The sequence below is a fragment of the Malurus melanocephalus genome, unplaced genomic scaffold (assembly GCF_030028575.1).
Source record: "Malurus melanocephalus ecotype Western Australia unplaced genomic scaffold, MMel_1.1 scaffold_142, whole genome shotgun sequence".
Lineage (NCBI taxonomy): Eukaryota > Metazoa > Chordata > Aves > Passeriformes > Maluridae > Malurus > Malurus melanocephalus.
Genome location: NW_026623374.1, coordinates 139,246 through 211,334, shown reverse-complemented (window position 1 = coordinate 211,334; position 72,089 = coordinate 139,246). Strand labels below are relative to the sequence as shown.

Genomic DNA, 72,089 nt, shown 5'->3' with positions numbered 1-72,089 from the left:
ATTACACAGCAAATACTCATCAGAAAACAGAGGCAGAAATATACCCTTACTCTGAAGGAAGAGAAGGAGACAGAAGACCATTTAGTCAGCTACCTTTTAAATACAYTTCCATTGAGAAAATATTTCAGATAGTAAAATATCTGTCCTTTGGTAAAACCMAGGTGGCTGGAAAAGTAGAAAGGATTTCTTTCACAGCTCAAAGTTGTAGCTATTATCAAAACAGCTATAAATTAAGCTCTAAGTTGAGACACTGCTGAACTTCACTCTAAAAGAAAACAGCAAGTCAAATGTATAATTTAATGCCAACTTAATCTTCAAAGGAAGACAAAAGTTGCTGATCTTGTCTTGGATACATCCCAGCCAAGTGAGCCCACCACATGCTGTTCACCTTGTGGGTCCCATAAGGCACTTCTCTGTATGTCCTTCACATCTTAAAAGTCAGCACAGAATAATGTATTTTCAGCCAGGACTGCTGAATGAAAACTCCTATGTGAGCCAGGAACTAAGGACCAAACCCCAAAAGGATGCCTTGGTTTTGACTGCAAGTAGGGAGGTTATTTAGGTTATTTTTAACCTTTTTTTCCTCTCTTTTTTTCCTCTCTTTTTTCTTTTTTTTCTTTCTCTTTTTTCTTTTTTTTTTTTTTTTTTCCTTTCATTTTTTCCCCCTCCCCTTTATACCACAAATCTACTTTTTTCCTTTTTTCCTGTAAGCTGATGAATTTTATATTAAACAATGAAAGTCAAGAAGCGCTATTGTACAGTGTACAGAGGCGTAAAGGAATTAGCAAAGTAATTCTCTGGCTGTTATCATCTCTATTTAATTTACATGTTCCTGGCAGGAACTTRTGTCCCAAGAGCTCCTACATTGACACAGAACCTTAAATTTCCTTTACAAAAAGGTTTTAGCTGTGGGTGATTTCATATAAATGTATACAATATATGTATACATATATACACAAAAAAGAAACAACAACAAAAAAACAGAACCAAACCCACAACTAAAACAAAATCTCTTCCAAATCTTACAGCACTAATTTATTTTCAAGGAAGCAATTTTACTAAAATAACTAGGTTAACTTTTTATTTGTTGCAAACTGGCAGAAAACCTCTCCATTTCTTTTCTTACRGGCTTCTGAAAAATTATAAAACTGCCAAACTTCGAATCTAACTTCAAGAGTTGCCTTGATACATCACATTGGAAAATAAAGAGAGAAAAWTTCTTAAATGTGGTTCTAATGAATTCCCTGCGAAAGGTATTGGAGCGAGCAAATCAGGAATGCTTCAATTTCTACTACAGTCTGCAGTGCCAATGAATAGAACAATTATTTCCCCACCCATTCAATGTAAGTTTTCTAACATTTTTCAAGGGCTTTTAATTATCTCACAAATATTACTTGTTGACATGGAGATTGCTTTGCTTGAAAGATGCCTACTGGTATTTTTAATTYTAGCTTGCAGCATCAAGATACTGTCTATAAAAAATAAAAATCTTTAATATGARGGAAATAAAAGAATTTCCATTAAGGGGAAGAGAACATATATTAACTTAAAATAAATTCTGTTCCCAAGAGTCAGACACAGTATTTGCAAATTATTTAATATTCACATAGTCTTCAACTTTCTWAGTACATATCACCAAACCTTTTTTTTTTAAATTTCATATTTCTGATAAAGAGAGAGCCAAGGACATTTCTTTGCTGGTTTTTGAGCTTGAAAATACACAAGTTATCCACTATTAATATATTACACTAATAAGCAYAAGCATGAACACATAAAATGCTATTTCATCACAACTTTCATTTGCAAGCAATTTCTGATTCTCCATTGTTTACCAGGTCAGTGTACCACCATGGAAATGACAATGATCCCCTTTAATCAAAGGAATGAGGCTAATGGAAATAATTAATGCTAATTACCAATATATAAGCTATTTATTTAAAACACATAGGCACGCACCTTGACATAGCTGATGTATATTATCAGAAGGMATCTGTGACTTTTTCCTCCCACCTGTTTTAAATTCCATCAAGAAAATACACTCACCCCAAGTTTAGTTATGGACCAAAAAATGCTGTCATGACCTAGTCCTGGATAATAACTTCAGCTTGCTATGATAAGAAAGCTCACTCGGGGCTAAACAATAAACCCTGCCAAAGAGGGATAAACATTAGACAAAAAAGAAAAGGATACAAGAAAAATACAGAGGGCCAACAAAGACCAACAGACAAGATAAACAGAGATAATGCCAGTTATCAGTGGCACAAAACTGTTTTCTTGAACCAAGTCTTGGGTTTCTCTCCAAATGATAAGTAAATATTGTCAAATCTTACTTGAAAGACGCCACAGAGATCTTTCCAGAGAACTAACAGGTTCATGGGAAAAATTGTTTTCCAGGTTACAGGTAGCTATTACCAACACTCTAGAAGACTTCAAAAATCAAGTTTTATCAGTGCATACTTGCCCTAGTATTTTTTATCAGATAGCAAGAAAAAAGTACCTGAGTTACTTGGGGAAAGAGAACTGTACCAAGCAGTAGGAAGCTAATAGGACTATTTATAAATCAGATGCAATATCCTTTTTCAACAAGTGCCTTGCTGAACACTAAGAGTCTTGCAAGAGCTTGTCCCATGTTCTGAATTCCATGTTCTGAATTACTTAAACAAGCCTTATTCTCACATGGGCCCTGGTTAGAAAATTKATCATAGGAATTAACTGCATGATAACAAGAAGCTTAAATGCTCTGACATCATTGCAAATATAAGTGTTTTACTTACAAGCCAGCAATGCACTTGAGTATACAGTTTACATGCACTCCTGAATTGAAGCTTCACATTTAATTATATACTGCTGCACCCCTGCCAAAGCATTTACATYAGGAGTTATCCCACCCCCCATTTAYGTGCAACAGCTTATTTCTGGTACAACTGCATCAAAGCTATTTTACTCCAATGAAAACCAGGATTAAAACCTCCATGTAAGAACTGACAATATGCCGACTTGATTCTCATGGGATCTAGTTGCTATAATATAAAGTTTTTATCACATAAATAAGGCAAGTTATACAGCTACAGCCCCATTTGACTGTGTGCTGACTTAACATGTGACATTGCCCACAGCTTTGATTAGCACAGCATGACCAGTGTGAAGGAACWGCTGGTGGAGATAATGGCATGGCCAACAAGGGGAGCACAAGACGCATGACCATTTAGGCAGCCTTCTGCAAAACACTTTCTAGAAGCAGACAATAGGGCTAGAGCGCCTTTCTGATCTACAAACTAAAACCTTCACATGGACAAGAGCCCCAGCCTAACAAAACCAAGAGAAGGAAGAGTACCAGACASGGGCCACAAGTGGGAGATGAAAACTCCCTCTAGTCCCACCATGGCAGGGACAGGACTGAGCTGGACTCCAGGAACACAAAATGACAGCACAACTGCCCTTCCTACCCTGCCAGCTCCTCAGGGGTCTGCCAGGTGACTTTGGCCAGAAGAGATCAGCCACCAATCCCACTGGGAGGCACTGAGCTCAAAAATCACACATTCCCACTCCTTCAACAGGAAGAMAACCTTTTCCAGCAAGAGATGCTGTCTTTTAATAAGGCAACGCCAAATCAGTCAGATTTGAGTCTCCTAACAGAAATCAAGAAGGTTCTTCATTTGCACGAGGAAAGAAATGCAAAAACACATGGTTAGAGAAGATTTACATACAGCTGGACACATTGAATAATGGGCAGAGTATCAATTACAAATATGGTAATTACCGGGAAATTTCTTCCATGAAATGCAAATCTTAAGACTGCTACCAACTAAATCTTGTTTCAGCTTTTTATTTGGAAGAAAGCAGTGTCRATGCATTCCACGCTCTTTAAAAAGAAAAAACCTACAGAGCCTCACAGCCTATTTTAAGAATTACAATTCATGCACCATGGTTTATTTGTAATCCCATACTGTAATACAGGACATACATTCATCATAACACATTTCCAAAAGATATGAAGAAAATTACAGAGATGAAAATGCTACTTGGAAGTCCAAAGATACAATGTAGAAATACAGAAATCTTACCCATTTTTGGATAACCATCACACAGATCCATGAGAAAAAGGACTATWTGCTTGTCTGTAGAACAGAAGAGGGACAAAAGAAGGAATGGGCAGCAAATGTTGAAATTAAAACAGGATGTAAGATAATACAGGGCTTTGAAATCAACTTTSAAAGTTATGATGCCACCCCAGAATCTGCACTGACCCTGCTCTAGCACAAAGTGCATTGTTGTGCACTTTGCATCACTCAAAAAGAACTGCAAAACAGAAGGGGTCAAATGAGAGGAGACAAGACCAGAGACAGGATGTCTGTTTGTTGTGAGCAGAAAAAGGTTGGGCTGAGCACAGGCAGGAGACAAGTAAGGCAGATTATGACAGAATGATAAAATACTAAGGCAGACAGTAAAGCAACAAGGATGGAAGAATCATTAAAAATTATTGAAATAATGCTCAAAAAGGATTATATTTATCTTTCAGCTCAAAGTTACTTTGACTATTGTACTAGCAACAGGAAAAAAAACCCCAGTAAATTGGCTTCTTATTTAAAAACGTTACTTCCAATATGTTTATTAAATGTAACATCTTAAGAAGAAAGTTTGCTTTCAAGACCTCACATAAACACAAAAAAAAAAAACCCCACAAAAAACTGGGGGCAGAATCTGTTACCTAACCATAGCCTGTTCTTCCACCAAAGCCCAGAGACCTAGCCTTCACTTCCAGAGCTCCCCGAAGCTCTCTGATATCCTAAGGACAAATGSCACGCTGGGTTTGCATCACAGTTGTCCAGCAGCCCAGTAGCAGAGGAGGCCCTGGGCTGACCTGGGCCACCAGGGGCAGGAGGACACACAGGCACCGTGCCCAGGGCCTTGCTGCACATGTCCCCTCCATGGCACAGGGATCACCCACTGCCAGCACCTTCTCTGGGGCACAAAGGTCTGGCAGGAGTCACAAACTCAGACAGCACCACACTTCACTCGAATAACCACGGTGTATAGTCAGCACGWGTACACTTGCTTTTTCCCTACAGTAACAAATATATTGATATATCCAGGTSTACCCATTTTGAGATAATCAACACAAAGCCAGAGACAAAAGAACTACTGGAGAGCTTCCTTAAGTTGTCTTCTCCTTTTCTACCCATAGCCATACATAATTTCATGGCTGTCAAAATGCAAATTTATATTCAAAACTTAAAACACACAGTAAGGAGAAAAACAAAAACAACAAAAACACCCCCACAACCAGCTAAGTGAAAATATGAGAGCAGCTGTACAATATAAGCTCAGCTTCATGTAATAATATAAAAACTCAGTGTTTGGATTGCATGAACTGTGACTCAAATACTTGTTACAAAAATAATTCTTTACCAYAATATTTTTAAAGAAATGTGACTTAATGTCGTGACCTTACTTTTCACAAAACATTCATTTTCAGTCCAATTTAACTTGGCAATGTCCCCTTCACTTAAATATCCATTGTTGCCCATGGGGAAATTAGTTGCTAGATTTAGAATTTGCATCACTGCTTATATATGGAATTTTTAATTTTTTTTTTGTTTCCTTCTGCTTTCCAAGTCAGTATTGGTTTCTTTTTCTACATGAAACAATGAGTTAAATCTCTCCTACTTATTTTTTTCATTGATGTGATCTCTAGGACCATCTCASTTACAGAAATCCTTCCTGTACCTAAAACCCTGAAAAAGTATACAAAACCCTCCATAAAATTATAATTTCAATTTCTATGTCTGACACAGAGAGAATAACTGTATATTGTGAATGCAGGATACTAGACTCTTATCCCAAGTGAATTATCCTAGAAGGAAGGAGGGCATTTAGCTGCACGAACTGTGATTTGAAAGCTTAAAATACAATTSCATTTCCAAACTCTTCACACCCTTTCAACCGCCACTGACTGACTGAATAAATGCATATGGATTTCTGCCAAGCTAGGAATAGACACAACAAGCAGCTCCAAGAAGGAAGTGCCACTGAGAGCTGTGCATCCACAGGGAGCATCAGGTGGGACTGACAGCTCAGAGCAGAGGCATGTGCAAAAGATCCTGTTCACGTGTGAAACTGGATTTTATCTTGATGTTTATTTKACCATCTAAACTTTGAAATCTTCCATATATGATCTTAACAAGAAATATCAGAATACCTACCAAAAGAAAGTTCATGTATCTTAATTTCAGAATCCCTTTTGAGGAACTGTTCTCTTCAAATGCAAATAAATCAATTATTGATTATTATTTAAAAGCAGAAACACTAGGATTTCAAACCATATATATGAACAACTATTTCAAGTGGYTAATTAGAATCCTTATTTTAAAAATTATAGTGAATAGAGCAGAGAATTTCAAATTAAACATCATCCTCGACAGATTTTACTGAGTTTGGAGATCCAATAAATTTAAGATTCTGTCTAGAGATGCAGTTGAAACTCTGCTAGCAACCAGAAATAAAATTCCTTCTAATAAAATCTGAAATTGATTTTCCCTAATTACAAACACAGCAGAATAATGCTATGAATTATTAAGCAAAATATTCTGCCATTGGACTTACTATTATGAATTTTAATTCTGCTGATTTGAGTTTTATATTTATATAAACTTAATTAATAAAAACAGAGTCCTTCAAAGTTCTGCAAAATGAAGAGAAAACAAAACAAACAGGAATATAAAGATTTTAAATATCTCAGTTCTTAATAGTTGTGATTCTACCTCCCAAACACACAGGAGACTGCAGGCATGCAATAAGCAAACCAACAGTCTGGAAATCGAAACTTCTTTTAGGATTATCTACATGTTCTCAACTGTAACTTCTTTTCCTAACTTGTGTTTCAGATTGGTTATTCTAACAGCATTTTTTGAGGAGAAAGTGGGGGGAAACACAYACCAAATTAGCAGAGACTACATCCTACTGAATGAAAACTGCATATTTAACACAGAGACCTTTTATCAAGCTAGAAAAACAGATGAGATCTAAAACTCCTAACATAACCCTAGGAATCAAGAGATCTAATTAATTTCAAATGTTGAAAGATATTCTTCAAGGTCTTTAGATCACTTTAATCACTTTACAGCACAACACAGCTCACCAAGTACTTCAGAGGTGTAATTACTGCTTGTAAAGMTCACTGACCACAGCCTGCAAGTTTCTTTTAGCTAAAGCAGAGAAGCATGGTCTGCTGTACTCAGGATAGACTACAATTCCCAAACTTTGGATCTTCTAATCTAGTGAAATGTCYTTCCATAGGAAGGTCAGGAAAGAGGATAATTGATAAATAGCAAAAAAGTGTAACTACTGCCTGACATTTCACATACACAGCCTCATCTACCGACAATTTCTGAATTACASCCCCCCGCCATGGAGAGCTTGCATAGAAGTGAAAAAGTGTAGGATAGCAATCCAAAACATCTTTGCTGACGAAGCATGGTTTCTTTCCCATGCAGTACTTCTTTCATTATCTGAAATAAATGTATTTTTTCCAGGAACAAAGATGYTAATAAGTTTCTTTTTCAGTTGGAAGCATCCATTAGGATGTCTTAAAACAAGTAACAACATGGCAAAAAAAAGAAACCGCTTCCCAGAATACTGATGAACAGAGATAAAAATACAAAAAACAGAAACAATTTTAAGCATGCCAATAATTCTAACTGCTAATTCTAAATCTAGAAAAGAATCCCCGTACCATCAAGTCTTGCATTTTCATTTAGTAACACTGCACCTTTATCAAGTCACTTTGGACAGCATGATTTTACAAAGCCCTGGAGTACTCCGTATCTTCTGTAAGATTTGTCTCCTTACAATCCAACTTTTAGATTCAGGAATAACTCATCAATTCCCACTCTAAATGAAATACCAGCACAGCAAAGAAAAGAATCTTTTAAAATTTCAACACGSTCTCATATTGGTTTCAATACTGTTGAAAGTAAATACTTTCACTTCCCATCTGATATCTTCTGGATCTCAGCCACGGCTGTGTAAGAATCATTTTGCAGACAAGAAAAAAAAAGCAAGCAAAAAGCCTGACATAACTTCTTATAACTAAGGCTGAGTGGGGTTTTATTTAAAAGATTACAAGTCAGTAGTTRAAGGCTGACTCTTCTTACTGCAGAGAGAAGCATATCAACAGTGCAGACCCTGTTTCCCCCTAAGAATCACGGTGGAAAAAAACATGAGAAATGTTACACAAGGTGGATGAAAATTTGCTTTTAATCTTGGGATGAGTTCTATTCCATAACCTTGTCTGAGCATTCAACTATTGCAGTTCTCTGCAACATTTTCACACCAACAAAGACAGTAATTAAATGCTACTCACAGCACCAAAAACATTGATACATTTTGTTCAAACCACAATAAGGTACAGAAGGAGAGCACAAGTTTTACAATGCAACTGCACCTATTGATGGCATAGCAAAGGTATTTCAGGAGCACGTCTACAGCATTAACCTGACTTAAACACTATTAATTCCCAAAGAAATATAGAGAGAAGTAAATAAATAGGAGCTGGACTCTGATGATCCTTATGGGTCCCTTCCAACTCAGTATATCCTATCACTCTAACACCAGTTAACGGAAAATGTGAATTCTTGATGATCTGAGAATCTTGCCTTTACAGAACGACCGTCAGTCTAAAAAGTCCTTTCCAATTTGCAGGCCCATGATGTTACAAAAGTGTGATGAGAAAGGAAACAAACAAAATACAGGGGGAAAACCTGGATTTTGTGCAAATTCTCCAACTAGTTTTCATTAAYGATTTCCCATTAATGCCAACACAGCTCTTCAGCCTGCTTCTATACTAGTTAAGGATTAGAAGAAGAAGCTTTGGCCTGAGACTAAGTTCTCTGTCCATCCAGTTCAGGCTACTGAGTGCTCCAAATTTAAAACCAGTCCTCCTAGAAGCTGCACAAGAGCTGGTGATGCTCCTACTGCACTGGCTGAGGGGATGGGTTATGGTGGCATTTGGGGCCTACAAAATCAGCAACAAAGGTTAGTTTAAATTGAGCTTAGTAAAACCATCTCTGAACTTTGGTCAACTTCTGCAAAAGTTCAGCTGAGGAAATGAAAATCCCAACAGTCCATTTCAGCAATTCTGGAATACTTGCTTYTAGAGTTGGTTTGTAAGGAGACAAAACTCCCTACAAATTGCCCATTCTTCTTACAGAAGATACAGAGGAAGCAGGAACTGCTCCAGTGAAGGCACCACCTATGCATACTGCTTGCAATAGTCTATCTAAATAACAAATTGCCAAACTTAAAAGATTTTTTAATGCTTACTAGCTTTTCAGATATGTTTCAGAAAATGTATGGCACACACGTTGAATCTGCTGCAGGACAAAGTGAGCAAGATCATTCCTTATGTCAGAACGCACATAGAAAATCAACAAATTTTAAAAGTTCTATTTATCCAAATTCAAAGGAATGGGGGAAAAAGCCAAAGTAATATCAATTCATTTCTACACAGAAAGTGCAAAATAAGGCTATAGATATGTTTTCAGTTTGCAAAGTGTATTTCATATCCTTGGAAAGATGTTAAACAAGGAGGTATTTAGACTACACCTGATGTGCAGCTGGCAGAACAAGGACAGATATCAGGTAGTGCTAGGCACTGCTCACTTATTCCCCTTCCAGCTTCAGGACAYGGATCAGAGAGCAGCTCTGCATTCACAGCATCCATAAGCTGCTGYATGGTGTCCCACCAGGACTGGTTTTTGCATCATCTGACCTGAGCAAGGCCTGAAGATGTAGTAAACATAGCCTGAAAGCCTAAAAACCTTCAGTAAACCAGCTATGACCACACAGTGAAGAGGTTTTCGTTCCTTTTAAATACATCRTTCTTATTACATGCAAAAACCCAAGGAAAAAAGAATCCAAAACACAGCAGTCCTTCCATTTTCTGAGACGTATAATTTTAAGTCTTGTCATTCTGTTTCAAGTACCAATTTACCCAGCCAAGATTGCTGACCTTGTGTAACTCACTTTCAAAGAAAATATTCATCAGATGGCAGTGCACTAATAAAATCTCTTAGAGGTAAATTCAGATATGACWAGTCTTAGTATGTGTGCATCTGAAAGGTTCTATAGCTAAATATGAAAATACTGACTTCATACAGGGCATAGATTTAGTGTTTTGATGTGAAAAATGTAAAAATGAGGTTTTAGGAAGGCTTTGTACAATGTCATGGTGTGTCTTAGGAGAAGCAGGGCACAGAAAGGATAATCAGATGAGGCTGATAATGGAAAAAAAAAGAAAGCTGAGCAGGAGGGATCATTAGCAAGGTGCAATATAGGCCTAAGTTCACTGATGCAGGCCACAGCAGGCTGCATTTTCAATTTTTTGATGCACCAGAATATGGTGGTGCCTTGATACACAACCTCTGAGAAATGCTTAGCTAGGTAATGCCAAATACCAAAATAGTAGCACTGAAAATCACCTCTGTGCTGGAATTTTGGCTAAGAAAACAAAAATGTCTTTTTGAAAAAGAATTTTCYGTAAACCAAACAGACTTTGTTTTTAAAGAAGGGCTATCCTTTCACAATACATGTTTTAGCAGGAATGTCTGTGTGCAGCACACTAGATGTTTAATTTGCTTCTGAAGTGCTTATATCTTGACTTTTGTGAAGTAGGTCAGTTCCGTCACAATGTCCAACCCATCACGCCCTAGCTGTTGAAAACACCAGTATTCCCTTTCAGAAAAATTCCATTAGGTATATGGGGCAGACATTTTAAGACTTCCTTCTCTTTTGCTAAAATCCCRCAATTCTTATAAAATCCAGTAGACAGGAGATACACAAATACGAATTAATGGCATGTCACAGACTCCCTTATGCCAGTTCCAAAAAGATGGAGGAAAAAATATGCAAATGAACAAATAAATGGCTTTTTAAAAAGCAGTCCATTCATAGGAGTCTGTGTATTATGCAGCAAAAAAAAAAATAACATGATTAACCCATGAAAAGGGCTGAAAAGGTTTATCAGTAATGCTCAGTTGCACAGGACATTATCTGAGCTGGCAATGCATGACCTAGTGACATTAGCAAAAGTTTACAAAGAGGGGAAAAAAATAAATCTGATTTTTGTGAGGTGAAGGGGAAAAAAGGAGTAAGAGATGATCATTGAGAGCTGTCTTTTCTTGAAACAGCCTAGGAATTCTGCATCTAGTTCCATTTCAAGAACAGCCTTTTGGCCAATTTCAACTTTATTATTCTCCAGACTAAGTCTYTTGATAAAAACCTCCTAATCAAAACTCTTTCAAAATTCCCCTTCTCTTTCACATAAAAATTCATAAACAGTTGCAAAATATTACAGAAATTGAGATTTTTTTTCTGTCAAGATACCAGTGATGTACAGGTATCTTGTTAYAAAACCAATTCCTACTGAAAAAAAAAATCCTCCAGCTGTTCTTTGAAAAACTATCAGTGGATTGGGTATGGAACTTGAATTAGAGAAGACAATTCAAAAGCACAGTTTTAAAGGCAGATTTGATGAGTATTTCCTTATGAAGTACAGAGAACAGGMAGACATCAAACAATTTCACTAGTACTAAAATTTTCAGTTAAATCACTCTTAAAGGTTTGACATCYCTCCCTCTTTTTCCTTCTCCTTCTCATACCACCAGAAACAGGGCCTGCAACAGTGAAAACCATGCATCTCTTCAAAGATTGAAATAGCCCACAGCTGATTTAAAGGTTCTAAAAGTTCTTGATTTATTCAAGCAGCTTTACCCACTTCAAAAAATGAAATGTTTCCTGAATTTCCATCAGTATGAGCATGAAAACAACTTCCACACAAAACACAGTAACTCACACACTGCATGACATGATTTTTACAGCTCCTAAAAGTACCACTGACAAAGTAAATGCTCATTAGAGATACGAATTTGCACTTTGAGACCTGTCACTGACATATCCAAGCAGGATGGAAGGGCTTGCACTGGAAGAGCTGTGAGAAATACATTGAAAGTGTATGAAAAGTTTCCTTTCAGTGCCTTAGTCTTTGTCATAATTTTTTTTTTCGAAATACATTTGGCAACACTACCAATTTGAGAAAGCTTGTGACTGGCAGTAACACTAAGGAATAAACATCCAGCATTCTCTCTTCACAACACAGATAACCACACTATTGTTCTTTCATTGTAAAATGATATAAGTATTATCAGAGTTTTCTACTGTGAAGGTTTTTTCCCACCCCAGTGTCTCCAYAAACATCTGTATGCCATACAACTTCAAACAATCTAACAACAAAAATATAATAGCTAGTCTAATATGAAATAAAATTTCAGAAACAAAGAATCATCCTATTACATTTAATACTCAGTCTTTAACCAAGAGACCTTCAGTGAGCATGACTCCAGGGTAACAGACCACCAACAGWGCACACTTCAATAAGTTGTTTTACCCAAAGTCTGTCCCGTTATTTTGCATGCAGACATTTCTTTCTTACCCATCAGTCTCTATCAGACTCTATCCATAAATAGGGGCAAGAGTAAAGCATAAAAAGGAAAACCAAAACTGCCCTTTTTGATTTAAAGACCGCTTGCCCATTTGAAACTGTGGCATTGTGTTGATAATGGCCCTAGATGAAAACCAACAAAACTTAAATAATGCATGAGATATTTTCTGTGCTCTAACAACAGGTTACAACTCTAGACTTGAAACATGCCACAGTTTAAAGAAGAGAGACACAACACACATGTAYCTTGACCCAACAAATGAAACAACCAACCAATAAAGATTTTCTGGTTTTTGTTTTGCAAATAACAACTAAGATKCAGGAACTTATCTGCATTACATGCACATTTTAACAAGCACACATGCACTTACTATTTCCATCAAAGCCTTTCCTCCCACCCATAAAAAAAAGCACATCAAGAACAAGGCACAAAACCCASCCATCTCTGACCAAAAACTTTACTGCAGTCTGTGTTGTAATAGATGGAGAAACCCGTACCATCAGAGAGAGCTGCATCCTGCTACACTGTGCACCACTGATGCTGGAAGAATTAATCATTCATGGATCAACAATTGGTTCTTTCATCTCCCTGGCTKTCTCAGTTCAGACCATTATGTATTTTTTTCCACCTACTGATCCTGTTACACACAATTTTTCAGCTGCATGTAGCAAAGACATCTGAAAAACATTCATATTTCTAGAATGCACCTCACTGAAAGAAACCAGTAAGGGTTCCTATGTGATTCCACAGGCTTCACAACTTTACTAGTGTCACGAACTGACTGAACATTGAATTTTGTACTAAAATCACAATCTAATAAGCTGGGAAAAAAATGTGGAAGGCAAATTGAAGGGCACCAAAGTCCTTCTTTCTGGCTTTCTACCAAAGGCAGTTCATGTGAACGAACCCATGAGATAGCTGACCTTTTAGCAAGTAAAGTTTTAGGACTAAATACTTCAGCTAATCAAAAACTAAATTACATGTATACATTAACTCAACCCACATCTTTAAAATAAAGCTGTATTCTGGCCAACCAGAACAGCACCACATTCAGTCACGACTAAACCAACAGGAACATGGCTTTTTTAATATTTCTGCAGAGAAACAGAAGGTAAGGCAGTATTCATGATTTCAGAGCACTGTGCCTCATCATGACAGCAACAGAAAAAAAAGTCACTGGAAGAGAAGGTTGTCATGGGAAACATTTTCTCCCACTTTTATCGCTGGCAGGGTTTGTCCTTTAAACGCTCACCCCTGCAGAGGCCTGGCAGGTGACATCCCGGCAGGTGACGTGAGCTCGGCACAGCCAGCTCTGCCAAGGGCGAGGGACGCTCCCCCCGGCCACAGCCGAGCCCCGGGTGTCTGAGCCCGCAGGGACGGCCCTTAATGTCACCTCACGACACTCTGAAGGGCGAAGGGTCTCGGCATCGCAGACCCGGGGCTAAAAACCTGCGCCCTGCCAGAGGATGCGGCGCGGCGCGGGGAGAGGATGCTCCCAGCCCTCGCTAGAAGGGTCCGCACAGCTCTCCCCGGGGACCGGAGCAGCTCTGGAGGCGGAACGGACCGCGGCATCCCCGGGAGCCCCGCGGGGGCGGGCACGGGGACCAGCCCGTCGGCGGCAGCCCGGAGGGACACGGTGCCGGGGCAGCGGGACCGGACGGTCCGGCCCCACCCGCGGGGACCCGCCGGGGCAGAGCCGAGCCCGCCGCAGGGAGCGGAGGGGAAGGGAAGGGATGCGGGGGCTCCCCGGGGCGCCCGCCCGCGCTCACCGTCGATGTTCTCCCGGTCGCTGATGTGCTGCAGGTTGCAGCCCGTGTCCTCCCGGCTCAGCTCGGCCTCGGGGCGGTAGGACTCCAGCCGAGAGTGGGCATTCCGGCGCAGCTTGGGGCTGGAGGAGACGCAGCAGGACGTGGTGTTCCCCATCTTCTCTGCCCGGCCCCGGCCCGGCCCGGCTCGGGAGGAGGCGAGGGGCGGCCGGTCAGCGGGGGCGGCGGGAAGCCATGGGCGGCAGCGGCGACAAGAGGGAGCGGCGGCGGGGGAGGAGGCGGCGGCTGCGGCGCCCTGCGGCTGCACTCGCCGGCGGTTCCCCCCGGCGGCTCATCCGCGGAGGCGGCCCCGCAGCGCGGCCCGCCGGCGTGGGCTGCGGCAGCTAAGCCGCCCTCCTCCGCGGGCGGGCAGCGCGGGGCCCGCCGGGGCACAGCCCCATCCTCCCCCGCCCCCGCGCAGCCGCCGGGCCCGCTCCGCGCACGCACCCACGCGGCAGCGCCGCAGCCTCCGCGGCAGCGACACCGCAGCAACAGCAGCGGCGGCGGCAGCAGCAGCCGCCCCGGGCGGCCCCCGCGAACCGGTTCCGGTTCAAGCGGGCGGTGACGCCTCCCGCCGGGCGGGCTGCGGGAGCGGCGGCGGAGCCCGGCCCGGCTGAGGGGCGGCCCCGGCAGCCAGCGCGGAGCTCCCTGAGCCGCGGCCCCGGAGGTCCCGGCTCTCTGGCCCCTGGGTCCCCGGCCCTCCTTCACTCGAGAGTCCCGCAGGGRTACACGGACACTCCCCCACAGCCCAGGGGCTCAGCGCGCTGSTGCCGGAGGGAGCCGCTGCCCGGCCGGCGCTGGGCGATCCCCTCCCGGCCGGGCTGAGGCCGCAGCGCTGGCCCGGGCGCCCCTCGGGAACCCCCSGTGCTCGTGTCCCGGGCGGGGACCCCCGGGCCGCCCTGAGCTAGGCCGGAACCGAGCCCGGCCCGGGCCCGCACCTGCCCCGCTGGGAASGGTCCGCACCCGGGAGGAAAGAGTCACTGGTGTCCCAGGGCTTTGTAGTGACTGCACGGATTCTTTGAGAACTTGTTAAGCTCTTCTGTAGACTGAYCATTCCAAAGATAACAGGCCACAGTGATACAAAAGGGTGTAAATTGCCCGTTTGTGCCACCTTTCCTGTGTTCAGGGCTTTCCCAGTCAAAATTCACTTTTGCCGTATTCAGTGTAATGCTGAAGATGGGGATAGTGCATGGTTTTCATTAGCCTTTTTTATTGTTTTTTGGTTTTTTTTTTATTATTTTTCTTTAAATCCTTGTAATCTAAGCAAATCTCTCGACTGCTGGAGGTCTGAGTCATGGTAGTTGAATGGGTACACTGATAATTTGGTAACAGAAAAGCACTTTTCTGTGTTTATAAAAGATACTTAAACTTACAACCCTGTGTCCAGGGAGCCATTACTTATTCTGTCAGGCATCTCGTGATATCTGTGTTTGCACAAGATCTGCTGAAGTCAGATGATTACATGAAAGACTTTCAAGTTTTTATCCTTTTTTTTCAGATCACACACTGCAAAGAAAAAATTAATTTTTAATTTTCAACTACCTTTTGAATGTTTATTTTATGCAAATGTGCTCTAGTGGGGTACAAAGAATCAAGAAGAAAGAAAAAAATGTGAGGTTTTTTCCAAATAAAACTGTTTTGAGGATGACTTCTGTAATTACTTTTGTGACACTCCCCTCCCCAAGCATGGTTGGGCAGCAGATTTGGAGTTAAATTGTGCCTTTGTGTTTGAGTWACTCAAGATAAACTAAGGATATGTTTGGCATCTTTTTTATATTAGTGTATTCAGTAGTTTGCATCCAGACAAAAGGAAACTAGTTTTTTTTTCTGAGCTCTGGTTTAGAAATGCTGTCTAGGAGGATGTCATGCTAACTAGTACCTTGCACCACCATGCCATTGCTTGCTGAGGGCACCTCAGCTCCTCCACTGGAGTTCACCCTGCTTTCCAGCTGAGCCCAAGCCTGTGGCCAGCTCACTCTTCTGCTCAGACCAGGCCTGCCCTTAACCTGGCAGCAGAATAGGTAAAATCTCAAATGGGCATAAGCAACTATCAGAAAATCTCAACATAATTTTTWAAGAATTAAATCATTTCAGTATATATACAACAGAACAGTGAGATATTACTGAAATGCCTGGCTTCCCACTTATTGTAAGAGGACCTCAAGCTAGTGAGATCTCTGTGGAAGAATTATCTAACCTGCCCTTTACATTCCACCTTCCTGTAGGAATCAGACTCATTTGTGGTCATGTGTTGACATGTACTCATTTGTGGTCTTTTTGACCCATAGCCTCCTGGCATGGCTACTCCTAGGGCACCAGTGCCATAGTCTTTTAAGTATATTTTGGGTAATGCTAACTGGGCAATTGTGCTGCCTTGCTGTATCAATCCCACTACATTTTTGCCAAAAAAAAAAGTTCCATAACCCCTAATTATTTAGAAACTTCTAGCAGCTGTAAATCTATTGCAGCAAAGTTTTAGGCAAAACTTGCAATTTATACTTATCCCACAATTTTCATAAGCTTTGAAACAAATCAGGCAGCTACATAATGATGGATGTGGGTTATTTATGATGTTTGCTACTCTAAATATATAAGTAGAGCTTAAAAGGACATGTTTTATTAGAATTATTTGAACTTTGGGTTTTATTTAAAATGAAACATTGTGATTTTTAAATATTWTTAAAATTAGTGATCACTGGCTGTGACCATGAAATCACTAGATGTAATTACTAGATGTGACTATATGATCACTAGATGGATCCTCTTTAAGGTCCCGTCCAACCCAAACCATTCTATATTCTATCCATTATTCTATTATTCTGTATAGTTACCTGTTTTCTTACTTACAGTCTTTTGTTCTRAATTTTTACCTTCATTACTCCTCTCTTCACCATTAAGAGCTTGGTGAAGTACATTATAATGACAAAGTTGGTACAGTACATATTTCACAGAAAATGAAAGGGATGCTGCTCTAGGGTAATGGTCTCCTGCTGGTATCTAAGAGCTGAGAAAAATACCTAGGTGAAATATACCATGAAAGCATATTTGGTGTTTGATTATTTTATTTCAGCTATTTCTGAAGTGCATGATGCAAATGTAATTGCATTATTTGATTAATATTGTACAGTAAAGCAAGAACAGCTATTCTGTTCTTGAGATTTGCAATTCTGTATTTTAATGACTTTGCCCTCCTGAGCAATTGCATTACTGAGGAACACCATAAAGCTCCCCTAAACTAAGGCTAAGGCTTTCAGGATTGGTCAGCACTGGAATACCTCTGTTTACAAAGTGCTTATSCTGCACAAAAATGTTTTTAATCTGTAGCATCTACACTGTACAGAAGACACCGCACTATACGAAAGACAATGGATTTTAATAGGCTAAAATTAATGATGTGACCCATTAAATTTTGTGCTTGAAATCTTTCTGGAACGTTGTTGAAAAATGTGTTTCAAACCAGCAGATATAGGTCAGTGTTTTGCTTATATAAGCTTTTTATCTATTTTGAGCAGATAAAAAATATAACTATTACTTAATCCAAAACTATTTCCTACAAACAACAAAATTATTGGGGAAAAAAAATTAAAAAAAAACAAAAAAAAAAAACAAAAAAAAACAAAACAAACAAAAAAAAAAAACCGAAACAACAAACCGGCTCTTAAGATAGATGAGTGATGACAACCAGATCTTTTGATTCTGCTCATCTTTCAAATACAGCCTGAGAAATTTGTGTCACACAATACCCCACACTGCCATCTGATGTTTAGTAGGAGTCCTACTAACAGTTTGGGTGTACAGCCACTCTAAAATGCCTTCATTTTCTCACGGAGCTAATCATTGGAGTTTAGGCAAAAGCTTAAAATTAACATTCCCCTGTAAAAGTGTTCGGTCTGGTCAACTGAATCATGCCCTAGACTTTGTTGATTGCAATAGCTAAATTTCCTTTGAGGATAGTAATAAGTTGCAAATCAATTAAAACTGGTCATGAACACACCTGAGGAATGTTATTATTCCTCTGACAATTCTTATTGTTAATATTTACATTTATTGTTRCAAGCCTGAATTCAGCAGCATTAAAAGACTTTCTTCCTGAAGGCAAGTTCAGAATGCATCACACTTGACTCTGATCCAGGCTGTATGGCAAAGTCTTTCATTGCGCTGCTCCTCAAGGGAATGCATTCATGGATCACCTCTTGGATTCCTCCCCCAAGGATTTGCATAGAYTACCCCTGTGGCAAATTTCTCCTTTGCTGAAGGTGTTGATTCTTCCAGGATTAAGRCAGTATTCTCTTTCTTGGAGGTACAAATCCAGTGGTTGCCAGAAAACATCCTTTCAGCCTCGACACAAGTTATCTGAAGCTCTGTGCCAACCCCAGCCACTGTGCCATCATCAGAGACAAGTGGAGGTTTCTGTGGTACATAGCAGATAGCTGCAGCTACTGTTCATAAGGAAAGGCATCCACACCTAACRAGAAGTATGGAAAAAAATGGGACCTGGCTTAAAAATACTCAAATGGTATCAGTGAAGTTATCCCTCTGGTAAAAGGCACACTTGGTTCACAGGAATCAAGTGCCTTAYTTGAATTAGTGAGAAACAAGAAAAGGGTAAATCAAGATTTCTTTTGAAGATCAAGGCAGAAATTAGGGCTATTGAATTAATGTATTCAACTTTAGTAYGTAAATTGGGATATTAATCTCATGCTAGCCCATAAAGAGATACTATTCTAGGCAATAACGCAGAGCAGGGTCACACACCTACCCTGAAATGGGTAGCAAACAGAGGACCCTGCCTATTGCCACTTGCTATACAGGAGGAAACAGTTGCTTCAAGAAGGAAGGTAGTACACCAGAGAACAAGTGTTAGAGTATTTCCCTAAACATACATAGCCCAGAGAAGTGCATATGATATTGTCTTATATTATATTCTTTTTTATTAATSCCATGTTTATCACTGCAGAAATCACTGCAGAAAGAGGCAGTTTCCCCCCAAGTAGTGAAAAATTGTTCATTGTTTTAGGGGAAACACTTCAAGAACAACTGTTCTAGAGTATTTATACATTTATATATGCATATGTATATATATGTAACTGTTCTTTTTGTTTTTATTATTTCTTCAGAGATTGAACAATATAAGATGTGCACTCAGAAGCAGCCAGAAACCCACGCATTTTGCTTCTGAGGGAAGATCACCCACACTGCRCAGATCTGCAATGAGCTTTGGGAGGGAGGAGGCAGTTCAGCAAAGTGTACCATGGATGCCCTTGCATTGTGGAGGAAGGCACAGGCAATTGGATTTAACCAGCTGGGTGGAATTTGATTTGATTAGCTTTGGCACAGTTTCACATACTCTCAATTCATCAGTGAATGGAGTAACTATATTGGAAAGCTACTGGGGAAAAACAACATTGCCCCTGATGCTACTGTCACAGGCAGATAGAGCACAATCTCATACAGTCTCGCTCTGTGTTTTCCTCTCTTCATTGTCTCCCTAGTTAGTTTTTCTGTGCCAGTGTGTGTCTTCCTGTATCAGGATTGGCTGCCTTTTCTTGGTCTGAGATCCTGGCATATAAAGAACAGTAATTACACCATGGTATGATTCGATGACTACAAGCAAGGGTGGGAGTGCCCCCTCTTGAACAATGAAACCCCTTGTAGAGAAAAGCCTAACTAAACAAAACAAAATGTGTAAAACCGGGCAGTGCTGCCACAAAGCACTTTGCCAGCTAGAGAGTCTATAYGAAGTATGAATAAGAGCCTACTGTGTTTTAGTCTGTCCTGCCTGWGAAAGATCCTATTCTATAAAGAGGTATCTGTGAGTCTGTTCTTATTTTGTACAAGTCTAGGCAAATACAACTTCTTTCATTTCAACGAAGCTAGGCCTAATTTACCCTGTGAATGAGAACTCAACCAAGCCCAGCAATTTTGGATAGCATGTTCATACAAAACCATCTTCTCTCAAATTCCTCTTGAGAAAATAAAATCCCCTTATTCTACCAACTAGTAATCTTGAGTATCAATCATGGCAGCTTATAGTTAAAAAACATTTATGTGTASTATGAGCTTACAAGTCCTGTAATATGAGCTATTGGGGTATAGGGGTAATATTCCAAGGATTAAAGTCTTTAGAAACATAGCTMAGCAGAAGAACATGTGTCTATAAATACATTTGCTTAGGCTGAGCTCTCTATACAAAGAAGAGTATCAGGGAAGTTTATTGCTTTATCTTACAGCTCCCCATAAGACCATCCTTTTAAAGTAGAATAAAAAGGGTTTTGTTTGAAGAATGTGAAGTTAAAGGTTCCACAGACAGGGAATCAAGCAAAATACAGTGAGTGGTACYGATGCATCTCAAGGATKATTTCTGTGAAACACATTTTCAAAGTAAGTTCCCCTTAAGTACTAACATCTATATTGAGTGAAAATAGACTTTCCTCAGTTAATTTTCAAATCAAGAGGTGAAATTAAAAAGTGAGAAAACTGTCATTATGAAAATTAAATTGAAGCATCCAAGATTTCAATAGAGAAGTGTCCAGGCATGAGCCTTTTTGATTTTTAGAAAGATACTACAATCGGGAATAGTCGTAGGAATTCATTTGGAACTGTATAGAGGCCAAAAATCACCCTTCTCCAGTCAAAACCCCCATGTATGTTCCTGGAAAATACAGGAAATGGAAATATGGATTTTGGAGGTAAAGACCAAAAATTAATCAATGTACTTAACAAGTGATCAACAGAGATGTAATTTTTGACTGTGTATTTTTTTCAGATTTTGTTCCACTTCCTCAGGTCCTATATGGGATTAGGGAGGACATTTACCTTTGAAAAACAATGCAAGAATGAAAACTGTACAGAAAAATGGGCCACAAGTTCTTGTGAATTCTGTCCACTATCAGTGGTCACTGATATAAATGTCCTTTGAGAAAGGCTACAAAAACAATAAAACATTACCTCTTTATATTACAGAGTTTTTCCTCTCAGTGAAAAAATATCCAGGACATAAGCAAGTCTACAGGACTAAAACTGAGGCTTCCATGTAAACATTTTAAAATCTTCCCTCAAATATAGCAAAAGCTGGCATGAGCCTTAGACCAAGTTTCCATTACTTRAGCAGAGGGGAGGAAAGAGGAAAGTTTCCTCCTTGAATCAGGTGAAGCTCATCATGTTTTTTTTGTTATCACATTTTAAACTATAAAACCACAGAGATGGCACTAATGATTCCTTTATTTTTGAAAATAACCACCCACAGATATGCCCACAGTCAAGGAACCCAAACTCATATTTCTGCTCCACTGCAGACTGTGCAACACTTTTGAAAACCCCTTAGSCACCATATCTCATATCCTTTTCAGTGAATGGGAATCACAGAATCCCGCCATATGAAAAGGGTTTTTTTTTAAGATTAAAATCTTTAAACCAGCAGGTTGTTCMTGTGTTACAGGAAAGGGGACAAAGTAAATAAAATGGAGAGATTATTCTGTAATCACAGATGTGATGTCCTCCTGTGGTGCTTCTGACATGCACACCRACACTGCAGGATGCAGGCAGTGCCTGGACCATCATTAAATGATTAATTTCTTGTCTGTTGTAATGCATTTTGCTACTTGTGTAGCTTATTAACTTTGCTGTCACCATCACTCAACAAGCAGATACATCAGTTGATAGACAAAATGCCAACATGAGGATAGCAAGTTCATAGGTTAAAAAAGTCATCTTTTCTCTATAAATAGGGTTGGTATAAATCACAAGAGTCTGCAAAATGGGCCTGGGAAAATTAACTGCTGACCTAAAAACACTTCCTGTTGGCTGTCTGGGAATCCATTTCACACAGTTAAAAGTGACAGGAATTAAAGCAGCTAAAGAAGCAGGACTTTAAGGTGAAAAAAAAGAATATTGTCCTAGCAAATATGAATATAAAACCAAGTTCAACTAATAAAAATACAATTAAACTATTGTGCAAGTATTCTAAATAACAGAAAGGCAAAATGAGCCATACTCTTTCAACTGTTCATGAGGAAATTATTATATATTTTCAGTGTCCTGCAGTCCTTGTGGAAGCTCTGGAATTTCAGCAGCTGACCAGCCAGCAGGTCCCATGACCTGCAGCTGAATCTGGCAATGTGTGGTTAAAAAGGGAATTCAGCACAGCCATTTCTGTAGGAAACTGCTGACTAACATTGGGAAGAATCTAGTCAATTTGAATTATAGTTCAAATTAAAGAGAATATAATTAATGAAGACATTTTTATCTCAAGTAAGGAACTAGCTTGCTGTTTTTCATTCAAAGTTAATGCTACCCTTCAGTGCTGGAACTCTTCAGCTAACACTTTACCCAAGTGTCCTCTGCTGTCACTCAAAATATACCCCTTAGGGAATGCTTCAGGAAATAAAATATGTGCATTAAAACAGGCATTTTCTTAGGTCCAGCTCACTGCATCACCAGGCTTATTGCAGCATACTTTGTTGTGCTCATGCATGTGACACTTTTGTCACACTGATTAATTCAGTGATGAGTATCCCTTTATTTTAAAGCCACATAACTAGAAAGGATTTAGAGACACCAGATTTTTATATTCCAGAAACTTTGAACTGTCACATAATTTGACAATTAAGGTCTAAAGAATAACCTACAAGCATATAACAAGATATGACTATAAACTGTATACCTCCTAGATAAGCTTGGCTCCAAACAGAAAAGGCAGGCCTGCTCAAATTAATTTTGGAAACCAGAAAAATACCTTGTGTAACACAGGACAGAACATCTGCCTATAAGTGTATGCTCATTTTCTTCAAATTTTATAGTAAAACTTCTAAAATAACAGCAAGAACTTTCCAATAAATGGCAAAAACACAACCAAAAATACTTGTTTCTGTAATCTCTGAGTTGAAATTATTTCTAATATTGAGTGAGTTACACGAATTATAAAATTTAGTACAAGATTACAAAGCAAACTTCCTTCTTTGGAGTGCTTAGGCAATTCAGGTCAGATGTTTTCAGCTGCCCCTTAAAGACTGAAGACCAGTGAAATCCAATCTTTGGACTTTACTTATCTATTCAAGCTTACAAAGTCTCTAACCTCAATCTTAATTGTCTGTCCAAAATAAAGTTGTCRAAGATAGATCTCACTGTTTAATATGGTAGTTTATTCATAAGGATAATATGGTATTTTGTCTGAGTGTTAATTTGCTTCATAATTTTCCCAGTTGTTCAGACTGAGCTATCTTAAGAMTTCACAGCTGGTGTGGGATTGCCTACATAGCTAAAATATGTGTCTTGGTAATGGCTAATATTTCTCATCAAATATGTGTTGGCAAAGTGTTTAGGTTCAGGATAAATCATGCTGCTGGTCACTGTAGCAAACAAAAAGAGAAAAATTTATACATTAGGTAATGCAAAATAAATTTTCTATCATTCATCTAGAGCATTAGGGCTCACAGACTCTGAGTTTGATCTATGCCCGTAATCATGYGCAATCCCATTGATAAAGAGTTTTAAAAAGTGCCAAAAACAAAACAAAAACCCTAAACCCTCTTTGTATAACAAAATTTCCCAGAACAACTGCTGGAAGAAGCAGCAAAACAACCACTGCAAGTGCTCACTCTTCAAAATACCCTGCTTTTAGATGTGCATAAACTGAATGTATGGTTTTGTAGATGCTATCAAAGCAGTAAATGTGTCAGGGGCTCCTGCAGGATAGAGCACCACTAAAAACTGCATGGCAAGTTAAATTGCTCTGGCCCAATGGCTGAAACACTTGAACAAATGTAAGAGGGTCATTCTAGAAGGGAATGCCCCCTTTCCAGTGAAAGTAAACAAGAACCAACAGCCTAATTTTCACTTGCACCACTAAAAATCTCAGTTTACAACAAATGCCTTCAATTCACGGAATTTCTTCTAGATCCCACTAATGGTACACAAAATATTTCAAAATGGCCAACAAWGAAAGACACAAAACTGTCCCTCTTTCCTTTCCCCAGGACAAACACATTTCCAGAGGAAGGAAAATCCTCATGTGCTATTCCTTGTGTAAGCACATGAGTTAGGGACTTTTGCTGCCCTTGATTATAGTTTCCCAACTTCTACATTCATCTCTTCAAAAAGCCAAGATATACTATCTGAAACTCACTCTGAATCACGTGTTCATTGTTACAAAACTGGCTGTTCTGATCCCCAAAATGCAGGATCATTTCTGTTCTCCCCTGCTCACGTTATTWTTTATATGGCTGAACAGGAAGCTGTATCAGCCTGCTCTGCTTGAAGCTAAATCAGGCAAAGTTTTCAGCTAGTCTCTAACCCAGCTTACCATGTAATTGTGCCAACGTTATTACTGGCTCAGGAGAAGCAGTGGAAATACGTGACTGGGGAAAGATAGGACTGTTTTTCTGGGTCATGGTCTCACTCAAGGGGCTTAAGTGACAGAGACAGCAGCCTAGATTTGGGAATCATGTCCGAGAGCAAATGTATCCTCACAGATCTTCTCTATAACTACTCCAATATTGCCAGTTGCTTTTGCAGGACATTTCAATGTTTTTGCTAAGATGTTGAAATAAAAGCAGGACAGTATTTTTAATCATGTGAATTTGACTAGTGCCAGGCGACTGTAGCTTCAGCAGTTTATTTGAAATCTTCCACTGTGCTGTACTCTTYGTTTTGGTTATATGATTTGCTTCCACTTCAAAAACCTGGAACATCAGGCAGCATTGCTGAGCACAGACCAAGAATTAGAAATATGTAACACAGATGCYGTAACAAGCACTGACTTTTTATTAATCTGTTACATGTACCTATCATGCTGGAAATAATAATTTTGAATTATCTAATTTCACAAGCACAGTTGCTGGATCTCTGCAATATTTGAAACTTATTTTTAAGTAAAAGATGCAAAGTTTTCTGCTGTGCCAAAGGAAAATTAGAATTGTAATGTTCTGTCAGAGGAGGCATTACATTTTTTTTGACAAAATAAAAATGTTCATGGAAATGAGAATCTTAATAACCAAGTGAAACTTAATCTCTTTYCATGCCACTTCTCAAAAAGAAAATATTAACAGCTACTGCACAATCACTCACCCACTCCAACTTACTATTGGTTAGACATGTGGAAACWGCAAGCTACCTGATTCTACTTCCAAAGCTGTGATGTCATGCTAGTCTTGCATTCTAGCAAGCTACTTGAGCCTAAGAGGAGYTGATATAATAGAGAAAATTAGGAAGGATTTTATCTGGGTGTTACCTTCACAAAACAAACAAAAATATGTTACAYCAGGAAAAATGTTACATCAGTTACCAAAATATGTTACAAAAATATGTTATATCAGTTACCAACTACAATAAAATTTGAGGTGATTTACTGTTTGAAGAAGGGCCTACAAATGTGAGGCTCTCTCAGTTCATTCTAACACCTTTGAGATTATACTGTACTATTTTTCTGTGAAGCATTGGCATCAGTCCTACAAAACTAATTTTCACACACTCGTAGAACAAGCATAGCCTGGAAGAATTAAATCTTAGCTTCCCTTCAGCTGTCTCAAAGTTTATTGAATTCCACCTGAAATAAGAGAAAAATTATTCCTTCCATTCTAGTCTAGGTTAAGAGTGGGCAGTTTTAGTTCTGAACATTTTTGAGATTAAGATACTTGTGTATTGTTCCATCTATCTCATTACTACTTTTATTTACAGAAACACTCCTTTTACTTTTTACTGTACACATCTGGGACTTCCTGGAAATAGTTTTATGGGCAGAGGTCAAGGTTTCTCAGATTTTGTCTATTATTTCCAGACCCCATATGTCCATAATGCATTGTCCATGTCATCTGCCTGTCATCTCTACGTGCATTGATTTTTCACATTTCCCAAAARATTTCACAGCATTGTATATTCACAGCTGTGTATAACAAGCAGTCTTGCTTTTTCTAGCCCCAGAAATCTGAAAARTCCTACTATCTTTTTCTGTCAAGGCATTCCAGGGACTATTTTCATTTTCAAAGGATGGACACTGGCCCTTTTTAGTACCTCTATTTTATACATCTTAGCATTATTTACCATCTTTGAAGCTTCTCTCACCCATAATACATAGAGGGATGAATAGTGGCTGTCTTGGTTATTGTACCCTGTATACGCAAGGAAAAAAAATTGTCCATCTGCAAATGTAATTTTGGAATCGACATAAATGTAACTTCATAGAGAAACAATTTCTACCTCCACCGTCAAGTTTCTGCTGCACAACTTGGAATCTGCATAAGGTACAGGTTTGCCAACAGCCCTGGGATAGAAATCCCAACTCAGGCATATCCTGATCCCTGCGTATGCATCTCCAGTCTTCATAATATTTTTATGGCAGTTCTCTGGGAATACACATTTAAAGTGAACCTTGCCTTATTTGTGTACTTAGCTAACAAATCTGTCATGGTTTAAGCTCAACCAGCAGCTCAGCTTCATGCAGCTTCACTCTCCTCATGCTGGGGGATACAGGAGAAATTGGAAGAGTAAAAGTGGAAAAACTCGTGTTGAGATAAATACAGTTTAACATGTAAAGCAAAAGCCATGCATGCAGGCAAAGCAAARTAAGGAATTCATTCAACACTTCTCATGGGGAGGCAGCTGTTCAGTCTTCCTCAAGACAGCAGGGCTCCATCACAAGTGACTTGGAAGGACAAACATCATCGCTCTCAACATCCACCCCTTCCTTCTTCCCAGTTTTATATGCAGAGAATGACGTGTGGTGTCAAGGTATCAACATGTGCATATGTCTTTAGTCAGTTTGGGTCAGCTTCTTGTGCCACCCCAGCCTCCTCAAAAGCAGCAGAAAAGGCCTYGATGCTGTGTCAGCACTGCTCAGCAACAGSTGAAACAAGTCTGTGTTATCAGCACTGCTCTCAGCACAAGTCTGAAGCACAGTCACATACCAGTTACAATGAAAAAAATTAACTCTATCCCAGCCAAAACCAGCACAAAGTCAAAGAAAGCAAGATTAATTCACTCCTACAAATAAAAATGCCTTTTTTACAAATAAAGAATAGAATGCAAACCTTCAGACTCCAGTGGTACAACACCTTATCTGACTGAACAAGGGGATTCAAACACTGGGCCTGAACAAACACAAAACCCAGTTCTCTAACTATGGCCTGAAACAGAGAAATGTTGCACAACTGGGATTAGCATTTTTCACATTGTATACATATATAAGATGTAGTACTGATGCTGTTTTCAGCTCAAACATCTGCACATCAAGATGTGCTATCTTCACTAACCACTCAACTCAGCAGAACTCGAATGTGATTTACAAAATTTCCTTTGCAAGTCTTACCGTCCCCAAGAATTGGACGGAAATCCTAGGCTACAGAACAAAGTATMAGGATTTCATTAGTGGTATAGTATTTARACCTTATTTCTTATCCATCCAAGAACTTGTTGGCTATAGTAGGAATAAGAATTAGATTACAGGTTCACAGATTTGGGATTATGGAGTCACAGAAGTAAACATCACAATAAGAGATGCATTATTGCCATTAACTAAGCATAATCAARTACACATTTACTCTAAGCTCCATTCCCAGCATTTAATGCACATGGCACAGAGAAGTGCACGAGATATTCTGTTCTGCTCATTCTCTCATTTTGAAATGCATTTTAATTGCTTAGCCCTATTCCTTCATCACATATCCACGGGGAATATAGGAATCACCATATCAGARCAGGCACTGTATTAACGCCTTCTCTTCTGGTGTTATGGACATCACTGATACAAGTTAAATGGCATTCATGGTATCAAAGCAGTTTCCAACTAAARGGTACCCTGCTCACCTCATTTTATACTTTCCAGAATTCATTTTATGAAAAGCCATAAACAGATGGCATCTTCATCACACCCACTGTTTTTTTCAAATCAAAAGAAACCAATGGAAAGGTATCACAGGGAACTTCAATGTTGTTCTAATCTTTCRGGGGATTCATGTCCCTGAACTGTCAAGAAAGAAGCCTTCACTGATGTTTTAGGTTTCTTTTTTTTTCCCCTATGAGAAAAGAGATGAAACATTATTACACTGCAAACAAATTATTTTTGGCCAGCCACAGGAGGAGGCAGGTAACTTCTTCATTAACCAATTTCCTTTATGTATTACAGGGAAAAACACTGCTGAAGTGCTGATGGGTTGCCAGAAGAGACTAACTCAGTACCTGTGGGATTTCCTGAGAAAGGGGTATGTGTCTCCATCTCATTTTTGGCAAATAAGGATCTCAGTTTTGCAACTCTTTATACCACTGTTATTGTCAACATTGATCTGAATACCCTGAAGTYTACAGTTACTGCACATATGTGTTGGAACCCTATTATGTATGCCATTTAAATATATGGAACAAAAAMCCCATACATTTGTAGGGACAACTGTTTTAACAGTCTTATTTCAACAACCTGATCCGTTGAATTAAAATTAAAAGCCTTTGCTATCCGACCTCCTAGTGTAAAAGAGAATGGTGAGGTGCACAGTAACTGCAAGCRTAAGACAACCACTGTTTTCCAGATGGAATTGAATGGGTCAGGTATAGAGAACTGGAGAAGCAAGATCTGTAACAGCTCTGTAAATCAGGATTTTTCTGAGGGACTGGTAAGACTGAAAGCATAAATATGGGATAACAGATAGGTATCTGTCTGCACAGAGAAATAATCACACATGTCTTAAAGCTGTCAGCTTCAGTGGCAAATGGTACTGCAAATGAAGACAAAAATATCTTCAAACATTTTCAGATATGCACTGATTATTAATTTATGTTGTTCATTTGAATAACATAACTTTTGAAGTTGACACTCACATAAACTAAATAATTATCTAGGTTAGACTAGAGATATGGGTCAGGGAACTTTATTGCAATATAAAATTTGTGCAATGTTCAAATTTAAACCTTCCTCCCTAACAAAACAAAAGATAAATCTTTTGAAGAGTTTCGGGTTTTTACTCTGAGACTGTTTCATAGGTAATAGTGAATTCTCATTTACAAAACATTGCTGACAATTAACTATTGACAAAAATCCAACATATTTTAACAAGATAGCTCAACAACACTTTATTATACCCTCCTGGGATTGTGTATTTTCAATTCCAAATGAATAGTTGACTCATTCCCCAGAGTTGCAGAGTCACACATTAGCTCAAGCCCTCTTTTTATTCTTATGCAGTTTTTCAATTTTGTAAATATCCATCATATATTTCTAGAAAACATTCAAAAAGTTAGGAACTAGTCAGAAATAATTAAGTTTTTACTTAATGCTAAATAARTTAAAATATATTAGCTGATAAGGAAGAACAAAGAGAAGAGAATTTWAAAAAATCATTAGTATTTAAAAATCATGGATATCTTCATACTTCAAGCTTAATTATATCCACATTCACCAGTAGAAATATTAACGAGAACATATTTGACTATGCATATTGCAATAAGGCCATATCTAAGGACAAGGTTTTGCTRTTTAAAATGGGATGTGAATGAATTTGGATATCTCAGACTTAAGAGCTCCTGACATGGCTACAGTTTTGCTTCTGTCAACAGCTACAAATTTTTTCAGTGCTCAGAGCTGCTGCTTACACTCAACCTAACCTGAATGCAAAACACCTATGAGAGCATTAGGGTTTTCAGTTAGCTTCRAAGTTGCAAAACCTACCTCATACTTTCAGATCAAGCTTGACATATGAAGCCAACAAAACTATGACTACCCTTTAAAATTACATAATCCATGACTGGGATGTTTGTGGAGCATCTTCTACGGCACAGCATTAGGATCACTCTCCCAGATGTGTAGGATCCAATTTCTCTGACAAAGAACATTCAATCTCACCTCTACTGGAAAGTCTTCAGCAACCATACTGGTCAGGGTCTGCTGTCTTTACATCATTATTCTGACAATACCATCTCCCCTTCCTTACCACAGCTRTTTCTCTTAGGATTTTTTCTTCAAGATAAAAGTTGATCTGTCTTGGATAAGGTCAAGAATTCGTAACCTTGGGGTTGAGTGGATCTTGGTAAACTTCAATTGAAAAATCAGGCCTCCGTTTCTAGCTCTTCTCTGAACTGTTTGTTCACTGGCAGGAAAGGGACTTCATCAAGGGCACATAACTCWGAGGATGGAGTTATGGACTGCACTGTGAAAATGCTGCCTGCCATCCCACTGAAATACAGACCTAGACTACAGAGAAATAACTAGAGTTTAGAYTATCATTGTTAGGTAAGACAAGTATCACTTCAAGCAATTAACAAACTTACCCAGAAATCTGAAGAATGAAGTCTTGGACTTTCTATGCCTACTCCTATGAACTTTTCTGATTTTAATGTAAGCAGTCATGTATTGTGTACAAAGCTTCTACTGAGAGATCCAGTTACCATATTCAGGMCCAGGTATCTAAAGTTTAGACAGACAACAGTTTACTGGACCATTTAATACAAGACCCTTAAGATAGCAGTATTTCCCACAGCAGGTTCACAACTGCCATTGCAGTTTTCCTGGGTACCATCAATGTGGGATGTTCTTTAAGGTTGCAGCAGTGATTTCTGCAGTGATGAGGCACAAGTAAATGTGCAAGTCAAGTTCTGGCTGTGCAGCAACTCTGTTCTTCAGGCAGTTCTGCTTCTCTCATCACTGGACACATTCAGTTTCACAAATGTAGAAGGAGAACCAGCTGCAGCACTTCAGACTCATTTCATACWGCTGTTGAATACTGAGCTAAGACAGTAGGCACAACTATTTTTTCCAGCTCCTTTGTTGCAATATATTCTTTCACTTTGCCTCAGTTTTCTAGTAGGTTTGGGGTTTGTTTTTTTTTTGTAGCCATATCAGCTACATGATCTAGCTGTGCTAGATCTACAGCATGATCTAGCTATGCTTTCTGCTAGAATTATTGACTGACTTGAGCAAACAAAACCTGCTGATTTGGCCTAAATGTCATTCCTGGTGACATATCAGCTCCATTCCCTGTATTTTGAATACCTTTCATCTTACTTTATATTGCTTAAGATTCAAAGCAGATGAATTCATTAGGAATGTAATCTTTAACTACATTTAAAATGTATTTAGCCRTTGTCCTTATTATTTTATTAATTTGATAGGCTTATTTCCTTGTCAAGTATGAATTTTAAAACAAAGCTGCTGTCTTGACACCACTTCTCTACATTATTGGAAAGTTAATGTTGTATTTTAATAGGATTATTTTATATCAGCAATTCCATTTAGTTGCTTTACTTTGCTGGGCATCTGTCCAAGATCCCAGATAACTAATCTCTAAAAAGTGACCTACATACTTAACCACTGTCCTGTTCATAAGCGACACTAATTGACTCATATTTTCTGTTTGATCTATACACATTTTCTCTTGTGCCATTGCATAAATCCTTGTACATTAGTAAATTCTTTTGTAAATGAAGGTTTTTCCAAGAATAATTCTGACGGATAAGATTGCCCCATACCCTACTCAAAATTTGAGCTTATGTGGACACTGTTAATCATGTTTTCCTTTGTCCTAAATATAAACATATAGACTATACATATAGTCTTTCTGCAGTGCATAATAAATCCATGAAAGCACTAGGTTTATTTGCTTAGACTTTCAGCAGAGGTATGCATCAGAATCAGATTTTTTACATAATCTGCTGCAAACTGTTTCTTTCAAATTCTTTAGACTGGCTGTACAGTTGAAATTTTGTAYTTTCAAAACCTTTGCAGGGGGCATGTGATGAAATGTTTTGGACAGATTTAAAGTTTGTTATGAAACATCAGAGTGCAGCTTTGATAATTTTATTATGGGGGTGCCCTCTTCTCGCTTGAAGGAAGCTTTTCCTACCTTCAAGTTTGAGTATATGCCTTTATTTTACCTTGGTACACTTGAAAAAGCTCTTGGACGTCTCTATAGCTATTCCCTTGGTGGGAAGTGTGCATGAAAAAGAATAACAAGTTCTCTTGCCACCTGCCAGTCAGGTGGAAGCTGATTGTCTTGCCAGAGAAAAATTTCAACTTGAACTCCTTTACCTAGAGGCAGCTAGGCTCTGCTACAATAGCCATCACTCTGAGAAAAAAAACTTCAAAAAACAAACTAAAAGGAGCTGATAAAAATGATGCTTCCAGAAATATGAGTAACTTGAATAAGTTCTCTCATACCCGGTTTTGGGCAAATGAGCAGCAGAAAGCAGAGGTTATGCTGGCAGTTATTTACAAAGGAGATCTGGTACAACTGTGTCTCTAGAGATGGCTCCTGACTTGAGGCCTGCAGATATTGCTGTGCCTATTTGCACAAGTTGTTTCTGTTTTCCCCTCATACATTTCCAAGTCACACAGTGAGACCTCTGCTGYTCATAAAAGCACTCAGGACAGGGTTATGACAGCAAATCCATTTCTGATCCTTAGGAAGCTAATGGCAAATGGGGGAGACCAAAGAAGACGTAAGGATTTCCAGGGCTAAAATACTGGTTCAAGAAATGTAGCATTTATTTTCTTTCATTCTMGAAAGTGGGATGGTGGTGGTGTGTGGGTGAACTGGAAACAGGACTTTGTGAAACCAACTGATCTACTGAAACAGCAAGAGCTGTTAGATGTTGTTCAAGCATTATGTTTGCCACCTCAGGAATGCTCTAGTCTGGGGAAGAGATATAGAATCAGATCTAACACTGGCCAAAACAGCTACACTGAAAACAGCTGGGACASCAAACCAGTTTTATAGGCTTTGCAGTGATATACTACAGTGAAAGAAGGTGCTGACCCTCTTCAGACTGCCTGTGTTGCAACACWAACTTAACCATGACCAAGTTAATATTTTGGACTGGAAATAAAATTTACATAGCATTAGTAACTGGTTTCATTGTCAAATTATATAAATATTTAAATTAACCTCTTAAAAAACAACAATTCCAAAACCACATATATTTTCTTTTTTCATAGAATACACCTATAAACTTACCATATAAAATCCGTTTGTTGTTCTAGATTGACATCACATCTCATGTATTTGGCTAATACTCTTGAAAGAGCAAAAAACATTCTGTTAAGGTGCTCAGTTCACCCACTTCTCAGGTGCTGTGAAAAAACAAACATAGGAACTATCCACATGGTCACTTGCAGATGTGTCTGTGGGTGACAGAAAACTATACAGTGATAGCTGTAATGCAGAACTGTGCAATTTATCAGAAAAGTGAAATCTATCTAGCCTGAAGAATTATTTTCAKCATGACTGTGCCTTTATTTTTMCTGCCCTCTGCATTCCCCCTTTTTACCTTCCCCTTCCARAATGATATTTTCATATGCCAGGATTAAAACTGCATTATTTCATTTTGTCTTCGCACCATTTTTTCAAAAGATACTTAGGTCTTTTTATTGTATTTAATTTTTCTGACCTATAACTAACAAGTGCTGTGTTTCAATAGCAGTAGTTGTAATAGCATTTAGATACAATTTATTAATAATAATAATAATGATGATAATGATAATTAAATCATTCTCATTTGGTTTTTCATTAAATGGAACTATTGGTCAGAAAGACTATAAATTGAAAAACTGTCAAAATATGGTTTTTCTTCCTCTTGACAGGTTATAAAACTTTAAATTACTTATTTATAACTATTAACACAGGAACAGCAGGAAAAATGAGCTTGCGTCCCCAAGAGCCAYAGAACACCCCACCCCTCCATATCTCCCCCATGGGACACGAAAAATTCCCTACTTCTGAAACATCCTTTGGCTGCCGTATTAGTTTGAAAGTGAAGTGCAGACCTTTATACTCCACAAGGTGTCACTCTAAAACAGCTGGAAAAAAATCGTGCCTTGTTTTGCTTCGAACTTTACCCAAAAGGTCAGAAATGACCAGCATTTCAAATTTAAGACCCAATTACCAGATTCTACTCAGAGCTACTACAATGCAACAGTATAGCCAGTAGGYATTTTATTCTGTAAACAGTGTTTTTCAAAACCAGTCTATTTTTAACTCATTTGCCTAGCTGAAATGTGGGGTGGGGTGAGGAGGGCGGGGACATAAAGTATACCAGTAACTGTTTCAACTTCGGGGAGCACCCAGCAAGTATTTTATCAGGATACATTGCACAGTTTTTTACTAACTACCACTGCCTTGGTGAAGAGAYAGAAAACAACATCAGACCAAAGAGCTTAGGTCTGAAAGGTATTTAAGCTTTTTAATAAAATACATTTTGTCTATAGAGACACTGCCCTTTCAAACAATATGGTATAATCTACAGAAATTTGAACATCTTCCAAAAATACAAACAATTGTCAGCACAAAACCTCACTTTCTACGATTCACGAGCAATCATTGAATTAATTCTCTGGAATCTGTAGGAGAGAATTTCCAGTACATTGTCTCGAGACTGAAAAAACTTACATTCCATCTTTTCCTTTAGTGAGTCCATGCTTTCATTGCTAACTACCTATTTTCATGAACTTTTGAGAAATCTTTGACACATCTACGAACTTTTAATTGCTGTTGACCACCAGATTCAAAGCATAYTAGAAGAAATCTGATATAAACATGAGGAACTGTCATTTCACAGGAAACAATTTCAAGAAAACAAAAATTACCAATAAAAAAGAATAAAGAACGTATGGAACAGGTCTGTTAGCATGAGGGAGGGAGGGACCTATAGGTGACAATTTACACAAGATACAACAAAAGAAAGTGGAACCAATTTTGAGATGCTAACACTTTTCATCGTGTGCTCAACACTGCAGAGCTCTGAACCCTGCACAGACCAACGGGGTTCTTGCACAAAAAATACAACAATTTTTTAAAAACAGTCCCACATGCAAACTTAACCATACCTGCTTATTTGTGTCACACTCTCTATCAGCACTGCTTTCAAACAATTTGTTCAGTCTACCCTACCTTTTCTTGTTTCTCTGTGGCTGTATTTCATGTTAGGACCATTTCTAGCAGACAAACTTCAGAAAATTAGATCAGACCTCAAATGAGAGAAAAAGATCTCAACAGATTTGGGCTGCTCACTTGTATTACGAAAGCTGCAGCTCCAGGCCCATGTCTGGATCTTTGAACCAGCCAACAACTTCACTGGTCAAAATGCAAGGGTGTCAAGGATTTAAGCATTTTCTTGTTTGCATGCCAGCTGACAAAATTCAGAAAGCTTTTAGTTCACTAGAACAATAGGTTCTTGGAGAATCCAGTTCTTCAAAATCAACTTCATCAAGCAAAAGACCTCAGTACGTATTAAACTTAAAAATGTGTTAGCAGTTCTCTCACTTCTGTAAGAATTAAGAAAGCTAGAAATTGTTGATAAATACTTTGTGAGAAATAAAATACTTTGTGAGAAATAAAATACTTCGTGAGGAAAAAAAACCTTTAAGAGGACTATTTTAGAAAAAACAAAGCCTGTGGTCCAGACTGGGCTTAAAAAGCTCTGCAGCAGCTCATACCTGGTATGAGAATAACCACACTGGGAAGGGGCAGAGGAGAGGATAATGAAAATGAGAATATTAAAAGCCTCATTCACGGATGTTTGGAAATCATGTTTTTGAAGCCAAAACAAAACCAGTGACTTGGCTAGATAACCAGGTTTCTGAATTGTGACATTTTTACAACCATGATTCCATTCACAAGATGTATTAATCACACCCAATTCCACTGGCACAGGCTATTAAAGGAGAGGAAAAAGCTCAGCAGTTACGATAACAAAGACACTTCCTTCACTGTTTTTTCCATTCAAATCCCACAGAATACAATGCAGCTATTATTTCTTTAGTTTACATGCAGCACTCAACTCTCACACTACTCTCTCTTCCTCTCAGACTTCGTGCATATTCACAGCTTGTGTTGAAACAAACTAGTTGCAAGAAGGAAGTTCTAACTCAGAATCAGAAAAAAAGAGAAACCTGAGAAAATATACTCAAGATTCATTAGACACAGAATAAATTGATTTTTGCTATCTGCCATTTCCACTTGGCATGAGAGACTATCAAATTGCTTTAGCATTTACCTAAATAATTTTCCTCAGTTATTAAATTAGGCAAACAGTAGAACASTTTTGCTGGAATAATGAGATCACTGTTATTCCTCATCCAGAAGAGCCTCATATTGCCTTCGAAAAAAAAAAATCTTCAACAAAACTAGATTCCCCTCCCCACATGACAACATTTCATAYAGAAAGGCTGACAACCAAAAGACAGTTACTTCTGTCAGCTGCTTAACAGCTCAGCACTCATTGCAGTCTTGCCATGCACACACCCACACACACACTAAACAGCAAGGAGATGAAACTAAAAAACCTGTGGGCAAAATGAGTCAATCCAAACTAGAAGCTGAAGTGATAACTTCGTTTTCTTTGAAGTGATAACTTCATTCAGAGAAAGATCACCCCGAATTTAGCTATTACAGTGATGTCTGCAGGTACCAGTACAGATCAGCAATTATGTTCRATAAGAAGAAAGGAAAACCAAGCAGGAGTCAACTTGCACTCCTCAGGACTGTATCAGTGTAGCCAAAAAATAATCTGCAATTATTCTTGCAAAAAATAATCTGTAATTATTCTTGCAAAAAGCAAAATCTAAGGGAACAACAATCAAAAAGTCCTCCCAAATACTCACACAATATACTTATTTTAATCTCTTTTTTCACTGGCCAAAACAGCTGAGACTGTTTTAGAGAGTCAAAGAGAGATCTGTCTGGATAGTCTATAGAGATTTCTCTTTGCACATCTGCTTAAGAAGGAAACAGCTGTGACTCAAAGCTGTACCTTAAGAGGAAGCTGACTATTACATTCCTCATCGCCCACAACTCAAGGAAGCTGAAGACATTTTACAAGAGAGTATTTTACCTAAGCTACATGAAAATCTATTTTGAAAAAAAAAAATTAAAAATCTATGCAGTCCTCAGTACACTCTTCCTTAGAGGCAAATCCTCTAGATAAAGGAATTTGCATTTGTGTGGCTTCAGCAAGAAAGGAGTTTCGTACCATAGAAATGCAGCTTTCTAACAGAAAGGAAAAAAACCCCACAATTATTTTGGCCTTTTTTTCTGATAAGGAAAAAACAAAATTAGGGGCTCTGACAAATCAAAGCTTGGTAGTGCTCAAATTCTCTTCTAATAAACTGAGATTAACTTGATGTTCCTGTATTAGGAATACTACCGTGTTGAAAAGGTCTTTTCTTGCACCTCATCAATTATTCTGCCTCAGTGTGTGCTCACTGCCCAGAAAGCCAAGTGCATCCTGGGCTGCATCCAAAGATGGATGGCAGCAGGTGAGGGAGAGGATTCTGCCCCTCTATTCTGCTCTGGTAAAAACCCACTTGCAATGCTGCTTCCAGCTCTGGGGCCCCCAGCACAGGATAGCATGTCAGAGCAGGTATGGTGGAGAGCCACAAACATAAYCACAGGGCAGGAGCACCTTTCCTACTAAAACAGGCTGAGACGGTTGGGCTTGTTCATCCTGGAGAATAGAAAGTTCCAGGGAGACCTCATTGCAGCCTATCAGTACTTACAGGAGGCTTATATGAAAGAAGGAGAGAACTTCTTACACAGACAATGACAMAACAAGGGGCAATGGATATAAAGCGAAAGAGCCATTCATTAAATTCACATCAGATACTAGGAGTAAGTTATTAACTCAGAGGTTAGCGCTCAGCAAGCTGCTCAGTGAAGTTGTGGCTGCCCCATCTCTGGAAGTGTTCAAGGCCAGGTTGGATGGAGCTCTAAGCAACATGATTTAGTAGTGAGTGCATCCCCTGCCCATGGCACGGGCGTTTGGAACTAGATGATCTTTGAGGTTCGTCCCAACCCAAACCATTCTATGATTCCATTACTGAAGAAAAKACTGTAAACTACACAGATGTGGAATATTCCTCCTATCAAATTTGCAACTACAGTTAGTACCAGACAGATGTGAAGATAAAGGGGACTTTTTAGTGGAGAGATATCTACCACACACACCCAAGTTACTACTTSAGTTTCCAAATCCCTTGCGAGTCAGGAGCAATGCCTACCTGTAACAGAATAGACTTCAGTGAYAGTCAGAACAAACAACTTAGTTGTGCACTACAGAGGCTGCAACATGGACCTGCAGATTGCATTCATCCTGTCCAACCTGAACAGAACCTTTGAATTCTGATGACCTTAGCGCTTCAGACGTACTTTCACAGTGAAGAAGGTATTTCAAAGTTTACTTTACTTTTGTTCCAGACCTGCAGCAGAGCCTTAGAGGCCAGAAGGCATCTTGTTTCCTCCTTAAATCAACTGATGTGGCTGCAGGAAATGAGAGAGAATACCTCTTCTTACAAATGGTCTCACTTAGGTACCTAGTGGGATTTCCAAGAGATTCAAGAAAATTATACTGTGTATTTCAAGTAATTTGGGAAAAAAGAAAAAAATACATACATAAACCAACCCATCCCAAGAGGGTCAGAGTGAAGAGGGTTAAATGCAAATTCAGTTTTAACTGAATTAAGAAGTCTCAATGACTTCAGTATGATTCCATCCCTCCTCCCCTTCCACAAACACAYACACTCCCATCAGTAAAGCCAGTTAAGTAGTAACCAAGGCCTTTCTTCCTACCACATCAGTAAGGCAATGGTGCTATTAGTTCCAGCAAAGCTCCCAAATACTCGGCTCATACACTGGACTGGCCAAACAATTAGATCACTCCTCTATTAAAGAAATACCCAGAAGCAACTTTGCATATGCACAACTTTTTTTTCAAAGCACAATGGAAAGTTGGCACATACTGCATTTATGAGAGCTGTAATCTGGTTTAAACATGGGTTTATTTTTAAAATCTTCAGGTCTCATCTATAGGCTACTCCAGACCCCAGTGAATCAGCAAATAGTTACTGTTTATTGGAAAGCTTCCTTTTTAGGACACCTTGACCACCACTCAGTAGTTTGCTGAAATTGTGAAAAGAACTGCACCATGAATCTTCACTATAGGCAACTGTCCACAGGTGTACAGGATCTAGAATGTGAAGTATTCAGGATGAAAATTTAAATCTTGATATACAGACCTCCAATAAATCAAATATTCTGCAGACTACAGAAAATATAGGTAAATAGCCATATAACAGCTTCTTACAGGTATTTACAATATACTTAGCATCAGTCATGAGCTTAGGTGTGCTTTTTTCCTTTTGTCTTCTTTCAGATACTCATGGATTGTAAAGCATCTCAACCAGGCTTTTAAAGGAAATCAGACACTACACAGGTTAAACAACATGGTTCTATTAAAAACTATCTTTAACCATGGCACTCAGTGACAGCAATACAATACTTTTATCCACAAAGCAACTAATATAAAAATATGCCATAAAATCATCTGTAGACTAGTATGCTAGTACATACATATAATCATAACATTCTTTTATAAACTCTTTCCTGAGATACCTTGGGTTGTTTGATTTTCTTSTATTACTGGATGCATTATCTTTATGATTCATCTAAAACAATTGCAAAATATTTTGAATGTGCAGGACACTCAGTAACATGTAAAAAGTAGTATGTAAATATATGGCAAAGAAACAGCTCATAGAAATTATGCGCTTTTTTACTTTGTTGTATTTTTTAACATTTGGCTCCTTGGGAGACAGAAGGATGGAGCATGAAAAACCTGAAATTAGAGCTATGAAATGACAAAAAGCAGGAAAGCATTCAGGAATGTAAGGAATTGGAATATATTATAAATGACACAAAGAGAAAGCCATAATTATGTTGGCTATGTATTGTCTTACAAAGCAACTGGACATATCTTAGTTCACAGTATAATAAATATTTTTACTAATCTGTTTTGGAAGAGCAAATGTCTTTTAGGGTTTCAAGCTCCTGTATAAGTTTCTTGTTCTGAACTTCTAGCACTGCAACACGACTCTCCAGACATTTTATGTATTCTTTCTTCCGACGCCGACATTCTTTAGCAGCTTCCCTGCAAAAAGCAGAAGTAAAAAGTGCAAACAAAAAAGCCATTTGCATGCCATTAGAAAGCTCAGCAGAGTATGGAGACTATGACAGAATTCCAAATTTTGGAATATCTCCCAGATCAGTCTGAAAACACTAAGCAAAACTGGGTTCCACAAGGGCCTCAAGTGTCTCTTTCTCAAGTTCATATGGCAATCTGTAGAATTGCTTCCTCTCATGCCTTGATTAAAGTTCATAATAAAGGAGGTCCAAATGAAAGACAGTTATTCTGCTTTATGACAATAAAGATCTTTGAGGGCCTTGAGTTCCTCAATGAGAGTCTTGTTTTGGTTTTCAAGCACAGCCACACGATTTTCAAGACATTTGACATATTCTTTCTTCTTTCTGCGACATTCTCTGGCAGCTTCCCTGGAACCAATACAAGGCAAATGACTACAGGAACAGCCACAATATGGCAAAGACTGGATAAAAGCAATTACCTGCAATCCCTGCGGTTCCACAATAACAACAACCACCAACACCAACTGCTGGATTGCACAAACAGAACATCGGATAACAGCCAAAAGCACTAACATAGTTAAAATATAATCCAAAACAATTAGAAGTTTAAATGCATTCAGCATCACCAAATACAACAATGGAACCAAGACACAGAACAACTGAGAAAAACAGAGAGTAAATGATAATGTATTGACTTGAATTGTACTAAATATGAGCATGAAAAGCAGCATTTCTTCTCCCAGTCACATTCTAGTTTGTGTGTTTATCAGAAGCATTGTCTTCTGCCATCAAAATCTTAAAACCAGACCCAGAGAATTTACCTTCAGAAAACACAAACATAACACTGCTCTCTTCAGATAAAGAAACTGGATGCCAATCTTATATTAAGATAAAAACTTACAGCATGTTGTAACCGTGTACAGTACAATTTAAATCCAAACAAACACCATTTATTAGCATTTTAGAACTGGCTGCCGGAACACATTTCAGCCACAAGAGTCTGTGGTTTTTGTTGCTGGCAAATGACAGTCGGAAGCCATTCACGTAGTTCTGCTCACAAGTCTGTTATATTGGAGTTAATCACTTCGGGTAGTGTTTTCAGACACRTGTGACTAAACTAGCACTAAGTTCCAGAAGAAATATTAGAAGTACTGGGAGTCCTCCTTTACCACCTCGGAACATGATAAACTGTCAAATTGTGAGAGGCTAACATTCCAGCAAGTTATGAGCTATAGCATAGGCATTAGTTTTAAAACYGAAGAGAAGAAACAAAAAGGAGGCACAACAATGCGGTGATCCTCATGAGTAATTTAAAATAAAGGACAGGCATGAGAGCAAAGCAATACCATTAATTCAATCATAAGAACATGTGGTTAATCAGTGTATTAGAGATCTGCAGAGCAGACTATTTCTACTATTAATCTGCCAATGACAGAGGTGGCTACACAATTAAAAAAGATAGACTCTTCTAAGAATAGCAAGAAGAACGCACAGTGAAAGACTGACATTTACAACATTCAGTCAARTACACGACAACTAATTTAAAAATATACAGCCATTTCACACAGTACGCCTCACAAAATGATAGGGGCACTGCAAAGTACCTCATCCCAGTAGACAAGTATTTAGGAAAGTCTATAATTATCATTCCATCTTATAGYAAGTCCTCTTCACAGCATCATTAATGGAGAGCTGCTAATGAGATCCTCAGATATTGTCCTAACCAATTCTTTGCTGGGATGTTTTAAAGGTAAAAAGCCCCTACTGGTCATTTTACTGTCGATAGTGGGAGAGAATGAGAATTAAAATTCAATAAAAGGTGTAGATCATCACAAAAATTATCTGATACTGAGTTCTGAATTACTAATATTTTCAACCTAAAAATCCATCAGCAAAAGGTCAACTTTAACCCTCCAGAATTAACAACCAATACTCTGTGCGAGAAGGACAAGGGATGACTGACAAAGAATTTCCTGCATTCTTTCCATTAATTACAGGCAGTGTTCATAACCTTAAGAAGAAAACTTCATTGTAATGTTCTGGAGGGGTTCTCTGCAACAYTGACTATGAATTATTACATAGTCTTACCTATTTTTCAAAAGTCTCAGCTCTCTCTTGCGTGTTGCCTCTTCTGCCATTTGCTGAGGGCTATGCAAAGTCCCTGGTGAGGCTGCCATAACCACTCCCTGAGGTAAGGTAGTAGTGGGAGTTCGAATCTGGTAAGCTGGCATGTCTCCAGTGGCAGCTGTATAAAAGAAACATATTTTAAACTTTGTAGGACAAGAGAAGAATCCGTAAGTTTTCTCTCGGAAAATAATACATTTCTGTAATGTTCTGTAATCCTGAATAAAGTTATTCAGGATCCCAGATATGCAAATTATTTCGCAGGTCTGTAATGGCACAACTACATTTTTCATCCTAATAGCTTTTATTTTCACACTGTAAAATATCTGAATTGCTCTGGCCCCACTAGCCAGCCACACTGAAAGCTTCCACATGGCTCTCTTCTGACAATGGATAGGGAAAGCTTCTTTGAGAGACAGTTCAAGCATTCACACTTCCTGTTTGCACAATCACACAAAAAGAGGGTCCTGCTGTTGCAGTCACCGTGCTTCTCCCTGTTCTTCCTGCACAGGATTCAATTTCCTTGAAAAGCCAACTTTCTCCTTTCTTGTGATAGCAACAGTACYAGCTTCACAACCTCTCCTTCTCTTAACAGCAGTATGGCACCCCTTGGATAACCAGTGAGCGCTGCTGTTGCTACCATGAAAAGAAACAGACACGTACTCAGGATGTACAGGCATTTGTTCCCTGAGCAAGAGGACCACACATAGGATGCTGCAGCACCAGCAAGCGAGAGGAGGCAGTGGCGGCTGCACAGGAAGGGGTGTAGCTGCACACTAAATCAGAGGGCAAAAGTTCAGGTTCAGCTCCTGAACTTAGCAGTTTTTTGTGCWCTCCCCAAGCTAAATGTCAATCTGACGTGACTTGAAACCAACACCTTTCTGACAGTCTCACGTCATTTCTTTGTTTCGGATGTACTTGTCCCTACATGATGTACCTCAACTTAAAAACGCTGGGGAAGTCCTAAGCACTTGTGTCTTGTCTGACAGAAAACAAAAGCAAACAGAGTACACATTCCTCTTTAAATTCTAGGCAAGTATTTACCAATTCCTTTCCATAAATATTTTACATAATAGTAGRAAAATCTTCTAATTTTGTCATTTTAAAGTAACTGAATAAGCTATGTTTCAGAGGCTACTATGTTACATTTAGTTTATATTTTAATTCTTTAAGACATTATTCAAATAATGGAAAAACATGTCACAGTTTAACCCCAGCCTGCAACTATCACTACACAGCCACTTGTTCACTCCACCCACATGCCTCCCCAGTAGGACGGGGTAAAAAAACTTACAGGATGAGATGGGAACAGTTTGCTAATGGAAATAAAACAAAATAATAAATGTAAAAAATAACGTAAAGAAAGATACATAAAACCAAGAAAAACAACTGATGCAAGTTAAAAGCAATTGCTCACCACTCAGCAACTGATGTCCAGCCTGTTCCTAAGCAGCAGTCTCCAGGCCAGCTTTCCCTACAGTTTATATGCTGAGYGTGGTGCCCAATGCTATGGAATATCCATTTGACTAGCTAGGGTCAGCTGTCCTGGCTGTGGTCCCATTCCTTGCAGCTTCATGTGCACCTCCAGCCTACTCACTGCCAGAGGATGAGAAGTTGGAAAGTCCTTGACTGAGTGGAACTACTGCTGAGCAACAACTAAACCATCAGTGTGCTGTCAACATTTCTCTCATCCTAAATCCAAACTACAGCACTCTATCAGCTAATACAAAGAAAACATATTCTATCCCAGCTGAAACTAGGACAACTTGGAAAAATAAAATGTAGACAAAAACATCTTGGGGAAGCTGACAGGCAGAGCAGTTAAGACACATCACTCAACTACAGGGGGAAAAAAAATTAAAACTTAATGAAAATACACTATTATTCTTACTATATTAATGCAGGTACTTCACTAACTAAAAACAAAAAAGTCGACCGAGTTGTGTTTAGACCACAATTMCACAGCCATGTTCTGAAATCATTACCCCGCTGAAACCCTTTCCACCTCCCCCGTCTCAGTCCTGCGGGTAAAAGTGTTAGTGGAATTACAAGATGAACTGGACCAGTGAACTGACCTGGATAATCCCCCGGGGATGTGGGAGGGAGGGATGGAGAAATCAGCCCAGAACAGCCCTGTGAGCCTGACAGGCAGCTGCCATGAGCACAGGGCTTGGTCATCTTGTACATCTACAGGAGAATTGCTTAACCCTTTAAGTTGTCCACAGTTCTTAGCAGTCCCAAGTCACGTCAATGGAATGATACTTCAGCTCACTATTTATAAAAATGAAATTTTAGCAACTCTACAGGCTCACGTTTATGCTGGCCACATTACATACATCTTACAGACTCTATGGCAAGAACGACCTTTTTCTATCTCATCACCAGGTATTAAAAATGTTATCATAGCTTGCCTTAGCTACAATGAATCAGAAATCCTAGCAAACCATTTCGTAGAACAAGTCATGGCAAAGGCTCCATAACCCCTATCACCTCAGTGTGGAAAGACCAATTGCTTTCTTGTCTGTGTTTGATTTACACTGTGACGGCAGCAAACAGGACTTAACTTCAGCTGTTGTGAAGAGGACTCAGTGTGATCATGTACCTGCAGCAAGACTTAACAAAAGCCAGTCCCTATCTCAGTGGGATCAGCAAACACCACTGGTAAKTACTTCAGTCTGAGCAGGTCTCAGTACTGGCAGTCTCTGCCTAACAGTTGTCTCACTCATAAACCTGCCAGCACGGATAACACATATCAATAACCATTCTGGTGGTACAGACCTTGCAAACCCAGCCACCACTGTTTGTAYGCAAGAAAAAAGCATAGCATAGCATAGCATAGACAAAGTGTCTTTTAGCAGTGCGCTAATATGTTTTATGACATATCATTGCAAAATATATTTTAAACACTGAAAAATGTATTGGATATTATCTCAAGAAGTTACAGTGCTACTGATTTCCCCAGAAAAAGGCCTTTGGAAAGGAGGAATAGGCTTTAAACAGAGTGGGATAAACTTTATTTTTTTCAAGGTTATTTTAAGTCTAGTTATGTATCTATATTATAGTGAAGCATACCTTCCATTTCAGCATCTGAGACAAAAGTCACACACACTTCATCCAGACCGACAAACTTCTGTGGCCGTTTCTAATGACACTTCACAAAGGTTTAATGTAATTCCTAAGGTACCAGAGTTGAACTGAGACTGTTAACAAAGCAACAAACCTGGAGTTGGTGCATTTCCTTAACACATTGCCCCAGGTAACTTTTTTTTAAACTCCTTAAAATGCAAGGGAGTAAAARGTCACTGAAAATCTGAATCTTTCACCTGACACTTACAAAAAGAAAATTATTAACAGGAAGCCAAAAACAAGTAGTAGTGAAAAAAAAAAACAAACTGCATTTAAAAAAAAAAAGCAACCACCTCTTGGAAGAAGCAACTTGCTGAACACTAGAGAGCATCCCTRCACTCGAGTCCTTTCTGTGACTATYCAGGAGAAAAAAACGCCTGATGTATTTGGATGCCTATTCTCCCCCTCTGTGAATCATTATGGTGGGACTTGRTTATGAAAGGGTTTTTAACTTCACCACCAAACTGGCTACACAAGGTGTGAATCATTATCCCTTTGAGCATTAAAAACATCGACTTGGAGAAGATACTTATCTCGGAATTAATGAAACAAGGTGGCCAGCAGTGAGCAGCAGCACGTAGGAGCCGGCAGGGAAGCAGTTAATGTTACCGAGCTGCCGGAGGCAATTGACGAGGCAGAAAGGAACTGACTAAATCGCAGCATGACTTGGAGCTGACGTCAATGTGTATCTTGTTTGGAGTTTAACTTTTCCAGTTCCCTACTGCAACACGATTCCAGGAAATCTAATGACGTCAGCCTTTTGAACTCAATTAGCTGAGGAACAGACCATTTTAACAGTGGAGGAGAAAACAAGCAGGCGTTACAATACTTCAATTATTGCCCTCAAATTTGTTTCCATTCCGTGTTTTTTTTTTAAATAATGGAAGCACAGGGTTGATTTACACTGCTGAAACATTTCTTTACTGCTAGGCTTAGGCCCTTAGCTATCAAATTCGTAGTGCTTATTGCTCAATAAATAAAGCAGTTGTCATTTTTACAAAACAAAAAGCATTTATAAATATAGTAACATATATGACCAACACCACAATAAAGAAAAATGCAAAAGAAGAGTGATGGATTTCTTTCAGCAAAATCCTGTATCAAATAACAAAGATTAGTTATCTGAATCAATCTGTGCAAGAACTCACACACTAACACTGATTTTTTTTTTGTTTTTTCCCCTAACCAAAACTGCTAAAATTGCCCTGARATCTGAACACTAAGTAGATAGAAATGGAAGCTATCTGTAAGACTTTGAAGAGATGAAAGAGTTACAGCAACAGGTTCAAAATAAAATGTCATAAATACTAACTAAACACTGCACAGACATATAAAATTTTCATGTCAAAGGCTAACAAAATTTTTACCTGTTTCATCTCCTGTTACAGCCATGATCAACTTCTGCACACACGATTCTGCTGTTCCTCTAGCAGAGCTCAGCATGAACTGTTCCAAACTACCAAGCATGTGCAGGATTACAAGCAGAGCACTGACATCACAATGACCTCACTTGCTTACCACTGTCATTAATATGCTCCATCACTGGAACAGCTCACTGAAACTGCAGCCCAAAGAATTCCTTTTCCAGTAAACCTGCTTTTTTTTTTCCTCTTCATATTGCTATAATCCTAGCTTTGTTCTTTTTCCCTGAATTATTCATAAAGCTACAGAAAGCACTCACCACAAAGCAGGCTGTTAACAAAGACCTGAAAATTCACAGCACCACTGWCAGAAATTAAAACATAGCTCTAGCATTCATGAATGAATCCAAATGATAAAGTCATGATTGGACAGAAAATAAGGAAATTTTAAACAGACATGAAGTTGTTTTCATTGGAACAGTTCCACTAAACGGCAGAGAACTCTGTTGGACAGACATGCAAGGCAGGAAAGCTTAATAAGCTGTAACAAATAGCTAAATGAAAGGCTAGAGCTCCTCGCTTTGCAGGGAAACACACAACCCACTCATTTAATTTCACTTACAAGCTTCAGAARTTATTAAGGAACACTCCAACAAAGTAAGTCAGCCTAATGCTAGAGATTTCAGATGCTGTAACAGTCAGAACAGTAATTCTGGGTAAGGGATACTTCTTCCCCCTTCCCTCCTTTTTCAAAATATATCCAAGAGATTTTGTTGACTTAGTTTTAAAATATATTTTTTTTTAAAAACCAACTCAGCTCTAAGAGAGTTACTCCTTATTTACATAAATTTAAAAGAAATCTACTTCAGACCAAGACTCCAAGCACTGGTCTGTATGTAGGGCACAGCAAACTTGTAAGGTCTTTGTAATAAAAGAATTCAGATTGGTAATTCATCAACTGTGAAACTGTGCCGGATGGCAGCACTGGGAGCATCAATGCAAAAAAAAGGAGCATTCTGTAATTACAGGASTACTTCAGGATCATATGAACAGAAGATCAAAGCACACAAGAAATTCAAGCCMCAGATTTCAAATATCATTAACAACAAAATGAAAACACACATAGATCCAAACAGAATTATTTTTCAATAAAATTTTTCTACACTCATTTTCACTAATAGTAAAACACTTCCTTCTTCAGCTAGCAAAAAAATCTTTAACTTTATAAGGTATTAGGAAACTGTCCAGACACTAACTGCCTCTCATTTTGCCTACAAATGTAAACTTGTAGCACATGCAATGTCACTCAATTGGATCAACACCTTTGGTATTTTTATCCCAATATTYTTCCCCACCACAGGTTATCAGAAAATACCAAGCACAGGACTTACRTGATCCTATCCATTATTAGATGAGATTCATCAACAAATACTTYAGAAAAAGATATCAATACATATGCTATCTGAAAGATTCGGAAACAGAATCTGAAACAGATCTTTTCTGTTTTCAGATACTTGTTACATTATTTTCTTCTTCTAAGATTAAGAAAAAAATTATATGCTGCTTGCCTAAAATCATTATAAAATATATGCAAATGATCAGAATGCTAAGCAGAATATTTTTTCCTATTATAATCTGTGCTATCAGAATATTAGGTGAACAGTCAACTACAAAGTGTACCTAAATGACAACTGTTCAGAAACTATATTCCTACATACTTTTCAGCATAGGCAAGACGACCTGTAGTAAGGACATTTCAGATACTTGTATGTTCAGCTAATTCCATTGTCTCCCTCCATCCTGATTAACTCACATTTACTGACTATATACAATTATATTACTGTAAACATCTTCAAATGCTTTCACACTATTTTTATACACCTCTMTTTTATTAAAGAGGTTTTCACAGATTTTCCAGTATCAATAGCATGTAGAATAAGTTGAAGCCTTTTCTATTCTCATCAGCTCCATGCTCACTTACTGTGTGCTTTGTACTTTTCCCTGTAYATGTTATGCAGCATTTTTCTTCTGYGTTAACAGCCATGAGGCTCACTAAAGCAYTGGACTTCGAACCAAAGGAACAGCCAATTCCAGGAAATAAACTTCTCTGAGCATGGACAGAGAACAAATCAATTTAGTTGAAAGTACCTAGATGCTTCTAGAAACATGATATAGAAGGTATTCAGTAACTGTCTCTGAATCCATTTTCAAAGTTTCCATCACAGGCAAGACACTTAATGGGCAATTCCATCTTGTTGAGCCCATTTGCTGACACTGAGTAACCCGGCCAGAGAACAGCTCTGTAATGGAGAGTCAGTCTGGTAAAGAAAGGTCAGTCAAACAAAATTCCCAAGGATTGAAATGCTGCCAGATAAAATCCTCAAATGCTGTRCCTCTTCACAGGGTTGGGAATTTTTAGGATGTAGCTGAGGAGTCATTTTTTTTTCTGCCCCTGACCCCAAAGCTCAGAAAAATCAAAGCAATACCTATAAAATACTATAGTCAACCTGGAGAGATGGAAAAGTCCTCTGATTTAAGGGATGAGTATGCACATGCATAGGGAACATGTTASACTCTTATTCAGAAAAACATGCAGTACCAGATTAGGAAACTGGCTTGGGGGACCGACAAATTCGGGTCTTAAGGCTTTGTTAAGAATGTATTCCTAATAACATTTAGAGAAGTTTTAACAATAGTCTCAGCACAATAAAAACTAAGATTTGGCTAAGGTTTTTTTTGATCTGATAGTTTTAAAATTTCCTTGAAATGCTTCTGAAAAGTCTTGGGACAACAATATATTTCAGCATTTATGTGATGACTCTCATCCACTCCATGAATACATATCTAAATCCTTCCTAGCTCTTCTCATGGCTTATTTCAGATAGTTGTTTTGGTTTAAGAAAGTATTCATAGAGTCCTCCCTCCATACTCCTCTGTGTCAGTAAAATAATGCTTTTTAAAAATTCTGTATATCCTCCATAGCCATTAATCTAGTGTCACCATAGAGAWATATCTCTCCCATTTTCAAAGGTTTTCATCACAATACCCAAATCCCCTGATACAGACAAGAATCCAAAACACCTTTGGTTCTCCAACACCCTCACCAAAAGGCTGGGAACAGTGGAAGGAAAAAATAAAAATCCTGCATAAACTACAGTGAGGCTYGAGAATTCACTATTGACTTTTCAATTCATATGTGCATTTTGTTGCACCTTCAAAGCACTCTTCTAGCTTCAGTAAAAGGATCTGCTTTCTTGTAGCTGCAASAGCCRTAAGTTGCAAGGAAATTCTGCCTTAAACATATCCCAAAACCTTCACARTTTGTGTTTTATTAACATTAAATGCTGAATAAACCAAATTAGTTTCATCTGTTAAATAAGGTGCACCTTCAGCATCTCACTTCCATCTGTAAGAGCACCTTTATTCCAATTAAACATACRTCTCAAAATCTGAAGAGAATCCAAAGCAGGAAGTGGTTTTATCCTGCTATTTCATCCTTTTTAACCAAAAGGAGTAGCTGTCTTACTGAGCAGAATCCCCTCCTAAGACTGACTGTCATCTTGCTATGCATGAGTATTTTCCTTAATAGTGCAATAATGTCAACACAAAATAAAAAAYGTTTTAAGAAAAATTGTTTAACATAAAAAAATATAGTAGACTAATAAAATATACCTTGAACAACAACTTGGCTTCCAGGAACAAAAAACTGTTGTGTGCCATCAGATGACTGTGCTGCATATTGCACAATGGTAGCGCCTGGCTGAGGAGCTCCTGAATTCGTCACAGTCTGAATAGTACCACCTTGAGATATGGTAACTAAACAGAAAAAAAAAGGAAAAAAATCAGTTAGGCAATAGAAAGATATAATATGTCAAAAAGCATGAAATTAACATTGCCTTTTAGGACTCCTGGTCCTCTCCTTGCCCAAAGATCAATGGGACTACAAAACGTAGGTAATTTGAAYACTGATTTCCACAAAGCCTGTTGATTTAGTACATAGGATGTGTATAACAGATAAAAAGCAGGGTTCAACACATTTTATCTCTATGTTTCCAGAAACATTAACTCTACTAAAACAGTTTAAATATGAAAAAATAGTAGCTCCTAGCCATATAAAATAGTGCTATTTTAAATACTAATGTGTAAGTTATTTTTTTTTAAATTAAAATAAAAGCTGTTTATTGACTCCTACAAAACCAAAACCAAAACATCAAGACAAAGGAAGAGAAAATTGACAAAATCCTTTCCTTAGTGTGAGAAAAAGTTTAGCACAATGTTTATCCAAGCTGTACACAGTTCTAAAGAGCCCAAAATATAAAAAGAGAAACAGAACAAAGTGGGGTTCTTCCCTCCATGTAATCAACAATACGAAAAATGMAAATATACTTTCCCCATTAAAAAATCATATTGCATTCCTTGCCATAATCAAATATTTGGAAAAAAWTGCAATTCCCTAGTGACATTATTAATTGCATATTCCTTTCAGAATKAGCATTGCCTTTCTTAAACACATAAATATCATAGAATCATAGAATAGCTTGAGTCAGAAAGGACCTTCAAGATCATCTAGTTTTAACTCCCCTGCCATGGGCAGAGACACTTTCCATTAGATCARGCTGCTCAGAGCCTCCCCATCCAACCTGGCCYTGAACACTTCCTGGGATTGGGCATCCACAGCTTCTCTCAGCAACCTGTTCCAGCGCAGCACCATCCTCAAAGTGAAGATTCCATCGTAATCTCTAAACTAACTCTATCCTGTTYGTTTGAAGCCATTGCCCSTCATCCCATCACYATGTTCCCTGATAAACACTCTCTCCCCATCTTTTCTGTGGGTCCCCTTTAAGTACTGGAAGGCTACTGCAAAGTCTCCCTAGGGTCTTCTTTTCTCCAGGCTAATCAATCTCAAACCTGTCAACCTGTCTTTATGGGGAGGCCTCCAGCCCCTGATRATCTCCATGGCCCTCCTCTGGATCCATTCAAGCAGGTCCATGTCTGGCTTGTGCTGGAAACTCAGAGCTGGATGCAGCACTCCAGGTGGGGTCTCACCAGAGCAGAGGGGCAGAACACTCCCTTGACCTGCTGCCCACAGTGCTTTGGATAAAGCCCAGGATCTCGTTGGCTTTCTGGGCTCCAAGCACACATTGCCAGGTCCTATTCAGTGTTTCATCCAACAGCACATGCATGTCCTTGGCCACAAAGTCACTCTCAATCACTCACTGCCCAGCCTGCATCCACATTTAGGATTGCCACAATCCACACACAGGATCCTGCACTTGGCCTTATCATGACGTTTGCATTGGGTCCGCCTGTCTACTGTGCCAAAGTCCCTTTGGATGGGATCCCTTCTCCCTGTTGAGCTTTGAGTATCAACTGCTTCATTTAGCCTGGTGAGATCTGCAAACTTCCTGAARGTGTATTCAACACCACCTTCCATGTCTCCAACCAACAAAGATACTAAATAATACTGGTCCCAAAACCAGTCCCACTGAAGGAACCAGTCATCACTGGTCAGCGCCTGAACATTAAGCTGTTGACTGGAGCTCTTTGAGCCAATTCCTTATCCACCAAGTGATTCACCAGCCAAATCCACATCTCCTGTGTTAATTAAAAAAAYTCTGAAACTTTTTGCTGAGAACACAACTCCCAAGGAGAAATAAAATCCTTTCTCCCCCAAAAGATATTTAAACTACAAACATTGTGATTGTATTTAAAGTGATCTGAGATGCTACAAAAGTCAAATATAAAAAAAGATTCAGGTTTGCCAACTCTTCTGAATTTACTGTCAGATTACAGTATTTGATGCCACTCCTGAAGATTCAGATCTGCTTATCTCAATACAGGATTTGTTAGATACCTATGTGAATTTTAGACATTGCTGATCACAAATGTTCTGTTTGGACAAACAGTAGGTTATCTTGAAAGCTTAACTTCAGACATAAATACTTAAAAGATAGAAACTGTCAAATCCCAACAGCARAATTAGCTTCTTTTGGGGAAAATATGGAATTCCTCTCACGCTGAATTAAGTTCAAAGATCTGTCTGCAACACTGAAACAGGGTACAGCATGGACTTCCRGTCCTGCCCTTGGAATGAGGAATATGTAACACAGGAACTAGTTGGGTGCTGCACATAGGCTCCATAAGGCATTAAGGAGAAGGGGAAGAGTGTGGCAAGGTGCAGCGTGCAAGATGTTTCAGTCTGGCCTCCAAAGCAGAAAGTGCCCCATTTTGGGCCAGGACAAAAGAAAGAGCAGCAAGAAAAGTAAAGCACTGTATCCTCTACTCTTGGTAAGCTCCAGGRTAAGATTTTTCAACTCTATCTCCCAGAGAAGTTATAAAGAGCCAAATCCTGCCACTCAAGATTTAGCACAAAGAATGGTACATACAGAACCATAYCACATAAACCCCACCAGTTTGGCTTCCTAAGCAGTAAAACATCARCACAGATACAAAGCTCTTGCTCCCACAGTGAGCCTGGGTAAACAATTATGTCACAACTGTCCTGCATATATTCAGAACCCAATCCAGTACTTTATAAACAAGAGTGAAGTAAYTCCAGTAACTGCCTCCCTTACAGGACTGATTCCTGCCTTATTCCCAGAACAACACACTGCCCCATCCCCCCATTCTCTGTCCTGATGGCAACCACTGCACACACTTTGCTGTGCTGGAGCTCTACTGAAAAYTTGGCCTTTTATGATGAGTACAGGACTTTTGGGGACAGTCCCTGTAGCTGAATGTCATGCAGGCAGATGGATGCAAGAGGCATCGTCTCCTCTAGCTCTTAGTGAAGACAATACTAATACCAATAATCTCAATTACTATACTAATCTCCGAGTATGATCAGCAGCTCTAACCCAGAAAAAAAAMCCCAAATCTTTTTCCCTTCCAAAACTGGAAATGGAACTAAACTTAGTCTTTCCCAAAAGATTTTTTAATTCTTCAATTGTTAAAAATCTGTTCTAACACAGCAAGCAACCCAAACAGATGGCAAAAGAACTATTAATTTTCATTCCTCCGGCATCTTTTCATGCAGATCATCATAATATGCTTAAATTGGCAGGGGGGCGGGGAGGTTGATCACACACTCCAACTGAAYGAACAACTCTTGCACATTAGACCACCACCACAGGTGAGGAACTAATAACTTTTTTCATTATTAAATAACCAACATGACAGAACGACAGCCAACAGAGTGGGTGTGTAGTCAGATGAGGCTACAAGGCTCCTACACAAGACAGCAAAACTACCCATTTCCCTGACAGAAAGATCACACATATGTTGATGGAGGTAGCTGGCAAAAACATTTTATCTGGTCATGTCAGTCTGTCTGCTTCCATAAGCCAAAGCCAAGAAGCCCCGAGGAAAAAGATACTTGGAAACCATRGCAACATTCCATTTTGACTGGTAAAAAGTAAGTAGAGAACAGCCATCACTGCTGCTAATAGAAAAAAAATACATTTGTTTTCCAGAAAAATTTACTTATCAAGCTCTTCCAAAAATAGTCATCCCAGACATCCACACATAAACACACAGTCAAAATGATCTCTTCAACTGARCTGCCTTTCTTTTACAGGAATAGAGAGAACAATAGAAGAAAAAAGGAACTAGAAAATGTAGTAACATAATATCTCTTTTAAACCAGAGCACAGTACAGATGGCCACAGCGACTCTGCAAGACCAGTTCCTCATTGCCACAGGCACTGCACAAGCTTAATGCATAAACTGCCGGGTGCCTGCACAAGAGAACCCGTACAGCCAGTGCTGGCCAGGGAGAGAGGAGTCCTCAGGCACAATAATGATAGGCAAAAGTACAGAGCTATTGACAGGAAATGTAAAAATGAAGGAGGTACATGCAGTGACCCTCTGCATCATATCCAGTCKAAAATCAACACTGGAGCTGCTGCATTCCCACACAGCATTCCTGGTTTTAGCTAGCAGCAGTTCCTGAGGATCACAGGCAACCAACARGATGCCTCAGAAATGCTTCAGGTCTGTGCTTCATACATGTGAAGACTAGGGGTCAACAGCCAAGTTCTCTTTACTAAATTCCAGATTAAGACCYTCTTTATTAGAAGGAAATGACCATCCTTGCTACCACCCAGTACCACTTTTACCTAATCAGAATTAAAATACACAGACTTTGCTAAAGMAGAAATATTTTAACTTACAGAGATAAACTTAGGAAAAAAAAAACAAATTAATAAACTAATATTTTGGACAAGAAAAACTACTTCCAAGAAGCAAAAGCTCTAAAACAATGTTTTTAAGCCAAAACCAAGAGAGYACATGAAGGCTGACATTGCATCTTTAAGCAATGCCCCATTATGATGAGAAACTTAATTATCCAGCATATGTTTTAGGCTACGACTGTAATTTACTCCAAGAAAAAGCAGCAAAGAGCAAAAATTCTCTCCTAAGAATCACCTCCTGTAAGACACTGAAGCCAAAGTACAACCATGGCTTCCCAGAGGAAACAACAATTAAGAAACCTAAAATCTAAATTTCTTAGAAATCCTGCAGGTTTGCAGGCTCACTTACGTAAATGTACAGACATTACAGCACTTCTTTTTAAGCCTTGAAATGGCAAATATATATATTCTTAATTAAAACTAAGTAAAATCAAAAGAACAATTCAAAAATTGAAGGRAAATATTTAGTTTTTCTTAGACTACAAGAATACAGGAATACATGCCAGATTCAGTACTGGATAAATATAACTTAGGATGATGGACATCACACACCAAACAATTTTTTATGTCTATAGCTTACAGAAAGAGTAAGAAAAGAAGCCTAGGGGCACAAGCAAAATGACTTTCRATGCTGAAATAATAGATACTACAGGCAAATTCTGTCTTCTCACAGTTAATAATTAGTTTAGTTGCATAAATTAAAAATAACTAAAGAATTGTAAGCATGAGTAGAATACAACTAGAGAGCCATTCTAGCCTCTTCTATATGCCACTGCAATGTTTTAATAGACTTCCTCTGTTTCTTCATTTCAGGAAAAAAACTCTACCACATATCTTATGCAATCTACCTGTCATTATACCAAAGGAAAGATGTCTGCACTTTAGTGTGCCTACTTATGAAAAGATATGAAAAAAACCCTACAAAGTGTAGGAGTGAAGCTTTATCAAATACCTAATTTCAAAAAAAGTTATTAAAAAGTTATCCCTTAGATGATATCTGATCATGTCCAAAGAAGTCATAGAGTGCAAGTTATGCAGCGATTCTACCATAAACACATGCATAAAAATAATCCAAAAGCAAATCTATAAAACAGAATCCTGAATGTAAGTTTTAATTTGCATTTGGATGAAATATCGACTGTTGGAACCACGATTTAGGTTAATTCTGCAGCAAAAGTGTAGATACTTAAAAACTGGAGACAAAAAGACATAGTTCTTTAAAGAAAGAAAACTGGAAATTAACAAGTAATTTCATTTTCCAAACTTACATTTCACAAAAACTCTACTTGCCATTTCATATAATGAATAGCATTAATACATRGCAAATCACAAGAATTTGAAACTGCAATGATTTGTATCATTAAACATTCACATAAGAAGTGTCAACATTATTCATTTTAGCAGAGCCTCACCTCCAAATTTTAATGCATAGAAGCTCTAGAAGAACTAAATATAGCAGCCAACAAATACTACAAGAGATTASAAGTCTATAATGCCCATGTTAGAAAAAATTAATAATAATTACTTAGAAATACAGAATCTCTTCTTCTTCATCAAAACACAACATCCCTATTGCATTATGTAACTCCTAGAAACAAAGTTGTGCTATGTATGCTGTGCATCATCACATAGTACATTTGCAAACATACGGTATTGCCCCGTGTTAGTATGATAGAGGCTGGTTGGCATGGCCATTGCAGAAATACCAGAAGGCGTTCCTTCATCTTCTGACTTCTCTTCTTCTTCAATCTTCGCTACTGCAGGAGCATCTGATGAGAGTTCATTCAGAATTTTTCTAAAAAAAGAATGTAAGTAATTATATGTACTTAAAAATCCATACCCACAAGAAAATCAGATAACTGACTTTTTATCAGTTTTGCTGTAATAAGTAAGTTGCTGGTTTAAAACCAGCAAAACCAAAATTAAAAGTCCTTACCGGTATGAAGGCCTTCTTGAAAGTATTTCCCTACGCTTTTGAGAATCAATTATCACTTCTGATTGTGCAGCTTCATCTGCAATCGATGCTACCTGTAATAGCAAAGTTCCTGAAATTCATAACTTCATTAAAAAAAAAAAAGCAGCAGAGTAAATTAGTTTTTTTAATTCCTTCCATGTTTGCATATGGGAAGTCTGTTGACTCATTTATCACTAATCATATGATTTTGGACTTCTTTTTCCAAAGTAAGTCACTAATTATAAGGTTAGTTAGACACAGCCACTTAGATAGACAGCATCTTCCATTTGAAAAAGAAAAAAGTCAAARTAATCCAGGTTACTTTTTTTATGAATGACACTTAGAAAAAGTACTGAAAACAGATTTCTTTAAGTAAAAAAATATTATACAATTTAATGAGCTCTTAAAGTGAGGTCAAACATCTAAAATACAGAATACTGCACAAATGTGCCTTAAGTAATAGTATACAATATAAAAGTCTCTTACACCACACCAAAGCTATTTAGAACATAACTTTATTTAAATATACACATTTATTACACTTACTAATACATTCATAAATACAAAGAGATTCCTTAGTAATGCTGTATAAGTTTTGGAAATGCCTCACAAGCCCACAGTGTCTCATTTTCTCCAACCTTTAGTATTAGTATTTTCATATATTCTTCTCTTAAAATTACCCAAGACARCATTAAGGCCTAGGACTGAATTACACTCTTGACCAGTAACTATCTTACCACACAGAACTGAAAGTTCATAAATGAACAAGGAAAACACATAATTTTCTTGGAATCTTTTAGCTACTCAGACCTATTGCTGTATAAAGATTTCCAAATTGAAACAGTGTGAAAACCTTTTCACATCAAGACAGACCAGACTGTAGTTTCAGACTAAGCATCTTGTTAAATATACACTGAAGAAAAAAGATGTAAGTGACTAGAAGGCTTCAAGTGTTTGACCTGGCTGCAGTGGAAGCTCTAGGAAGACAAGGAAGAGCTCTAGAATTAATGCATCTGCCAGTCATCAGTGTTCAGTACCAGAAACAAAATCTTCCTGACCTCAATAGAAAATTACTGTCTGGAAAGTTCTGGAAGTTTATAGACCTGGGTCACTTCAACTCAAACCTGTAGAACTACACCCAGAAGGAACTACAGGTTATTGCAGAACAAAATTGTCTCTTCACTTGTTAATTTTATTACATAGAATTACAGAATTCCAATACCCAATTTTGCTGGGTAATATGCAGCRAGCATCATTAGAATTCTGTCTGCCAGCTTGGTGAGAGGTACTTCTGCATGTGTACAGATGTACAGCTCCAAACCAGACATCAGAGCTGACTGCAGGGACAGAGGTYCTTCAGGAAGTCTGTATTCTTCCTTCTGCAGGATGGACCAATACTGAGCACCAGAGAGAGATCCTGAAAGACATTTCCCTCCCAATGTGCCTTCAGCAATCTGCTCATGGATCGACCCTCAAGCCTCTGGCATAATCCTTCAAAAGTAAGACAGTATGCACAGCCAAGAGCCTGGGCAGCCTAATTCAAAACAGATTTTTCATTCTGCTGGGGAGCGAGGGGTAATAAATAATCTATTTTTCTAGGCACAAATAGCCTAAAAMCAAGACTTTAGTTGCCTTTAAACCTTCAGAATCCCCTAACAGCTACCAATAGCCCCCTGGTTCATGAAGAAGGCTAAAGAAATTGGGAACAGTCATACTTTTGGAAAAAGGTAAGGAAATCAGAAGATGATTTAAGAATTTTAATGTATGTGTTACTTTTGCACGGGCTGATTTTTGGTAGCAAAGGGGTCATAGAGGTGGCTTCTGTGAGGAGCTTCTGGAAGCTTCCACCATGTCCAGAAGAGCCTGTCCCTGATGGCTCTGAGAACGGACAGTCCACTGACCAAGCCTGGGCCAATTAGAGATGGTGGCAACACCTCTGTGATAACATATTTAAGAAAAAATCRAAACAAAGGTTGGGGGCACAGTTTCAATTCCAGCCAGAAAAGAGGAGGAGGTGAGATTATGCGAGAGAAACAACATGGAGACACAAAGGCCAGTGAAGAAGAAGGGGGAGGAGGTGCTTCAGGCACCAGAGCCAGGATTCCTCTGCAGCCCGTAGTGATCACCAYAGAGAAGCAGGTTGTYCCCCTGCAGCCCATGGGGTCCATGGGGGATGCAGAGATCCACCCACAGCCCGTGGGGGAGGTGCCCACACCAGAGCAGGTGGATGCCTGGAGGGGGCTGTGGTCCTGTAGGAGAGCYGGTGGAGAGAGAGACCTTGGTCCCAGGCTGGAGCAGCCTGGCCTTGAYGGACTGCACCCCATGRACGAGTGAYCCACACCACAGCAGTTTGGGAGGACTGTCTGCCCATGGGAAGGATTCACACTGAACCAGTTTTCGGAGGGCTGCTGCTCGTGAGATTGTAACCAAGCTGGAGAAGATCACAGAGAACTGTTCCCCGTGSAAGGGATCCCACAGTGTAGCAGGGGAAGGACTTCACCCCCTGAGCAGCAAGGAAARACCTTGGTGATGAACTGACCAAAAACCACACCCTCTCCCTGCATTGTCAGTGGGCAGGAGGGAGAGGTTGGGGGAAAAAAAGCTGCTTTTAAGGGCTTATTTTACTTCTCATTATCCCATTCTGATTTTGTTGGTAATAAATTCACCTTCTATCTTTAAGTTGAGCCTGTTAAGTTTTGCTCTTGGAGTGTTTTCTCCCAGTCCTTATCTCAACTCTTGAACCCTTCAGTAAATTTTCTCTCCTCTGCCCAGCAGGGGAGGGTGAGTGATCGCTTTTGTAGGTGCCTGGAGTTTGGCCAATGTCAAACCATGACAATGTGGAAGAGGACATTTTCTGCAAGAAATTTCAAAAGCTTTAATTTTCATCATAACAAAGAGAGAAATGAACACTCCATAATGCTAACAAACAGAAACCATTGTAATATTTTCCTGGACTTCGTTGAGATTTTTACTTTACCTAATTTGACTTTATCTGCACTTGAACAAATTTAACTTCAAACTCATGTTAGTTATTCCAAGACCTGATACACTACAGGTGGGAGCAAGCAGTAAGTCAAATAACAATCTGAACTTTAAACCTTCCTACAAATAAAACAGCATATAACAAAACAATAAGGATACATAGATAAACATATTTTCCATATAAAAAGCAACTGCATTATGAGAAAAACTTCTGAACACTTTCCAGTTGAACACGGCAGATGTTTGAGGGAGAGGTCATGCAAGCTTCAATATCAACCTTCAGCACACTTCTTTTTTCCTTTTCTAAACTAACATAATTTCTCAAGTTTCTCACTGTCTGGTAGAGAGAAGGTAGCAAGTCAAAGCCAAATGATATGAAGGAAATGCCAGGTGGCAGGATAAAATACCAAAGACAATCACAGAAGGACTGAACACCCTCTGTAATGGAGTCTTTTACAGCATCTTCAAGCCCTTCTTATCCAGATAAAACCAAAGCAAAAACCTGGAATTAACTAATAAGTATTAATTGGGAAAAAACTTTCCTGTTTCTAGCCCTTTGGAAAAGGGAGGATAGCCAGAGTTCACTCAATACAACASCTGACTTCCACTCCCCTAAGGTGACACAGCAGCAGCTGGCAAGAGATTCTTGAGAAATTTCTCTGAGATGTGAAAAAAAGTCCTCCATCTTGTATATATGTCCCGACTACACTGACTTAAGGAAGAGCAGTGACAGAAACTGGGAATGACTAATGTGCATTTTGAATRAAGATTACTCAGGAAAATTACAGTTAAAAAGAATTCCAATTTTAAAAAATATTTTCTTTGAATACTCTGTTCTGACTTTAAGTTTGATCAAGTATTGACATCTACTGCACCTCTTTTAACAGTGACCAAGGATTTCAAAACCTTGAGGTCCCATCCTTTACACCTACTGCTCAAAAATAAAATATTCATTATCTGATTAAGGTTTTGTTTTCTCTAATATAAATCATACTTATATATTCTTTTTATTTATTATACTTGAAAGCCTCTAACATTAAAGATGGCTTCTCAAGAAGACCAACAACACAAAGCTTTTCCTTAACATGTTGCAATGGCCACAAGTAAAACCCTTCCCACGTAACAGGTGTAGCACCCCTTTTARCCAGAAACATCAATTCTACCTGTAAAAAGCAATTCAGTTGACATTTTCAAAACAGATTTGAAWAAAACTAGAGCAGAGGCCTTCCTAGCTACAAGAAAAACACTAATGCAAGGTCAAGCAGTTTTCAAAACACTGCAAACTCATTCTCTCTTTCCTTTTTCACTATTTAAAAACTCTAAAAAGTCATTTTGCACTGATCCCTGTTTTCTAGTTCCAGCAACTTTAAACATGTGAACATTTACCACATAAATTTTTGTTTCAAGGCTGCCCATATTTTCACTATGTACCCACATGCACAAAAAAGCAATACCAGAAGCTCTAATAAGGTATGACGGGGGCTTAAAAAAAGGAACCACTTAATACTATATGCTTACACCTACTTCATCCAGGCCCTCTCTAATAATAAAATMGGAGATTCTTGAAAATTTATGAGTTCATAGTCTCATTAGAAACAATATGTTCAYCGAATTTAACAAAACGGAAAAACTGCAGGATACACTGAAGTAAGGCCATATTATGACACAGGTTTGCTGTTGCGTAAGTTCAGACACAAGTTCCAAGACAATTTCTTATAAGATAAACAGGAAGCATTAAGGAATTGCTACACAATGCCTGTAGAGCTGCTGCTGGTTGGATGTCTGCCATCTTTCCCCCCACTGTTTCCTGTGCCATATGAGTAAATCTTRCAGYACTGGTTGGAATGAAGAGAAACTGAAGATGGGTTGGGAAAAGAGTTACGAGGTACCAAATATTCATGAAAATGTAACAATAAAAAAGCTAACCTGAACAGCTTGCATGTGTGGTGACTGAATGACTGAGGACTGTGTGGCTTGAATGACACCCTGGACATGAACAGTTTGACCAGAAGGCAACTGCACTAGAGTTACAGCTGGAGATCCTCTTCCAGCACTGGAAGCAGCTACAGAAACCTGCAAAAATTACAATCATCATGTTTAAGTAAGATGTSTTAAGACTTCAGCAAATGCTTTTAGAAGTGATACTAAAACAATTGATTTTGTTGTTACATCTAAAATAGCTTAGATGTATATAATTATCACACACAAAAATAAACTACTTTTAATAGTAAAAGTATGGCATGTACCTTTCCAAATGATATGGAAAGTTTCAAACCATACTTTAGAAAACTGCAATTCTTTCTTTTTCTTTTTTTCCCTCCAGAGACTTCATGTTTTCTTTTCAATCAAAAAAAACAACCCAACCCTAGGCCATCACGCACCAAATCTGTTGCTAGCACAAAGGTTAGAAAGAACCTCAAGAAACAAAACAAAACCCATACATATTTACTGGAGTGGAATGTTTTTGCAACAACATAAAGGGCAGAAGGTTCTTAGGAAAAAAAAAAAACCCTCTAGAACTGCTTTAGTTCTGCTTTGCTTGTTAGGTAAGAAGTTATGCTTTTCAGATGGATGTCTCAAGAGACCTGAGAATTCTTCAYATAGCAAAAAATCACCCTGATAAATAAAGCCATACAAGGATTTGCAAACTGATTTAGTTTAACGGATTCTTGTTATATATATAATTATATATAYCAAGAAAAAGAGAGTTGGAGTGCATCAGTGCTTCAAAACAACAACAAAAATAAAGAACAGCTGTATCTTCTTTAAGCCTAGCCTAGTTGCAGAACAGCTTTCCCCAGCCTGTGGCTCTCAACCCTCAATGCTGAGGACAAAGGGGTTAAGTAACAGTTTAACACCTATGGGGTAAGAAACAGTTCAATATTTCTGCTGTCACAGAAASTATTAACAGAAACAAATATTGATGCAAAGGGAAAACACAATGATTGATCACAAGTTGTGTGATGAAACATCTCCAAACTCAGAAAAGGAAGACAAACATGAACTATATAATAAAAAGAAATACTGTGTTTTTCAACTAAACTGCACTGAAAAGTCTTATTTCTATATGCTGCACATTCAACAATAAACTCAGACTCATATATAAAATTCTGGTACTATTCCCTCCCTAGCTTTGTTCTCAGCTCCACAGGTATCTGGTATGAGCAATAAACATAAAATRAGATGACAGTGAGAAGAAAAACATGAAGAATGCTGAATATTAAAAAAAATAAAATTAAAGAAACTTTTGTGGTTTTTTCTACATTTACACTGAAGTAGTTTTTTAATTCCAAATATGAAAGTTTTAATTCCTGATCCATAAGCTATTGCTTATCTAGGAAATAATCCCTTCATGAAGCAAGTGAAAAAATTTAACTACTATTAAGATGCACTACTATCAAAAAGACCTGATGTTGGTTCAAATTATGTTGAAGAAACAATGTTTCTAGGAAACAAAGACAGGATCTTGTCAACATTCACCATGCAATTGTTCAATGTTAKAGGAAAATGAACAGCTTTTCAGAAAATAGAACAATTGAGGGCATTTCTAACCCTGAAATGGGTTCCTTAAATCATCCCTTAAATGGCATGAAATGGCAACGGGGAAATAGGACATATAAACCTTCTTCCCAAACTATTCCAACAAATATTAATGTTACAAGAAATTTATCAGAAAYAGATATTTGAGATTAAGCTCTAGAAAATCTCAAAGATCTGAAGGACATGATCTTTTGTGGCAAAGCTGACATCCTAAACCCAAGCTTCAAGGAGAGAGCACAGAGCAGTCTAAATGTTTACAAAGCATGCTAAGTTTTAAAACATTATAAAGACAACTTCACCAAACCTTTCCATTTACTGCTGTCTTTGTGAGAATTGCAATTTTATACAATAGTTGGTGGGTCAGAAAGAACCTTCTAAGTACAGCGGACATAAAACAGAACAAGGCAAACAGTTTCAAAAGTTTCTTTTTGGTACACAATAGGTCAGTCACACACAATCAGGAAATAATCCAGTACCCAAGATTAAGAAAAAACTAGATTAATTTTAAAGCTCCTTATTCAGCATAACCAAATAARAAAAAAAAAGAAAACCTCACTCAGCTAATACTCCTTTGGACTAAAGTTTACAGTAYAACAGGAGAAATCTTTTTGTTCCCTTAATTCAGACAAGAGATTAAATAAAGGGGGGCTAAGTGTTAAGGGAAGAGGAGATGGTAGTACTACAAACTTTTCAAGCTTCACATTCTGCATGACTTCCATAAATACTAGAAATTATAATTAGAATTTTGATTCAGTTTTCCCTTTGCAGTTACCAAKCTGAATATTCCTGTGTTAACTGAAATACTTGGATATTTTGATGCTATCATGCATAAATGCTGACTGAAACAGAGTCAGCAAAAAAAAATTTCTTTCTGACATCAGTGATGAGCAATGCTACCTTTATCGTCATTACTTCAAGGGCTATCTGGCATGGAAAACAATCCACAGAAGGAACTGAAAACAATCCACAGGAGCAACTCAGGAACACAGAGGGTGAGAGGAGGCTTAACACATTCTATGGGTTCTATGCTCCTAGGCATGCAAGTCACRTCCAAYAGTTTGAACAAATATCAACCATGCAGTCCATAACAGCAGAATGGTCCTGTATTTCAGGTATTTGGAAATGTAAGTGCTCCCTCTTCTACAAYGGGAGAGAAAAGCAACCAGCAAGAAAAATCATGTACTACCTTCATACTGAGGCACACGCTCTTGCAGAGAAAGARGCTACCCATCATTTATCTAACTAGAAGATATATGGTCCATCTGAACAGTTATCCTGGGGATCCTGTGAATGCCASATATTCTTTCCCTGCTAAGTATTAGAGAGGCTACATTCACATTCAAGCCCTCATACCTTCAACACTGCCAAATGACACAGTACATGGGCCTATCTGATTTCTGCCCCTGCTGTAGAATCTAAATATTACAAGGACTCTAGAAGTGAAAAGTAATTCTGGAAAAGTCAAGGCAAATCCACACTTGATTCACCTAACAAAAGAACAAAGGACTTGCCACACTCAGGCACTGAACAGCCTCTACAAGGAAAAGCTGGAGACAAAWGTTTTGGTCAATTCCAAAGCTAATGCCAAAATAGAAGCACCTGCTTTTAAGAAAAATAAGGTTAGGCTGATTCCAGCTTGGTGACAGCATACACTTTGAGGAAGCACAAAATGGTGACAAAGCTCCACATTTATAATCCTCTAACATCAACTTTGCAAAATGGCCAGGACYTGCATTTGGCTGGCTGGTTTTAGAGCCATACTTAAAACAACCTAGAAAACTCCCAAAGGWCTCAATCTGTGGGGCGCAAGATTTAACACAGTTTGATGTCAAAAGACCACAAAGATAAGCCTCCTGAAGTGCTAAACTTGAGCAATGCCAGTTTGCAATGGCTACGCACTCCAGGCTCTGAAAATCTCCCTCAAAATCTCCGTGTGCTCTCTGACAGCAGTTCTCACATTGTAAATCTTGACATGCGTCTAATTCAGGGACAGCATCAAGAGGTCAATGAATGGTATGGCATACAAGGACAGCAGACAGCTGTACTGATAGACAACATAACAAAGTTAACTAAAAGTGAATAAAAGAGGAMCCCATCAAGACACAGGATTAAAGAAAAAAGAAAACACAACTGAAAGTACTTTTGTCAAATCTGTGAAAGGTTTAAGTACATTGATCTTACATTGTTATAGTCATATTTAGTGTAGCTGAGCACAGAGCAACACAGAATGCAGTATGGCTTCTAGAAATCCTGYAAAAGGAACATCTAATTTCTCTTTGAATACCACTATCTAACAGATCTAACTGTTCCAAGGTGTAAATTTGACTATCATCAACACTAATAGTCCAATAAAAATTAAMTTCCTTTTAAGTACAGCTCTATATATAACAATAGATGATCTGTGCATGTAAGACAACCCATGGAGCTCATCACAAAACAGGYTGATAAATTTTCCATCCCACACCTCTACTCCTCCCTCAATGGCAYCAAGCTTTTGAACAGATGTTCTGTACATTTTCAACAGCTTCTAAACACAACCACCAATAATTTTACAAATTAATGTTTTCTTAACTATTTATTCTGGTGGTTGGATCACAAAAACATTACTATGTCAATTCATTAACTGGCTGAAAGTGAGGGATGCAAGAAAAGTAATTACAAAYTCAATCTTATTCTATAATAGAACATTTTATTTTAAAAATAACTTTTTAATGGACACAAAGTTCATTTCAYCTTTGCTAGTTTCACATTTACTCATTTTTGCTTTAGTAGAAAAAGTCATTTTACTTTCAGCTGGAGAATATGGCAGTATCTATGACACAAGCTAAGAAAAAAAATGCAAACACTATTTTTTCTCCACTGATAATGTGTAATAGGTGCTTCACAGAGTTGGAGGTTATCCCATCACACCATAGTGCTTCAGCCCACATATTCTTAATGCCTCCTCTCTATTCCAACAGGGGAGACATCAKAAATGCTTCAGCACAAATCAATCTCTGCCCTCAAGAGATTATCTTACGGAGTACCTGGTCCATCATTTAAAACTAAATGGCAGGCATTTCTTTAAAAAGACTGAACTACAGAGGAGAGAAAAATAAAGGGGATGTGTATGTCTGTGTGTTCCCCCACAAAAAAARTGCTCACCTCCTATGTAGGTGTATCCCTCAGCATTTTGCTAGTCACTCCCTAGCCAAAGTCACAATTCAACTAAAAACCTAGCACATTAAAAACCATTACATTCCATCTGGACATAAAAACTCCACCTTTTTTACTGAAAGAGTAGTTGCCTGCTGGCACAGATGCCCAGAGAGGTACTAGAGACTCCATCCTTGGAGATATTTATAACCCAGGTAAACAGAGTTCTGGCTGACCCTGCTTGCACAGGCAGGTCAGACTAGATAATCTCAAAAGGTCCCTTYCAAGAGCAACCCTTCTACAATTAAATCTTTGGTAATACACAGAAAACCACAAATTAAAAGGTAGTATACTAAAATTTTTTACTTCACTGAACAAAACCAAGGTTGAACAGATATTTTGCCAGAAAACACACAAACACCCCCCTCCCCGCCAAGATACCTGAAAAGGAGCCTTCAGCTTCAGTGACCAGGCATTTTAGCTCTCGGTAAGAATCAAGTCACTCTTTTCTCTTATTTCTGCACCTTTGCAACAAAATTAGTAGGAGGGATGACTGGAGGTTGACTCAAGATAAGTTTCAGCCAATTTTAGTGGTCRTCTTTTCTTAACTACACTCCTCCACAGGCCAAAGAGGGAGAAGGGATCTCTGACCCTCTGTAACAGTCAAAATACACAGGCACTGGACCAGCAAAACAGCCATTAACTCCTCACAAACATGAATTTACCATCTGGACCACCACAAAAATCAGTCAGATGTCCCACACATGGGCCTGCAGCAGGCTTTAACCCCTCAACACCGAGCCCCAGCTCTCCATGACAAAGCGCCTCACCTTCCAAGCCAGCCAAGTGGGAATACAGGCTAAGAAAATSCTATTCATCTTAAGCCAAAGGAGCSTCTCAACAARGTCTGTCAGGGATGTGTTCTGTCCRGGCTGTTTTACCACAACAAGTGCTGTGGCAGTGCAGCCTGAGGGCACCGAGGGGTGTGCGGGCTGCAGGCCCCGGAGCCAGAGGCTGAGGAGAGGGACAAAGGCCTGGAGCCCTGGCAGCCCCGGAGCCCTCAGAGTGGAACAACAGCACCAACCCCGCTGGTCYGGGCACACCAGGGGAGGGATGTCAGCTCCAGCTACCTGCACCGAGCAGCTCTCACAGGTCCAGCACAGCTCTCTAAGCAGTCTGACCACAAAAAGGGAGTCCAGATGCCATCTCTGGACTGTTACCCTCAGCCTTCAGAGGTACATGTTTTGGGTTTTTGCTAATTGAATGAGATTCATCAGTATTTCAGAGTTATTAACTGAAAGGGACTAGACCCATACCCAGTACAGCTGAACCTTCACACCTACTAGTCAAGCAGACAAACACAAGAAGTGTTTGTGTGAGTGCAAAAGCTCTCCTACATCATTAGTGACAGCCTTGTCTTTGGATCAACATTAAAAATCCCAGGTGACAGAATTCACTGATATCTTCTCCAAAGACTATTGCACAAGCCAATAGATTTTACACATCAATCATCCTATGAAGTTAGAACAGAAAATTTGAACAGAACTACAAAAGAAAAAATGAGGAGATAACATCAACAGAGCAAACCAAATAAAATTCTTAAAGAAAAGGAAAAAAACTAAACAAAYAATATTCCCAACGCTGCATGTATCAAAACCAACAAAAAAGTTGCTAAGTATTTTGCAGTCTACTTTGTATCTGAAGATCTGTCAAAAAGAGCAGCTGCTTACAGTTTTAAAAATACTTCTGTAATTTAAATCAAGTATCTAACACACCAAATCCATGCCATCAAATCTTAGMAAACAACTTCTAACTTCCAATGATGAAAAAGTTCAGTAAGACTTTTTTTAAAATCAGTTCTTTTATTTAACAAAGGTGTTCTGAAGATCCTTTTAAGTGTTCCATACACATTTCTGAGGCTATAAATCTTAGTAGTRTCAGGAATACTATTTCTCTCAAGTGCTGAATGTTTCAGCACATATTTTTAATGTTTAAGATTGTTAATGTTTAAGATTACTATATAACCTTTAATCCATTAACTACCAAAGAATAATCCAGGTAGAGCAACCACACAGAACATGTAAAGTATGCTTTTAGAAGTCCAGACACTGTCATTGGATACACAGGGATGAAACAAAACAAGCATACATTAAAAATACACTTGCAATTGAATGAAATACATTCTGTACAAAAACTGGTAGTAGGAGAGAAGCATGGTTGTCTTTATTTGTGTTTTCATTTGTATTACAAAACACATCTACAGATACACATAGTGGTTTAGATACATTTGATCTTGTAACCACCTCAATTCTTTAAGGTTGTATTTCCATCTCTGCACAAACAACCATCTTGTGAAAGTGAAAGGAAAAAATCCATGTGTCTACTGATCACTCTTCTCTAAAAGGACTCCTAAAAGTTACCTTTTCATAGACCTGGTATCATACTAGTCCTTTGTTAACTACTGCAAGCATACTTTCCAGTATAMCTTCGCTATATTTTTCCTATTTAATACCTTATACAAGAATGTCACACAAATTAATAGTTTGAAAATCATAGCAGCTCTGATTATCACTTTCTTGATTTTTCCCATCTTTCCATGTTTCAGCTTACCTCAGATCCTGAGGAAATCTGACTTTGGCCTGGCTGATTCTGAAGGTGACCAGCACTTCTTTCCGTCATAGAATCCACTGCACTGTCATCCTGTTCAACCATTTCCATGGTCATCAGTCTAAAAGTAAGTACAATACATGTTCAAATAAAGCAGTACAGGGAGGTATATCAGGCAGCTATAGAGAGTAATTCCAAACTATTTTATATTTAGAGCAGACAGGAAATATAAACGTAACTGTCAAACTGAAGTCCCTTTTTCATTCCCCTGTATTAAAATATTCATTCATACAGCCAGGAGCTCCAAAACAAGTATTTTGGAAAGCTTCAAGGAGAGGCAGTKCTGGAGATGGTTCTCAGGGAGGGACAAGCACAGTCCCAGTGTCCCACGTGGTGTTGGCAGTGGGGCTGGGAGCACAGTGCTCCAGAGCAGCCCAGCACCCAGCAGGTCTCTCCAGCCTCAAGCTGCCCAGCAGCCATGGGCTGCAACAGCCCTCTTGAACTTTCCAAGATGCTTATTCCCATCTGGGATCTACACCTGAATTGCCTGCTAACCGCTCATGGCTCAAGAGTCACAACAACTCTTTCTCATTTTACAGGTTTAAAAGTAGGGTAGATTTCATTGAAAAATAAGCAACTTGCTGACCCTCAATTTAAACTAAGAGTTTAAACTTCATACAGAAAGCTTCCAAATCTGCTATATAAAAGCTTYCAAATTTGCTTTATATCTGCTATATAAAAATGCAATTACCTGACAGTTCCTTTTCGATATTTCTTGGCACACTTAGTCATAACGGAAGGTGTGAGTTTTAAAACAAGAGCTTGGATCTCTTCGGCTCCCTTTCTCTCCTACCAAACCCTGCACTGAAGGTGCAACATTGAACAGGTGATGTCAAACATTGCCATGGCAACAGGTCAGTTTACAAACAGAACAGATACAAGATAGGGTCAGGCAGAGGCAGGCAGGATGCCCTGCAGGCACGCTCCCACCTACACTCTTACTTACACAATTGAGGCCACAAAAGGAAGACATTATATTAGTTGAGTGATTCAAGAAGGAGTAAATCTCGGCTCCCCAGGTTCTGTTTCTGAAACTATGGGATGCCAAGCCCATCTGAACTCGAAGTTCAATTATTTCAACTGGCTGATAGCYACTTCGGTTTCTTCTCAGGACTTACACTGAGATATGGAAGAGGCAGAGAAAGACTACTACCCACCTGACTGAGGCKCTGGAATTTAGTCTCACATGTTTTAAGTTAACCACATTAAATCAAATTAAATGTAAATCAAACTCCTTTTGAGGCACTGTTTTACAGAACATTCCACAACCTTTGAGGAGAATAAATTTTGCTGATTTTTTAAAAATCATTTTTTTTGTCCAGAATAAAGGCATGAAAATATCAAATGGTATCCTGTCAAATGATGCAGAGAAGCATATTTCTAGCTCATATACCTCCAAGGGTATTGTACCGAATAGATTTAAGAGTACTCTTGCTGATGGTAGCCAAGCTGCACACAATTCAGTATTTTATGGGTTAACATGAGTATTTCTGCTCAGAGAAGTTATATATCCTATGCCAGTACCAATTCAGATTAGAATCATAAGGAGCTATGTTACACCTAAAACCTTTTGACATTTTTTTTTCTTGTTAGTTACCACTTATTGCCTTTTTCTTTACATACAAATTAAATATCTACTGAAATTCACCAAAGTCTAACAGCTCTGGGGAAAATGTTTTCACCAAGTTTTTCACCATAATTTTCTATAAGAAGATCTTATCTAATTAAAGTATTCTGGTTTTACATATATATATATATATGTATATGCAATAAAATAACAATAATAAAATAGGAAAAAGAAAGTTCCTCTTTTGTAAAGTAGGGCCACCCATAGAGTCTCCAGTATGTAAAGTCTATCTGGTTCATGTAAGAATAAGCTTCAGAACAGCTCACACACCAAGGAAGATTAAATMATGCATAGGTACTGGCAACATATTCATTGTAATCTCTTCCTAAAGATGGGAATACAGTCAGAATTAATTCACTTTATGAAAGCCCTGAAGTATTTTTGTAACCAGAGCCATCTGTCACAGTAAACCTACCACTGGAAAAAAAAAAATCAAACAAACAACAAAATCAAATAACAACCAAAAAACCCAAGTACTTTTACTCCCGCTGAATGCACTTCATAGAAATTTTACCCAGAAAGAACGTTTTTCATTTTGGAAAAAAAAATAGTTCCTAATTTTTAGCTTAATTTCTCACTGACTGCAGAACACTATAAAAAATGTATTTATTTCTACTATTTTATCAGGATTTTTCATCTGCAGTGCTTCACTAAGTTAGYAAAAGCTTCAAAAAGAGCATCAGTGCAGCAGAAAATCTAATAAAGTTATTCCTCATGTTTCGCAATATGCAGTACAAAGAGAGGGGTGTATTTTTTAGATTATTTATGTTTAATTAGAAAAACAACAGTAAGTACTATACTTGTCCATGACATGACAAACAGAATTRAGATTATATATATAGAAAATTCTAGAATTTATATAGATTTTCTATCTATAATAGTGTATGTTCTGACTCTTAATACAAATGACTGCTTAATTTAAAACTTTAGCAAGATGGAGTGAAGTCTGAAAATTTGGCATAAAATGCAACCACTACTCTGAAGCACAGCAAAATGCTTTTCCCGGGTAAATTCAAGCCCACTTCTTTTTGACAACCTCTGTAACCAAACAGTGACTTAAAACAACACCCAAATATAAAGATCGAACCATAGCCTAAAAAACCAAAACAAAAATAACAAAGTATATGAGTAATTTTAAAATATACACTAGCTATCTTGGCATAAAACTTCAAYGAGAAAGATGAGTAAAGGCA

The 72,089-nt window shown here is 38.5% G+C and overlaps 2 protein-coding genes across 12 annotated transcripts in view; both read right to left on the bottom strand.

Moving 5' to 3' along the window:
• CCNY (cyclin Y) overlaps positions 1-14,666 on the bottom strand; it is a 119,340-nt gene extending 104,674 nt beyond the window's left edge. Inside the window, exon 1 of the mRNA XM_057371145.1 lies at positions 14,267-14,666. Coding sequence (XP_057227128.1) covers positions 14,267-14,420 — 154 coding nt within the window. The 5' untranslated portion in view covers positions 14,421-14,666. The remainder of the gene's footprint in view (positions 1-14,266) is intronic.
• Positions 14,667-29,138: 14,472 nt separating this feature from the next.
• CREM (cAMP responsive element modulator) lies at positions 29,139-70,016 on the bottom strand. 11 transcript variants are annotated; one of them, XM_057371135.1, is made up of 10 exons: positions 69,961-70,016; positions 69,213-69,330; positions 61,854-62,000; positions 56,928-57,019; positions 56,641-56,786; positions 50,472-50,615; positions 42,277-42,433; positions 33,232-40,195; positions 30,551-30,686; positions 29,139-30,473 (listed from the first exon to the last, which is right to left on the bottom strand). In XM_057371135.1, the coding sequence occupies exons 1-8, from the start codon at positions 69,999-70,001 to the stop codon at positions 40,051-40,053; spliced, it is 990 nt and encodes a 329-aa protein (XP_057227118.1). In that variant the 5' UTR covers positions 70,002-70,016; the 3' UTR covers positions 29,139-30,473; positions 30,551-30,686; positions 33,232-40,050. The 11 variants fall into 11 exon arrangements, with proteins under 11 accessions (XP_057227118.1, XP_057227117.1, XP_057227122.1 ...); XM_057371134.1 differs by having other exon boundaries at positions 29,139-30,686; XM_057371139.1 differs by lacking the exon at positions 61,854-62,000 and having other exon boundaries at positions 29,139-30,686.
• Between the last annotated feature and the right edge of the window lie 2,073 nt (positions 70,017-72,089).

Coding starts and splice junctions, on each gene's coding strand:
- CREM (XM_057371134.1), bottom strand. CDS start 70,001: ATGACTAAGTGTGCCAAGAAATATCGAAAAGGAACTGTCAG. Junction 69,331..69,960: donor TATCGAAAAGGAACTGTCAG/GTAATTGCATTT, acceptor ACTTACTTTTAG/ACTGATGACCATGGAAATGG. Junction 57,020..61,853: donor CACACATGCAAGCTGTTCAG/GTTAGCTTTTTT, acceptor TTGCTATTACAG/GTAGCATCGATTGCAGATGA.